General features: G+C 38.4%; 1 protein-coding gene across 4 annotated transcripts; it reads right to left on the bottom strand.

The window, feature by feature from the left end:
• Positions 1-35238: 35238 nt before the first annotated feature.
• Positions 35239-69012, bottom strand: LOC103972804 (uncharacterized). Of its 4 annotated transcripts, none has more exons than XM_009387167.3 (11): positions 68653-69011; positions 67991-68056; positions 51845-51915; positions 45703-46560; positions 44993-45086; positions 44860-44925; positions 43910-44767; positions 41518-43818; positions 41355-41427; positions 35911-36056; positions 35239-35790 (listed from the first exon to the last, which is right to left on the bottom strand). In XM_009387167.3, exons 1-11 carry the CDS (start codon positions 68726-68728, stop codon positions 35480-35482), a joined length of 4920 nt encoding a protein of 1639 aa, XP_009385442.2. In that variant the 5' UTR covers positions 68729-69011; the 3' UTR covers positions 35239-35479. The 4 variants fall into 4 exon arrangements, 2 of the variants coding, with proteins under 2 accessions (XP_009385442.2, XP_065045512.1); XR_001976425.2 differs by lacking the exon at positions 35239-35790 and adding an exon at positions 36166-36283 and having other exon boundaries at positions 35919-36056; positions 68653-69012; XR_001976426.2 differs by lacking the exon at positions 35239-35790 and adding an exon at positions 36128-36283 and having other exon boundaries at positions 35920-36056; positions 68653-69012.
• Between the last annotated feature and the right edge of the window lie 3077 nt (positions 69013-72089).

Below are 72089 nucleotides of genomic sequence, written 5' to 3'. Positions count from 1 at the left end.
TCTATTTGTCATTTTAAAATATTATGATAAACTTGAACTCAAATAATCATATATTCTTTTAAATACATATACTGAATTTAAATCAAAAGAAATTTGATCTTGTTGATAATATGATTCAATCGTTCAAGCCTAAAAATCAATGTTCAATCAAGTTCAAATTTAAAGATATAATCATAACCATTTCAAGTTTTAAATTTTAACAATTATCAATGTGTAATATCAATCAAAATGTAACTATAAGTTAACTATTTGCATAAAACAAATACTAATAATAAAAAATCATAAATAAGACGCTATGATTTTTCCTGTTCATGCTTGAGTCACCATTTCTCCCTCTTGGTTAACAAAAAAAAAATGCTTCTGCCCTTTTGAGAACATGAGTTATTACTTCTCCCCCTTTATTATTAGTAAAAAGAAGAGTGATATTATAATATCATAGTACTACTTCTCTCCCTTTATGTCAATGTTCCAATTATATAAAAATAAAAATTATTTGATCTCATTGTACATGAAGAATCTCAATATTATGTCATTGAATATAAGTTTAAGTTATGGATACCGAGAGGTCAATTTATGATGGGGTCTTAACAAGACATCCCTATCTATATATCATCTTAAAAATATGATGAACTTGAATTCAAAATAATACTTTTTTAATGGTAGTCTTGAATTCACGTTGAGATTGGTTGAAAACTCTTAGGCAGCATTACATGCACAATGGAAGAATAGAACACAAAAATCCTAGATTTCTCACAGAAAAAGGTTTTCATCATCGTGCGAAGATTGGTGCGTAAAAAACCTATAAAATCGAAAACTGCACATATGTACAAGATGTGTTACATAGGAAGATCGTATATTTCTGAAAACTTTCAGATCTATAGGAGAGGATGAAGGAGGTCAACTATCCTCCTCTCTAGTAGTGATTCACATGGTAGATGAAGCAAAGATGCTCCTTAAATCGTTGCATGATCTTCCTCTCCACGCATATCACATGATCAAGAAGGGGTCGACCTTTCTTGCTATCCACATGCTTGAAACTAGGGTTGTCAGTTGAGGAGTAGAGGGAGGGAAGAGAATAGGAGGTGGTAGCCAAAAAGGGTCTAGCTTATGCCCCTTTAGTTCCCTCCTATTTATAAAGGTCCTTGTTGTTAGAAAATTTGGGACAACATCACATGTGTAGTGAAAGAATAGAAAAATAAAATCCCAGAATTCCCGCATAAAAGAAGTTTTCATCGTTGTGCAAAAGTTGGTGCGCAAAAAACAATGAAATAAAAAAACTATATGTAAGAGAATTATATAGTGAGATCATATATACATGAAAACCTACAGATCTATAGGAGAGAATGAAGGAGGTCAACTGTCCTCCTTTCTAGTGATGATCCATATGATAGGGGCTGCGAAGATGCTCCTCAAATCGTTGTCCAAAACTCTTTCTCATGCGCACCACGTAATCAAGAAGGGACTGCCCCTTTTTGCTGTCCACACACCCCAAATAGGGGCTGCAGTATGAGGAGGAAAGGGAGAGAGGAGAATAGGAGGAGGCAACCAAAAAGAACCTCTAGCCTATGGGTCTTTGGTTCCCTCCTATTTATAGAGGCCCTCTATCAATTTAACCATAATGGATCCTGCCCTATTGGGTATTGGATCTCCATCCAACTACCTAAGCCTTTTAGATTAGTGGATCTCTATCCAATAATCTCTTATTGGCTATTATTGGATCTTATTTATAGGATCCAATAATTCAATAGCTTATTGGATATCCAATAAGACAAGGGCTCCGACATATATCTTATATCCGAACCTCTACTCATCGCAATGCATATCATATGTGTGTGATTCTCTAAGCCCAATGTCGAGCTGGCCGTGAGTCGTACTTATCAAAACTCCTTTTGGCTTAGTGAATTATTATTTCCATAGTAATTCACTCGACTCATCGACTATGTACGTATTGAGCCACTACGCCGCAATCCCTAAATGATACAAGAGAATTCAATCTATTGGACTTGTCTGTCATTAGTTACCATATATCGATAGTCCCTTATTCATCTAATATCTTAAAGATCATATATCGGGCATGGTATTATCAGACTCATATGGTTTTCACTCGACTCTCGCTCTAATCGGATTCTCCCGAAGAACTCTTTCTCTCTCAATCCGAATGACCCTGGCCAAGGATTTGTCTAAGTAAGAACATATGGGATATTCTTCCCATGATACGGAGAATGGATAATCCTCTATCGATACTAAATATCCCTCGTAGGATTGGCTACCACTCCCGATGGCTGGCTGCGCTAGATCTGGAACCTCCAGACCTTTAAGTTCAGTATCAAAGAGTGGAGTACTTATATAGGACATTCTTGATATCTTAAGTCTAAGGACTAGATACACCACTAGGATGACGGAATCATTATCTAACAATAAGGTATCATCAATCATCCAATATTTTATGAGCGAATCAATCAGTGAACTCATTCTCCAATGAGCACCTGCATTGTATCCCTAGTGTCCCCACACGAGCAGCTATGAGACTAATTGCATCCATTATTTGGATGGGTATACAACACACTAGTCTATCTGGTTATCTTGATGTCCCTCTCGAGTAACCTATGATAAGGATTATTTAAGATCTGTGCTTAAAGGTGAATCAGTCTCATTATCGTGATCTCTTCATGATCTGATTCCTATTGTATAGATATATAAACATCATAATATATTCATGTAATAGACAATATAAAGTGATAAAATACCAAATAATAATAAACAAAAAGACTCCGTGTCAAGTCATACATGCCATCACTCACGTGATTGGTTTGTAGGGCACCTATGATTAGAACATGTCAACTTAACTCTAATGGATCCTGCCCTATTGGGTATTGGATCTCTATCCCATTATCCAAGCCTCTTGGATTACTATATCTTTACTCAATAATCTCTTATTAGCTCTTATTGGATCTTATTCATAAGATCTAATAATTTATGGGCTTACTAGATATCCAATAAAATAGGGGCTCCAACGGATATCTTATATTCAAACCTCTACTTATCACAACACCTACCATATATATGTGACTCTCTAGGCCTAATATCAAATTAGCCATGAGTCATACCTGTCAAAACTTCTTCTGACTCAATGAATTATCATCTCTTATAATTATTTACTTGACTCATCGACTACGGATGTTACTACGCCATAGTCCTCAAATGATACAGAAAAATCCAATTCATTGGACCTCTCTGTCCTTAATTATCATATATCTATAGTTTTTTATCTATCTAATATCCTAGAGATCTCATACCGAACAATGTACTATCAGGCCTATACGGAATCTTCTCGAGTCTCGCTCTAATCAAATTCTCCTAGAAAACTCTTTCTCTCTCAATCTGAATGACCTTGGCTAAGGATTTGCCTAAGCAAGAACACATGAGACATTCTTCTCATGACACCGATAGTAGATGATCCTCTATCGACACTTAATTGCTCTCATAAGGTTGGCTACCACTCCCGATGATTAGTTGTATTAGATCTGGAATCTCTAGACCTATAAGTTCAGTATCAAAGTGTGGAGTACTCATACAAGGCATCCTTGGTGTCTCACATCTAAGGACCAGACACACACTTGCAAGAATGAGGATTTGATTTCACATAAATTTCTTGATCCTTGTGAAAATTAAAGCATGATTTAATGAAACTCTTTTATCGTTTTTAACTTCATTTAAAGTTGGTTCTCAATGGATTTTCCTCCTAACTCTCCTTCTTCATGCAAAGTTTTGATGAAAAATAAAAAGAGAGAATTTGATAGAAGCTATCTCTTTAATAATTATAACTTTTAATATTGAGAACTTTTGAATAATACCATGTCATGAATGCTTGAAATATGATTGGTATGAATTTGTTTTTACAATTTGAAATGTGATATGAATTTTTACCACACTTACATTGTTGAATTGTTCTCTTTTTTGTTGATGATAAAGGGTAAGAAATAATACCAAAATGTGATAAATTGATGACAAATGTATGCAATGTATTTTATCATATATACTTATAATGTTTGCTTGATAAATTTTCTTCATTATGATAAGATATCTAGAGCTTAACTTGTAATTTTACAATTGATATCTTGTCATAGAACGATGAATTGCTATCTTTGTCATCTTTCATATTTGAAATATCATACTTGAAAATGGATGTCATGCCTTGACATCATTTTGAGAATGTTAGATCATGATAGGAATCATGATGTGTGTATTGATAAGTTTAAATGAACTTAACTTATCAATATGTCTCTTGAATTCAAAGGCCTTGAATTCAAGAATATCTTTTCTCAAGTATGGCATATAGACAGGGGGAGTTAAGGTTAACTCCATCATCAATTGATTGTCATCATAAAAAAGGGGGAGATTGTTGAATCTCGGATTTTGATGATGAAGTCAATTGAAATTTGTTTAATCTAATCTATATGTTGAGAAAAATGTGTAGGATTAACTACAATGGCAGTAAGGCATAAAGTAGGTGTTGTGCCGGAGTCAAGATCGAGATCTCACTGGGAGTTCGAGAGTTCGACGGAAGTATGGACGTTCGTCGGAAGTTCTACAGGAACCAACCGAGAAGTCCATAAGCTTTCCATAAAAGCTCATCGAAACTCGCCAAGAAGATCGTCGCAAAGTCTAAGAGCTTGCCGGGAGTCTGTCAGTGCATTGCTGAGAGTTCGTTGAATGTTTACCGGAAGTACGCCGGAAGCTCGCCGGAAGAGCAATTAATGCACCGGAATAAGAAGAGTTATGATCATGTCTTAATTATCATAGTTAGAGCATAAATTAAGTTATGATTAAGAGGTAATCCCACTAACTTAATTAGGGGCCAACTAGGCCCTTAACAAGGTTGATTTAGGCCGAATTGAACAGCCTAATTATCCCCTGAATTCCTGGCTAACGATGGCACCACCTAGAAAGTAGTGCCCCCCAAGATTTCTGGGCGGTGGCACCACCCAGACTGGGCGGTGGTACCATCGACAATTATTGCTGCCAGCGGTGGTACTGCCCCTGTCAGGCGGTGGTACCGCCCAGTGTCAGGTGTCAGGCGATAGTACCGCCCAATAATGGCGGTGGTACCTCTAGGACCTTAGAAATCCGGGATTATACACTTTTTTGCTCTATTTTTGAAGCCATTGGGGCCTATAAAAACCCCACCCTTTTCTGCATGAAAGAGCACGAAACCTATTTGCATAATCTTGAGTTCTTGAGCCTTAAAGTGTTGTAAAAGTTAGAGTTCTCCTCCTTAATCTCTTAGCCTTGTAACCATCCAAGAAAGAGGAGTGAGACTTGTAAAGGAGACTTGTAAAGGTTCATCTCCTAAACCCGGGAAAAGGAGAAAGTGTTGCAAAGAGGTGTTCGGTCTTCACCTATTGAAGGAAAACCTTTAGTGGACGTCGGTGATCTCGTCGGAGGAGGAATCCGAAAGTGGATGTAGGTCACATTGACCGAACCACAATAAAACTCAGTTTGCATTTACTTTGAGCAACTTTCTCTTATAGCAAAATGCCTCTCCTCCTTACTATGCTTTAACTACGTTTACATATGCTTTCAAGTAAACACCTTTCGAGATCGGCTTTAATCATACGAAGACTTTACGAAACCAACGCTTTTCATTTGTGCAATTTACATTACTGCAAATCACCTTAGTCTTCTCTTGCACTTTCACGAAAGCTTTCAGGTTCAAATTCTTTCCAAAACGGATTGAATCGAAATCATTCTTGTCGGAATCAGTTTTAATCGAAACAAGTTTCTTTTTAAATAACGAAAGTTTTCTGCTACACTAATTCACCCCCCCTCTTAGTGTCGCTCTTGATCCTAACAATCATTACACGCTAAAAATTTATAAACATTCTTCCTTCATGAGAAGAGTAAGGATAGATTCATGAGAAAGGATAAAAAGAAATCCATTAACAAAACTTCATAAATTAAATTTGTGTCTCATTAAGAATTCAGAAGAGTAAAATCTGTGAAAGATGCATTTGTTAATGTATCAAACATCATTACATGATGGAGCAAGAGTATAAAGTAAACTTGAAACCAAGAAAGATAAAAATGAAATAAATTCATGAAAGCTCCATTCATGAAATACATTAAGAGAAAGATAGTCCGGAAAAGAAATACAATAAACTCATGCATTCGGACAATTTAACATCCCTAACTCCCTTCTAATGAAATCAAATTATTCTTCATTTAAAGGTTTTGTAAATATATTGGCCAATTGATGTTTTGTATCAATGAATTCTAAGATTACATCATGATTATGAACCTGATCTTGTATAAAGTGATGCCTAATGTCAATATGTTTAGTTCTAGAGTATTGAATAGGATTTTTCATTTGTTATCACATTTTATGGGAATATTCTTAAGATAAATTCTATAATCTTCTATTGTGTTTTTTATCCAAATGACTTGTGCACAATATACACTAGCTACTATGTATTCGGCTTCGGTCGTAGATAGTGCAATCGAGTTTTGTTTATTGGAAGACTAAGAGAATAGTGCATGACCTAAGAATTGATATGTTCGGTATGTGCTTTTTCTATCTAATCTACATCCAGCAAAATCCGCATCAGTATAAGCAATTAATTCAAAGTTTTCAGATTTCGGATACCATAATCCTAGATTAGTGGTTCCTTTAAGATATCTAAGAATTCTTTTAACTACCTTAAGATGAGATAGCTTAGGATTAGATTGAAACCTAGCACAAAGTCTTATGCTAAACATGATGTCCGGACTTATTGCAGTGAGGTATAATAAACTACCTATCATACCTCTATAAGCTTTTTGATCAAAGCTTTCTCCACTTTCGTCAATGTCTAACTTAGTGGAGGTACTCATAGGAGTATTAATAGCCTTTGAACTATCCATATTAAACTGTTTTAGTAAGTCTAATGCATATTTTGTTTGACTAAGAAAAGTATCATTACTAAGTTGTTTGATTAGTAAGCCAAAAAAAAAGTTAGTTCCCCCATTAAACTCATTTCAAACTCTAGGCTCATATTGACAAATGATTTACATAAGGATTCATTTGTAGAACCAAAAATAATATCATAAACATAAATTTGAACAACAAGGAAATTATTCTCAAAATTTTTAATAAACAATGTAGTATCGACCTTGCCTTTAGAGAAATTATTTTGGATAAAAAATGAGTTAAGTCTCTCTCATACCAAGCTCTTAGGGCTTGTTTTAATCCATAGAGAGCTTTAGTCAATTTAAATACATGATTCGGAAAATTATCATTCTCAAATCTAAGAGGTTATTCAATATAAACTTCTTTGAAAATAAAACCATTAAGAAAAGCACTTTTAACATTCATTTGAAATAACTTAAAATTATTACTACTAGCATAGACAAGGAGCATCTTTATGGCTTTTCTAATCGTGCCACAGGAGCGAAGGTTTCTTCATAATCGATACCTTCTTCTTGGTTGAAACCCTTGGCCACTAATTTAGCCTTGTTTCTAACCACGATACCAAATTCATCTTGCTTGTTTCTAAAGGCTCATTTAGTACCAATAACTAAATAGTCATTTGGCCTCGAAAAAAGCTTCCACATCTCGTTTCTTTCAAATTGGTTCAACTCTTCTTGCATTATGATAACCTATGAATCTTCTTTCAAGGTCTCGTTAATGCATTTAGGTTCAATTTTAGAAAGAAAACCGACATTGGCACAAAAATTTTTAAGAGAAGAACAAGTTTGAACCCCTTTTGAAGTGTCTTATATGATTAGCTCCTTAAGATGAGCATCTACGTACTTCCATTCCATGGGTAAGAATGTTTCTAAAGAAGATACATCCAAGTTGCTAGTTGAAGGGGAAGGTTCATTTAAATTTAAAGCATCAAAATTAAGATCATCATCAAACTCATTTTTCTTAAATTCAAAAACCTCGTTAAAGACAACATGAATAGATTCTTTTATAACCAAAGTTCTTTTATTAAAAATATGAAAAACTTTAGAAATAGAAGAATAGCAAAGAAAAATCCCTTGATCGAATTTTGCATCAAACATTCCTAAGGCATCTTTTTCATTCAAGATAAAACATTTACGATCGAAAACTTTAAATTATGAAACGTTGTGTTTTTTATTATTTCACAATTCATAAGGAGTTTTTGGAAAGTAATGGTCTTACTAGAACCCTATTTATGACATAGCATGTTGTATTAACGGCTTCAGCCCAAAAATATTTGGGTAGGCTACGTTCGTTCAATATGGTTCTTGTCATTTCTTGTAAGTTTCTATTTTTCCTTTCTACTACTCCATTTTATTAAGGATTTCTCGGAATAGAGAAATTATAGTTGTATCCACTAGATTCACAAACATTTTGAAAATCATGGTTTTGAAATTCACTACCATGATCACTCCAAATTGATGAAATCATAAAGCCTTTTGCATTTTGAACAAGTTTACAAAACTTTAAAAAATACCTAAAGCAATCACTTTTGTGTGCCAAGAAGTATGTCCAAGTGTATCCACTATAATCATCCACAATTACAAAGGTGTATTTGATACCTCCTAGGCTTGATATATCAATTGGTCTAAACAAATCCATATGGATCAATTACATTGGTCTAGAGGTGCTTATTTGATCTTTTGGTTTGAAACTACCTTTTATTTGTTTTCCTAGTTGACATGCATCATACACATTATCTTTAACAAATTTAATGTGAGGAATGTCTCTTACAAGTTCTTTAGATGAGATTTGAGAGATTAGTTTCATGCTAGCATGACCTAATCTTCTATGCCAAAGCCAAGTATCGTCATTCAAAATCAAAAAACACTTTTCATTACAAAGATCAATAATGTCGATAGTGTATATATTATTTTGTTTTAGGGCAATCATAGATATATTTTTTAATAGTTTTTCAATAATACAAGCATTGGATTCAAATTTAATGATGAATCCTTTATCACATAATTGACTAATGCTCAAAAGATTATGCTTTAAGCCATCAACCAACAACACATCTTCAATTAAAAAGTTGGATTTGTTACCTATGATTCCTTTACTAATGATTTTACCCTTATTGTTATTTCCGAAGGTAACATTCCTTTCGTCTAGGCTAGTGAGCTTAGAGAATTGAGATGGATCTCCAGTCATATGCCTTGAGCATCCACTATCAAGGTACCATCTCTTGCTCCTAGCTTATAATGGTAAACATTTCTACAAAAAAGAGTGATTTTTAGGTACCCATTTGACCTTGGGTGCCTCAAAAATCAATCTACACAACTTATCATGTTGCATTAAGTCATTTAAGATTCCTTTAGGAACCCAAATCAATTTGTGTGGACAACATCTCTTAAATAAATATTTGTATGCAATATGTCCAAATTTATAATAAAAGTTGCATTTGTTTTGGAGTGAAATATGCAAGGTAGGGCCTTTAACAAAGGTGGTTGGATTTTGGTGGGAGCTACTCACAAATCCAATTCCGCCTCTTCTATGATCGTGACCCTTATTGGCAAGAATCATGTTCAAAGATTTGTTACCAACCTCAAACTTTTCTAAGGTTTATATGAGTAGCAAGTTTTCCTTTTTAAGTGTTTCTAATTCATTGTATTTTGTGAAAGGAGCTAAATTGTTATCATGCTTAATTTCTAGTCTATTTAAATCACTAACAAGAGAAGCATGCTTTTTTTTTAATAATTTATATTTTTTACTAACTAATTTACATTCATCAAATAAATCATAAAAAGCACTGAAAAGCTCATCGAATGATAAATTTGCATCTAATGAATTGCTTACCTCATCTCCAATAGCCATTAGTGTGTGTGAGCAACTTACTCTATGTTGGTTGGCTCCTCTTCTTCGGATGCACTTGAGTCGTTCCAAGTTGCTTTAAGAGTCTACTTCTTCTTTAGTTGCTTCTTCTTTGCTTGGGAACATTCACTTTTGAAATGTCCCGGCTTCTTGCATTCATAGCATATAACTTGTTCTCTCTTGGGTTCAAATTTATTTTTAGTGTCATTTTTTAATTTATTCCTCTTTATAAATTTTTTGAACTTTCTTATCAAGAGTGCCAAGTCATAATCATAGTCATCATCATTTGAATTTTCTTTCAAGTGGTCTTCTTGAGTTCTTAGTGTCATATCCTTTATGTTCTTTGGAAGATTATTCTCAAGCTCTTCATGAGCATTGCAAATCATCTCATAGGTCATTAGTGACCCGATAAGTTCTTCGAGAGGAAAGTTGTTTAAATCCTTAGCCTCTTGAATGACCATTACTTTAGGATCCCAACTCTTTAGAAGGGATCTCAAGATTTTATTAACAAGTTCAAAGTTTGAAAAATATTTGCCAAGAGCTTTTAAACTATTAACGACATCCGTAAAATGGGTATACATGTCGACAATAGTCTCACTTGGCTTCATTTGAAACAATTCATAAGTGTGAACTAAAAGATTTATCTTCGACTCCTTTACTCTACTAGTGCTTTCGTGAGTGATTTTGAGCATGTGCCAAATATCAAAAATCGTTCCATAAATAGACACTCGATTGAACTCGTTTTTATCTAAAGTACAAAACAAGACATTCATAGCCTTGGCATTTAGAGCGAAAGTCTTCTTCTCTAACTCATTCTAATCGCTCATTGGAATAGAAGACTTTTGAAAGTCATTTTCCATAAGATTCCAGAACTCAAAATCTATTAAAATTAGAAAGATCCTCATTCTAGTCTTCTAATATGTGTAATCCATCCTATTGAACATGGGAGGACATGTAATTGAATGACCCTCTTGATTCTTGACAAATGTCATCTCTCTTGGGTTTCAAACCAAATGAGGGTGACCAAGCTCTAATACCAATTGTTAGGATCAAGAGCGGTACTAAGAGGGGGGGTGAATTAGTGCAGTAGATTAAATAATGGTTTAAAATTCTTTATACGTTAAAAATGATCTCGAAAGATAACTTGAAGGTGTGTTTGATCGTAAGGGTAGTGAAAGCCAAGTAAGAAGTGAAACTAATGCAAAGTAAGTAAATAGCAATAATAGAAATGCAAACCAGAATTTATAATTGTTCGGTCGGTGTGACCTACATCCACTTACGATTCCACCTCCGTCGAGGTCACCGGCGCCCACTAATGGTCTTCCTTCAATAGGCAAAGACCAACCACCTCTTTACAACACTTTCTCCTTTTCACGGGTTTAGGAGATAACCCTTACAAGCCTCACACCTCTCTTGAATTATTTCAACACTTAAAAAGGGATGAGGAGAACTCTGAATTGGAGCTAAAAAGTGTCACATCCCCGGATTTCAGAGTACTGGCGGTACCACCACCATTATTGGGCGTTACTACTGCTTGCAGATTGACACTGGACAGTACCACCACTCAGTCTGGGCAGTATGACTGCCTGACAGAGCTTGGAGTCGAGCACTAGTGGTACCACCACTTGATAGCATTAACTGTCGGTAGTACCATCGCCCAATCTGAGCAGTACCACCGTGCAGAACTCCTCGGAGACCAAGTCCCAAGCGGTGCCACCACCGGCCGTGACTTCAGGTGTTGAATGAGTTGTTCAATCCGGCCCAATTCAGCCCTGTTAAGGGCCTAGTTGGCCCCTAACTGAGTTAGTTGGATTACCTCCCAATCCTAACTCAATTTACGGTCTAACTATGATAATTAAGACATTTAACAAAGCATTCTTGTTCTGGTATGTCAATTGTTCATCCGACAAATTTTCGGCGATCTTCCAGCGAACTTCCGACAATCTCTCGGCAATGTTCTGACAGACTTCCGACAAGCTCTTGGACTTCACGACGATCTTCTTGGCGAGTTCCAATGAGCTTCTTTGGCGAGCTCTTGGACTTCTTGGTTAGTTCCGGCAAAACTTCCGACGAACTCTCGAACTCCCAATGAAATCTCGATCTTGACTCCGGTACATCATTTGCTTTATGCCTTACCGCTATCGTAGTTAATTCTGCACACTTTTCTCAACATATAGATTAGATCAAACAATTTATCAATTGATTTCATCATCAAAATCCAAGATTCAACACCATGCACCATCACACCCAGCCTACCGACCGTTTGTGTGACATCGTGCTCATCCCCACTAGCCCTCCATGCCACCATACTCGGCCTTTCGGCCCTTTGTGCACTGCTACACCTGTCCTTACTGCCACTACACCCAGAGGTACCAACCTATTCTGCTATCACACTTGGCCTCATTGGTCCTTTGTGCATCATCACCATATCACATCATCATATTCGGCAATATCATCCCACTATGCTATCAAGTCCTATCAAAGTAATAATCTATAATATACCGAGTTGAGCATCCCATTGTCTTTAACATCGTATTCCATTTTGCTCCTCAGCTTGGGAAGTGGGGGGGCATGTGTTATAGTAAACATGATGTGATTGATCTATCAACACTATATGCCAACATTATCGCTTTGTGTTCAACACCTCATCTCCATGTGGCCAAGCCACCTAGCTGGCATGAGCGAGCTATTTATAAACAACTTTCTATCACTACCTCAACCTTATGTAACTACACCTTGTAAGTATCAACTGGAAAATGAGTACGAACATGCATCCATTATCATACAAACAGCATGGTGAATGTGTTAGGACCATATCGACACTAATAAGGGGACGTGAATTAGTGCTTTCAGAAACTTTCAACGATTTAAAAATTTTTGTTCAATAAAAAATCGTATCAGAAATACATTTGACTTGAAAGCATTCATAAGTGTAGTGAACAAGTAAGAGTAGTAGATAGTTAAATCAGTTTACAATATAAGAATGAAAAGTAGAACAAAAATGCAAACTAAGTTTATATTGGTTCGATCATCGTGATCGACATCCACTCTCGATTCCTCTTCCGTCAAGGCCATCGACATTCACAAATGGTCTTCTTTCAATGGGTGAAGACCAACTACCCTCATACAACACTTTTTTCATTACATAGATTTAGTAGAAAACCTTTACAAGTCACTCACCCCTCTCTTAAACAAAAATCTAAACTTAGAACAAGAGGAGGGGAACTCTTAAAGGATTACAATGGCGTTTTCTCATGTTTTTGTTCTCAATTCATGTGTAAACCAAGTAAGGATGACTGAGGTATTTATAGGTCCTAGATGGATTCAAATTTGGAGCCAAAATGGTCTCATCATGGGTTTTCAAGATAGTGATAGTACCACCGCTAGTATTGGGCGATACCACTACCAATCAGTCTGACACTAGGTGGTACCACCACCTGACAGTTTGGAAAAGTGTGTTCTTAACTTTTCTAGTTCATAGGCAATTCTACTACCAGTTTGGCGGTACCACTACCTAACACAACTTTTAGATCACTAAATGGGCCTCCCAATGAGCCCAAATCAATCCTAATGTAGGTCCAATTGGCTCCTAATTGAGTTAGCATGATTATATTAAAATCTAACTCAATTAGTCCCCTAAACTACTTCGATGTAAACAAATGATTACAAACATAAATCCTATGTTATCAGATATATCATTGGTTCATCCGGCACTTCATCCGAACCTTCAGCTCATCGTCCTCTCCTTTAGTATATTGTCTGATCTTTCAGTATGTTAACTCCTGCAACATCTAATCTGGGCACAATGTCTAATTCTTTCAGCCCGATGCTTGAACTTATGACATGAAGTCCTTATGTCGGCACGTCGATCGATCCCCCAGCCCGATGTTCAATCTTCTGACATATTCTGTTGAATCTTGGATTTTGATGATGAAACCAATAGAGAGTATTTATGATTTAATGTGCGTTTAAGTGATGCAGGACTAGCTTCCATCAAGGAGAGGCAAATTGATTAAAGCAGGAGGAATCGAACATTGGGCCGGAGTGAACATGTCAAAAGATTAGACGTCGGGCTGAAGGATCGATCGACATATCGGTAAAAGGCTTCGTACCATGAGTTTAGGCATAAGGCCAAGAAGAGCAGACATTGCACCAAGTAGATTGGAGTTGCGGAAGTTAACATGCCGATTGGGCAAAAAGCCACAAAAGAAGACGATGCGTTGAAGGATTGGACGAAGCGCCAATGAACCAATGACATACCGAACAACATAGGATTTGTTTATAATCAATTATGTCTAGATTAAGTTAGTTTAGAGTCTAATTGAGTCAGTTTAGAATGTAATTAGGTCAACTTAATTACGGGCCAACTAGGCCCAAGTTTGGGCTGTGTTGGGCCAAGTGAAAGGCTCAAACAGTGACCCAAACAAGTGAAACCATCATGGCACAGTCTCCGAGACTGTGTCAAGAGGTGGTACCGCCAGTCCGGGTGGTACCACAGCTCAGACTCAAGTCTCCGAGACTATCAGGTGGTGGTACCACTAGTATGAGCAGTGGTACCACCTAGACATAGTCTCCGAAGCGGTGGTACCGTCTAGTGTCGGTGCTGTAGGCGGTGGTACCGCCAAGACCTGGGAAACCCAGGATGAGACCTTTTTTTGCTCCAATTTTGAAGCCATTTGGGGTCTATAAATACCCCAACTATTCCTGTATGGAGTAGTAAGAATTAAGCATGAAATTGAGTTGAAAAAGGGGGAAAGAAAATTTGAAAACTCTCTTAAGATTTAGAGTCCATTCTTCCTAGTATTTAGAAAGTTATTCTAAAGAGAGAAGTGAGGTCTAAGAAAGAGAGGTTGTAAGGGTTATCTCCTAAACCCGTGAAAATGAGAAAGAGTGTAAAAGGGTAGTTGATCTTCTCCAATTGAAGGAAGATTGTTAGTGGATGTCGGTGGCCTCGTCGAAAGAGGAATCGACGGAGTGGATGTAGGTCATGACGACCGAACTACTATAAAAATCTGGTTTGCATTTCTATTTGTATAATTTACCTTACTGCAAACTTCCTTCACTACTCTACTTCCTCATTATACGCTTACGTAAGTGTTTTTAAGTTAACATCTTTCTGATCGGTTTTCAACGAATGAATATTTTTTTAAATCTATGTTTTTACCGATACACTAATTCAACCAACCCCAACCCCGCGCCCCCACGCCGCCTCCCCCACCCCACCCCCAACCCCCCCCCGCCCCCCCCCTCCCCCTCCCCCCGCCGCCCCCTCTTAGCTCCAATTCGTTCCTAACAGTTGGTATCAAAGCCTCGTTATTTCTCATTTGGTTTAACACCTAAGAGAAATGGCTCTTTTCGGCTATCAAGAGGGTCACTCTCTCATTCGTCCTCCCATGTTCAATGGGACGGACTACACTTATTGGAAAACTCGTATGAGAGTTTTCTTGCTTTCTTTGGATTTAAATTTATGGAGTATTATGGAAAATGGCTTTCAAAATTCTTTTACTCCAATGAAAGAATGGAATGATTTGGCGAAGAAATTTTTTTAAAAAAATGCTAGAGCTATGAACGCTCTATTTTGTGTCTTGAGCAAAAATAAGTTTAATCAGGTTTCTACTTGTAAAATGGCTTTTGATATTTGGTATATTCTTGAAACCACACATGAAGACACTAATAGAGTAAAAGATTCTAAAATAAATACTTTGATGCATGATTTTGAATTATTTCATATGAAATCAAGCGAAACCGTTGGAGACATGTACACCCGTTTTATAGATGTCATCAATGGTTTAAAAAGTCTTAGTATAAGTTTTTCTAATTTTGAACTCGTTAACAAGATATTAAGATCTCTTTCTAAAAATTAAGAATCGAAAGTAACAATAATACAAGAATCAAAGAACTTGAACCATTTTTCGATTGAAGAACTTATTAGGTCTTTGATAACTTATGAAATGACTTATATTGAATATGATGAACATGAGAACCACCTTCCAAAGAACAGGAAGGATTTGGCACTTCGAATAATAGAATACCACTTGTGATGACTCAAGTGATGATAATGATGACCTTGAACTTCTCACAATAAAACTTAGAAAGTACTTAAAACAAGAATCAAATAACAAAAATGAACCTAAAAAGAAGAAGCTACAAAAGAAGAAGAAAACATTCTAGATGGCTTGAGATGAATCGAGCTCATCTAAAGACGAGGAGCAAACTAACAAGGCCAAGGTGGCGAACTACGCTTTGACGGCTTTCATCAACAAGATAAGCGACTCAACTGAATATATTTTTTCCTTACCATAAGATTACTTAGAGCTTTTCATGATTAGTTTTAAATATATATTTTTTTTTATCATGACAATTGCATGTTTTATGATAAAGGAATAAAATATTAAAATTAAATACTTTATGTTTAATGAAATCATGTTTGATAATTTAATGATTTAATTATGCATGATGATTTTGTATTGCTTTTTTATTTTAAACATTATGGATGGTTTTCATACGAAAAACTTAAGCACACGTATGTGAAATCAATAAGATAAAATGAAACACATAAAAAGAACAATATATTATCATTGGAATTAAAATAATGAATCAAATCTCTTGTTTGAAGAAGTCTTATGTTTAAGTGTTATACATTTCTTGGTGGTTTTTATGACGAAATTTATTTTTTGATCCTAAACGTTGATGCATGATTTTATTTAGCATAAAAAGACAAAGGTATGCTTGAAACAAACAACTTCAAATGAAACACATAAAAAAGGAATATATTTTCCATCTCTCTTGTTTTTTTAATAAAAAACTAATGAATCCATGTATATTATGCTTTTGTGAATCTCTTGGACTATGAAAATGATTTGATGAATTTGAATGAGTTTTATCGAAATCATAATTTCTCGCGACTTATAATATGAAATCTTTTATGAATCAAGATCTCTTATTTGATCTCTTATGTTTCTCTTTGCCATTTACTAAAGAGGAAAATAATCCAATTCATCATCTTGATTTCTCAATATTTGATACTTGATATTTTTTTGTGAATCAAGATCTTGTATTTGATCTCCTATGCTGTCGTTTACTAAAGAGGAGAATTTTATAGATGAATCATGAATTTTTTAGAATTATAACTTTTTTTTAATTGAGATATTATGCATGAATCAAGTTCTCATATGAATCTATCTACGTTGCCTTTATTGAATTTTTCGAAAAGTGATTTTGATGTTGATTTTGGATCTATTTTCATATAACTAATGAGATGATATATCCAACTAAATCATTTATTGTATTTATGACTTGTGATATATTCAACATGAAAAATCTTTCTTGATGCATGTATGATTCACTCTTTTAAGAGAATATTTATCAAATCATGATAAGATGATATTCTCTTTATATGAATCAAGATTTTTCATTGTTCTCCTATAATTCTTCTTGCTATATATTAAAGAGAAGCATTATTGAAATTATGATCTTGATTTCTCGCAATTATAATTTGAATTCTCTATTGAATGAATCAAGGTCATTTTCTATTTAAAAGGAGATTTGTAAAAATGATTCATGGAATTTTGAATTCATGACTTGATTTTTCATTCGTTTATGAGATGGTTGAAATATTTGTACCTTTGAATTCTTCCCTTCTCCTTTCATTTTTTTCTTCTTCCTTTCAAGACAAAAGGGGAAGAGAAAATTTGCTAGCATTAGTATTCATAACTTTGTATTATTCCCTTCTTTTTTACAATGACAAAGGGGGAGAAAAACTTGCCAGCTTATGCATCATAAAGAAAAACAAAATTGTTGCTAGCTTGCACTTCTTGAAAGAGAAGAAAGAATTTACTATCTTGCCTATATCAAGAAGCAAAACTTGTAAACCTATCTCAAAAGAGAAGCAAGAATTGCTAGCTTGCAATCTCTAGAGAAGCAAAAGCGCTATTTTGCATATTTCAAGAAGATGCAAATATATGCTAAACTTGCACATCTCAAAAACTTGCTAACTTGCATGATGATAAATGCAATGATTTGAAATTATGTTTCAAAGATATACTAATTGCACTTCTCCTTTTTGTTGATGACAAAGGGGGAGAAGATATATGATAATGTATAATCATGCATAGGATGATGTACTTGGATATTTTGATTATCCATGATTTTATGATGCATGCAATGATGTGATATATTGGTTATTTCAATACTCATGTTGCATGCAATGTTGAAATACTATGATTTCAAAGTTTCTATCAACATGGCATATTGATAGGAAGAGTTTGTTTAAACTCCGTCATCAATTGGTTATCATCATCAAAAAGAGGGAGATTGTTGAATCTCGGATTTTGATAATGAAGCCAATTGAGAGTGTTTATGATTTAATATGTGTTTAAGTGACGTAGGACTAGCTTCGATAAAGGAGAGGCAAATTAATTAAAGCAGGAAGAATCGGATGTTAGGTCAGAGTGAACGTGTCAAAAGATTGGACGTCAGGCCGAAGAATCGGTCGATGTATTGATAAAAGTTAGGGCATCGGGCCAAGAAGAGCGGACATTGCACCAAGAAGATTGAAGTTGTGGAGGTCAACATGCCGATTAGGCAAAATACCGTAATATAGGACGATGCGCCGAAGGATTGGACGAAGCGTCGATGAACCAATGACATGTCGGACAACATAGGATTCGCTTATAATTAATTATATCTAGATCAAGTTAGTTTAGAGTCTAATTGAGTCGGTTTAGAATATAATTAGGCCAACTCAATTAGAGGCCAACTAGGCCCAAGTTTGGGCTGTGTTGGGCTAAGTGAAAGGCCCAAATAGTGACCCAAACAAGTGGAATTGTTGTGGCACAGTCTCCAAGACTATGTCAAGCGGTGGTACCGCCCAAACTTAGTCTCCGAGACTGTCAGGCGGTGGTACTGTCAATCTGGGTGGTGATACCGCCCAGACATAGTCTCTCAGGCAGTGATACTGCCAGACTAGGCTGTGGTACTGCCCAATGTTAGTGCTACAGGTGGTGGTACCGCCCAATGCAAGCGGTGGTATTGCCAAGACCCGGGAAACCCGGGATAAGACCTTTTTTTGCTCCAATTTTGAAATTATTTATGGTCTATAAACACCCCAACTATTCCTGCATGGAGTAGTAAGAATTGAGAATGAAATTAAGTTGAAAAAGGGGGAAAGAAAAATTGGAATCTCCCTTAGGATTTAGAGTCCCTTCTTCCTAGTATTTAGAAAGTTCCTCTAAAGGGAGAAGTGAGGTCTAAGAAAGAGAGGTTGTAAGGGTTGTCTCCTAAACCCGTGAAAAGGAGAAAAAGTATTAAAGGGTAGTTGATCTTTGCCCATTGAAGGAAGATCGTTAGTGGATGTCAATGGCCTTGACGGAAGAGGAATCAACAGAGTGGATTGTAGGTCACGACGACCGAACCACTATAAAAATCTAGTTTGCATTTCTATTTGTGCAATTTACCTTATTGCAAACTTCCTTCACTACTCTACTTCCTCATTACACACTTACAAAAGTGTTTTTAAGTTAACATCTTTCCGATTGGTTTTCAATGAACGAATATTTTCCGAAATCGATGTTTTTACCGCTGCAGTAACTCACCCCCCCCCCCCCTCCCCTCCCCTAGTGTCGACTCATTCCTAACATGTTTCACTCTGGCCCAACATTCGATTCTCCTACTTTAATCGATTTATCTTTCTATGATCGAAGTTAGTCCTATATCACTTAAACGCATATTAGATCATAACTTCATTAATTGATTTCATCATCAAAATTCGAGATTTAACAATCTACCCCTTTTTGATAATGACAACCAATTGATGATGGAATTTAAACTAAACTCTCCCTATCAATATGTCATATCGAAATAAAGTAAACTTGGATTCAAAAAGAGTGATAACCTTTGAATTCAAGTTGAAACAATATTATTGCTTGCATAATTTAAAACTATCATAATTTCAAAATATTAAAGTATACTATACCATGCATGATTCAAATTTGAAATCATCATCATAACTTCTCCCCCTTTGTCATCAATAAAAAGGAGAAGCACAACTATCAAGTTCTTTTAAACATGCAAATTTTACATCACTTTAGAACATGCAAGCTAGCAAGTTTTAGAGATGTGCAAGTTTAGCCATTTTGCTTCTCTTTAGATGTGCTAAGCTAGCAAATCTTGCTTCTCTTTTGATATGTGTAAGCTAGCAATTCTTTACTTTTCTTGAGATATGCAAGTTTAGCAATTTTATTTTTCTTTGCGATGTACAAGTTAGCAATTCTTGCTTCTCTTTTGAGATGTGCAAGCTAGTAATTCTTTGCTTCTCTCGAGATGTGCAAGTTTAGCAATTTTGTTTTTCATTGTGATCTACAAGCTAGCAATTTTTCTTTTCTTTGCGATGTGCAAACTAGCAAGACTTTCTCCCCCTTTGTCATTGTCAAAAGGAAGGGAATAATACAATGTTGTAAATATTTTCCCTTTACATTAATTTTCAAACATAACATAAGGTATACAACCATACATACAAAAGAGTTGTATATATGAAAATCAAGTTGTAAACATCAAGAAGTCAAGTGACATATCATGGTTTATATGGATAAGTCAAATAGCGTAGAGAAAAGACCATATCGGCACTAAGGAGGGGGGGTGAATTAGTGCTTTCGAAAACTTTTGACGATTCGAAAACTATTGTTCGATGAAAAATCATATCGAAAATATATTTGGCTTAAAAACATTCATAAGCGTAGTGAACAAGTAAGAGTAGTATACATTTAAATCAGTTTGCAATATAAGAATGAAAAGCAGAATAGAAATACACCCCGAGTTTATAGTGGTTCGGTCATCACGACCTACGTCCACTCTTGATTCCTCTTCCATCGAGGCTACCAATATTCACTAATAATCTTCTTTCAATGGGTGAAGACTAACTACCCTGTTACAACCCTTTCTCCTTTTCATAGGTTTAGAAGAAAACATTTACAAGTCACTCGCACCTCTCTTAAACAGAAATCTAAACTTAGAACAAGAGGAGGGGAACTCACAAAGGATTACAATAGTGTTTTCTTAAGTTTTTATTCTCAGTTCATGTGTAAACCAAGCAGGGATAAGTCGAGTATTTATAGGCTCCAAATGGAATCAAATTTGGAGCTAAAATTGTCTCATCCTAGGTTTTCAAGGTGCTCGCAGTACTACCGTAAGTATTGGGTGGTACCATTTCCTATCAGTCTAACATTGCGCGGTACCACTACCTAGTCTGATGGTACCACCACCTGACACATTGGCATTGGGCGATGCCATCAACTAGTCTGGGTGGTACCATCACCCAGTCTGGGTGGTACCACTGCCTAACAGCTTAAAAAAGTATGTTCTTAACTTTTCTAGCTCATAGGTAATTCCACTGCTAGTTTGGCGGTGTCACCACCTGACCCAACTTTTGAGTCATTAAACGGGTCTCCCAATGAGCCCAAATCAGTCTCAATTTAGGCCCAATTATCCCCTAATTGAGTTAACATGATTACACCAAAAGCTAACTCAATTAGCCTCCTAAACTCCTTAAATATAGACAAATGATTACAAACACGAATCCTATATTGTCTGGTATGTCATTGGTTCATCGGGCGCTTCGTCCGAACCTTCAACGTATTATCCGATCCTTCGACGTATTATCCGATCCTTTGACATGTTGACTCCCGGAACATCTGATCTTGGTACAATATCTGATTCTTCTAGCCCGAAGCTCAAACTTATGGCATGAAGTCCTTCTTTCGGCACTTCGACCAATCCTCCGGCCCGATGTCCAATCTTCTGATATATTCCACTCCGACCCTATGTTTAATTCTCCTACTTTAATCGATTTATCTTTCCATGATCGAAGTTAGTTCTACATCACTCAAACACATCACTCAAACGCACATTAAATCATAACTTTATCAATTAATTTCATCATCAAAATCTGAAATTCAACAGAATTGACATAATAGTCCAACACTAGTTGATAGTGATTTTAACTAGTGTAATAGATGGATATAACAACTCAACAATAGTGAAGTACAATTATAATAAATTCTTATGTTTCAATTACCATACTTGTTATGGAACAGCCTCCCAAGACAACAACTATAAAAAAAGCTACACAAGAATATCTAACACACAATATTAGTTAAACTTTTCTGACTAAATACTTAACTTAATATCTAAGGGATATTATAAAAAATAAAATTTGATGTAATTTTTATGGTGTTTGAAGGTTTGACTTGATGAGTTCTACCTTAGACTAGTTTGAAGAAGAATTTTGCTTAGATCCTAAACAGCTTCTAGTTTCAAATTTTAAAATTTACTCTAACAAATAGCAATCTAAAGAATGGGAATGATGACATATGATACAGTAGTATAATATGACAGTATTTCAGATATGATAACTATTTTAGTGTGCTATGGAGGCTGAAATAGAGAGGAAAAACCTTTTCAGTGCTCCATGGGAACCGAGGATAACCCTCACATCATTTCACGAAAGAAGTCTTTTAAAGAGATATCATGATAGGCAAAATTGCCAATGGGACTCTTAACACAAATCGACAGCTCCAGATGAATGTTTCTATGACATATGACAATCACCATAAACCATCCAATCAACTCAACCTGAAGGTGAGATCCTAGCTTATGATAACATCAAGCCACCATGTGAATTCAAGCAGTACAAGCAGATAACCAATTTGTTAGGACTCTAATCAGGAGAGTCCTAATTAAGTTTTATTGACAGGGGTATTTATATAAAACTAACCTAGCTGACCCTTATTAAAGAGAGAAAGAGGCCGACTAAGGATAGGATTAGTTTGGAGGTTGCTTCTTAGATAAGCATTAGGAGTTGGAGTCTTGAGTATGAGTCCTATTATGAGCTTTGAGTAGGAGTCCTAATTGATTAGGAGTCTTGAGTAGGGGTCCTATTAGGAGTTGGGGTTTAGAAGCCCTATAAATAGTCATGTATTCATCCTTTTTTAATAAGAAATAGATAAATCCTTTTAGCAACCTTTGAGTAGCAACTTGGAGGAAGGAACCCTTATAGAGTTCCAAGGAGATCGACCCCCTAAAGAGATCAACCCCAAGCTTAGAATCCGTAAGGGTTCTAATACTTGGTATTAAAGCAGCTTTCTTGACATCTCGTTGCCCTTCCATAGCCATCCATCAGCCCTCTACAACCGCCCAAAGCAATTCTCATAATTGCTTAAAAAATCATCGTCGAATTCCGTCGTCATCTCCACCACCGCGGATCATCCTTTGATCTCCCTGTGAATTACAATAGGTTCTGGTTTCCTACTATACTACTATTGCAATTTAGTTATCCTTATTCAAAAATCCAAAAAAATTGTTCCTATATTACTGCATAAACTTTTTATTGCAAAGTTTTCATCTCTACGACGAAAGATGCACTGCAGAATTCCAACTGCATAGCACAGTTTGTATGATCTTGCTACTGATAAGCAGATAAGATTTTCTCAAGGCAATTGAGGAAATCTCTAAGCAATTGAGAAAAATCCTCCATGCTGAATATGTATAACCTCCCTACTGAGTGTGTATAAATAGCTATCAAGAGCTCACTATCAAAATGAATTAGGCAATTACATCTTATACATTTCATAGGTTCTTCTACAATTTCTATCTTTTTATCTTCTTCATTTAAATTTTAACATGGTATCAGAGCTTTCTTCCTTGCGGATGTAGGTAGCTCTGTCGAAGCCTTCTACTGCTCCTCTTTTCTGTTCAGTTGGAAAGGGCAGTGCTGCTGCTTACCTCTCCTCCAGTGTCGTTGCTTCCTATTCCGGAGCCGGAGACTACTTGACCACCTCCTACCCTCACAAGAACCTCGCCTACACTACCGTGGTGGCCGCCGTCCTCGCAACTGCTCCCCGGCCAGTGACCTTTCCTCCTCGTTCTCACATCTCACTCGAGCGAGAAGTGCTGCTACCGCCATCCTTACCGCCACAGCTATCACTGCCTTCCTGCGGCAACAGGGACGATTGCAGTTTTTATAGCTTCCATCTGCAGCCACTTCCCTCTGCCGCAGCAATTTCTCTGCAACTGTAACTGCTGCAGATTTTTTTTTCTTTTAACCTAATCACTGCAGATTTCTTGCTCATCGCTGCAGCTTCCTCGCCCATCGCAGCAGACTCCTCTGTAGTGCATCGCTACAGCCTCCTCTGCAACTTCCTCGCCAATCGCTGCATCGTTGCAACTTCCTCTATAGTGTATCGCTGCATTGTTGTAGCCTCCTCTGTAGTATCGCTGCAACCTCCTCTGTAGTTCATCGTTGCAGCCTCCTCTATAGCGCATCGATCTGCTTTTCTCCTCCTCCCTCCCTCTTATTGTTGAATCTCATATTTTGATGATGAAACCACTTGATATATGTTTATGATTTAATCTACGATTTGAGTGACGTAGGATACTTCGATCAGGATGAGACAATTAAAGCAGGAAAAATTATGTTATGCCAGAGGAACATGTCAATAGATTGGACGTCGAGCTAGTGGATTGGTCGACGTATCGACAGAAGGCTTCCGGCCGTGGACTCGGGCATCGGACCAAGAAGAGCGGGTATTGTGCCAAGGATATCGAAGTTGCGGAGTTAACTAGCCGATTGGGCAATAGGCCACAGGAGAGGACGATGCGCCGAAGAATCGGACGAAGCGTCGAGGGACCAATGACATGTCGGACAACTTGGTTAATTGCTTAGGATTAATTGTCTCGATCGAAGTTTTGTTTTACATATGCAGGATTAACTACAATGGAAGTAAGACATGCAGCAGGAGTTGCACCGGAGTCAAGATTATGATCACGTTGGGAGTTTGAGAGTTCGACGGAAGTCTGGACGGTCGTCGAAGGTTCTGCGGGAACAAATCCAAGAAGTCCAGGAGCTTGCCAAAGAAGCTCGTCGGAACTCGCCAAGTGGATTGTCGCAAGTCCAGGAGTTTGCCGAAAGTCCACCGGAGCATCGCCGAAGGTTCGTCGGATGTTCGCCGAAAGCTCGTCGAAAGAAGCGATTGACGCACCGGAGCAAGTTACAATAAATGTCTTAAGAAATATTATAGTTAGCATGTAGATTAAGTTTAAAATGGGAGGTGATCCCATTAACTTAATTTGGGGGCAATTGGGCCCTTGACAGACCCAAATTGGGCCGAATGGATCAACCCATTCGGACCAGAATTCCTGCTAGGCGGTGGCACCGCCCAGGAGATAGTCTCACAGGAAAGCTGGGCGGTGCAACCACCCCTGACAGGCGGTGGAACCGCCTAAGCTCGATCTCCGAGCTTTGCTAAGCGATGCAACCGCTTGAGCTCGGTCTCTGAGCTCTGCCAAGCGGTGCAACCGCCCTAGTCAGGCGGTGGCACCGCCCAAAGGCTCAATCTCCGAGCTGCTAGGCGGTTGTACCGCCCCAGTCAGGAGGTAGTATCGCTAGGACCCCAGAAATCCAAGAAATGACATTTTTGAGCTCCAAATTCAAACCAGTTTGGGGCCTATAAATACCCCACCCTTTCCTGCATGAAAGGGCACCGAAAGCTTGATCTTACTCTATGATTTTAGAGCTCAAAAGTGTTGTAAAGTTTAGAAGTTCTCCTCCCTATTTTCTTCCAAGTTTTGATCTTTCAAGAGAGGAGAAAAAATTCTATAAGGGTTGTCTCGTAAGCCCGTCAAAAGGAGTGAAACTGTAAAAGGGTGGTTGGCCTTCGCCTATTGAAGGAAGGCCTCCAGTGGACGTCGGTGACCTCATCGGAGGAGGAAGCCAAAAGTGGATGTAGGTCAAGATTGACCAAACCACTCTAAAATCTCGGTTTGCATTTACTTTCTATTCTCTAGCTTAACTGCAAACTGCCTCCATAGCTTTACTTTAACTACACTTCACCTAATCGAAGTTAAAGCAACTTCCGAATCGACTTTCATACTGAAATCGCTTTTATCGTATGAACGTCGTATTTCAGTTTGTAATTACATTATGTTCTCTATCTTAACTGCAAACTGCCTCTATATTTTTACTTTAACGGCATCTCACTTGATCACAAGTTAAAGTGATTTTCGAATCGGTTTTCTTACCGAAATCGTTTTTATCGTACGAACGTCATTTTAAATAGGCGAAAGTTTTCCGCTGCACTAATTCAACCCCGCCCCCCCCCCCCCCCCCCCCCCCCCCCCTCTTAGTACTATTGATCCTAACATTTTGGACAGAGTTCTTCCATATGCAGGGTACTAAATTGAAAATGAGTGCGACATATCACCCACAAACCGATGGCCAGACTTAAGTGGTGAACATATGCATGGAGACATACCTCAAATGCTTCACTAGTGATCGGCCAAAAGAGTGGACAAAGTGGCTTCCTTGGGCTGAGTGGTGGTATAATATAACTTATCATTCATCCACAAAATATACTCCCTATGAGGCTATGTATGGTCGACCTCCCCTTATGATCCCAAAATATGTGTTGGGCACCTCTAAAGTAAAACAAGTAGACAGGGAACTACAAGACAAAGACAAAATGCAATTTTCAGTAGAAGATTGGGTCTTCCTATGGCTCCAACTATACAAGCAAACATCAATCCAGACCAGCGGCTCATAGGCTCATGAGGAATTATTCGCTTTAGGTGATGGGCATACCTGTACAATTTTATCCTTTCGAAGCTCATGAGCTCCAAAAGGTATCTTTGTGGGGTAAGGGAGTCCTGGCAGACTTATAAGTGTTGAATCTCGTATTTTGATGATGAAACTACTTGATATATGTTTATGATTTAATCTGCGTTTTGAGTGACGCAGGATGCTTTGATCAGGATGAGACAATTAGAGCAGGAAAATCATGTTGTGCCGGAGGAACATGTCAGAAGATTGGACGTCGGGCCGGTGGATCGGTCGACATATCGACAGAAGGCTTCGGGCCGTGGACTCGGGCATCGGGCCAAGAAGAGCGGGTATTGCGCCAAGGATATCGGAGTTGCGGAGTCAACTGGCCGATTGGGCAATAAGCTGCAGGAAAGGACGATGCGCCGAAGAATCGGACGAAGCGTCGAGGGACCAATGACATGCCGGACAACTTGGTTAATTGCTCAGGATTAATTGTCTCGATCGAAGTTTTTGTTTTGAGTGTGCAGGATTAACTACGATGAAAGATAGACAAGCAGCAGGAGTTGCGCCGAAGTCAAGTTCATGATCACGTTGGGAGTTCGAGAGTTCGACGGAAGTTCGGACGGTCGTCGGAGGTTCTGCGAGAACAGATCCGAGAAGTCCAGAAGCTTGCCAAGCGAAGCTCGTCGGAACTCGCCAAGTGGATCGTCGCAAAGTCCAGGAGTTTGCCGGAAGTCCGCAGGAGCATCACCGAGGGTTCATCGGATGATCGACGGAAGTTCGCCGAAAACTCGCCGGAAGAAGCGATTGACGCACCGAAACAAAGCTGCAGAAATTGTCTTAGATCTAATCGTAGTTAGCACATTGATTAAGTTGGAAAATGGGAGGTGATCCCATTAGCTTAATCTTGGGGCAATTGGGCCCCTGAAAGACTGAATTTGGGCCGAATGGAGCTAACCATTCGGACCCTGATTGCACCAGGAGGTGCAACCGCCTAGGCCAGGAGGTGGCACCGCCTGGGCTAAGCCTCCCAGCGAGACTGGGCGGTGCAACCTCCCCAGCCAGGAGGTGGCACCGCCTGAGCTCAGTCTTCGAGCTAGACTGGGCGGTGCAACCTCCCTCATGAAATATTTATCTCATCACCCAATTATTTCTTTTCAATATTCCTCAAGTGATAATATGAATGCATGAGATATTCATGAATTTATATTGATGTATGCAAATGAGAAGTTTCGATCATGCATGGTAGGATGCAATGTGACAAATTAATACCATGATGATTTGAAATATTTATGATTTGGAATGATGCATATGCTTTTTATTATGATAATGTATGATGTATCATGAATGCTTAAAAAATTAAATAAATAAATGTTTATATCATGTTAGATGGTTTTACATATTATGCATGATAAGCTATAGTGATGAGTGAAACAATGATTGAAATAATATGAATGATGAGTTGGAATCATGCATATAATAATGAGTTTATATGTTTTGAAAATGTGCATGTTTTAATTTGAAAATATAATGATGCACAAATGAGATTAATACTAACCTTTGTCATGATTTAAAAATTGATGTAAAGGGTTTTTCCCTTCTTTTTGACAATGACAAAAGGGGAGATAGCTAGCTTGCACAATTCAAGAAGAAAGCAAAAATTGCACTTCTCAAAAGAGAAGAAATTGCTATCTTGAACATCACCAAGAAGTGCTATCTTGCAAATCTCAAGACACACAAATGCAATCATGCAAAATTTATAATTTCGCACATCATTAAAATTTATGATGCTTTGGTGATTATGCATGTTCTAAAATGTTATAAAATTCACTAGCATGCATGATGTAGAACTTAGCTATATTGAACATCACCAAGGAATGCTATCTTGCCTATCTCAAGAAGCAAAAAGTTAACTTGCACATCTAGCAAAACTTATATTTCAAGAAGCAAGAGTTGCTTTCTTGAACATCTCAAAATTGCTAGCTTGCGGGCCTTAAAATGTAGAAATTTTTTGCTAGCTTGTATATGGTAAACTTGCTATCATACTACCATGATGATGAGCTTGCCTTATCTTCATGATTATATTTGAAAAACTATGGCAAAAATATGTCCGAATGATTAAATGTGTTAAAATTATTTTTCGGACTTTTTTTTTTATTAAATGATCAAATCACTTGATTGCCATAATGATTTTACACAATTACTTGCCATGATTACATGTTGGAAATTATGTGCTTGAATACAAAAATTTCCATGATAATAAGCATGTTTTATCTTCATGATTGTAATTGAATATCTCTAGTAAAACCCTGTCTGAATGTATGAGAGTGTCAAATTTCATTTTCGGATTTTCTTGATCCTAACAATTGGATTTTCTTGATACATTATCCTCTTCCGAATTTAACAAGCATATGTCATATCAAGTTTAATTCACATCATTGATTTTTGACATATGGAATCATCTAGCAAATGCACTTATCATGTGAAAAATATTTTTCGAGAAACATATTTGATGATTCCCTCTTATAAAAGGAAGATATTTTTACATACAAGGATTTGACTCACTTACATATCTTAATCCTTGCAAAAATGAAGTGTGCTTTAATATCTTATCAATTTGAACTTCATATATGGCTTTCCTCCTTCATGTAAAAAGATAACAAATAAAAAGGAAGAAGCAATAAAAGCTATCTCCATGTCATGTTTTCCTCGAGATGTTTGCATAATTGGTATCCTATCACTCACTGTTGGAAAATGACATACCAACTTATGGCATCGCACTTATATTTAAAATTTGCTTATATCGGTCTCCTTGTTGTTGATGACAAAGGGGGAGAAATATATAAATTGATACTATGAGTGCCATATTTGAAGAATATGAATAGATGTTATGAATGCCATATTATGATGAGATATCAAAAGCAGCATTCATATGAATAGGTGCTATGAATGTCATATCATGTGAAGATATCAAGAAATTGAATCGCAATTTTACATGTTGATATCTTACCATTTGATGATAGCAAACTTGCATGATGGTAACAATAGATATTATGTTTTTCATGCAATGAGTTGAACCAATATCACAAACACTTGATTGTGGTACTTCTCCTTTTTGTTGATGACAAAGGGGGAGAAGTATGTTGATGAAAGTATGTTGATGACATGACATGTGATGCATAAGTTTATGCATATGTTCATGTTGATGTGTTGCAAATATTCATGATGAATATTGCAATGACTTGAATTCAGTTTGAATTCAAGGTTCTATCAATATGGCATATTGATAGGGGGAGTTTGTTTAAACTTTGGGAGGTAAGGCTAACTCCGTTTATGATGACATGTTGCTTAGATTTTTGAATCTAAGAGTTTCTATCAATATGGCATATTGATAGGGGGAGTTTGTTTAAACTCCAGGAGTTAAGTTTAACTCCGTCATCAAGTGGTTGTCATCATCAAAAAGGGGGAGATTGTTGAATCTCGTATTTTGATGATGAAACTACTTGATATATGTTTATGATTTAATCTGCGTTTTGAGTGACGCAGGATGCTTTGATCAGGATGAGACAATTAGAGCAGGAAAATCATGTTGTGCCGGAGGAACATGTTAGAAGATTGGACGTCGGGCCGGTGGATCGGTCGACGTATCGACAGAAGGCTTCGGGCCGTGGACTCGGGCATCGGGCCAAGAAGAGCGGGTATTGTGCCAAGGATATTGGAGTTGCGGAGTCAACTGGCCAATTGGGCAATAGGCTGTAGGAAAGGACGATGCGCCGAAGAATCGGACGAAGCGTCGAGGGACCAATGACATGCCGGACAACTTGGTTAATTGCTCAGGATTAATTGTCTCGATCGAAGTTTTTGTTTTGAGTGTGCAGGATTAACTACGATGAAAGATAGACAAGCAGCAGGAGTTGCACCGAAGTCAAGTTCATGATCACGTTGGGAGTTCGAGAGTTCGACGGAAGTTCGGACGGTCGTCGGAGGTTCTGCGAGAACAGATCCGAGAAGTCCAGAAGCTTGCCAAGCGAAGCTCGTCGGAACTCGCCAAGTGGATCGTCGCAAAGTCCAGGAGTTTGCCGGAAGTCCGCAGGAGCATCACCGAGGGTTCATCGGATGATCGACGGAAGTTCGCCGGAAACTCGCCGGAAGAAGCGATTGACGCACCGAAACAAAGCTGCAGAAATTGTCTTAGATCTAATCGTAGTTAGCACATTGATTAAGTTGGAAAATGGGAGGTGATCCCATTAGCTTAATCTTGGGGCAATTGGGCCCCTGAAAGACTGAATTTGGGCCGAATGGAGCTAACCATTCGGACCCTGATTGCACTAGGAGGTGCAACCGCCTAGGCCAGGAGGTGGCACCGCCTGGGCTAAGCCTCCCAGCGAGACTGGGCGGTGCAACCTCCCCAGCCAGGAGGTGGCACCGCCTGAGCTCAGTCTTCGAGCTAGACTGGGCGGTGCAACCTCCCTGACAGAGAGGTGGCACCGCTTGAGCTCAATCTTCGAGCTAGACTGGGCGGTGCAACCTCCCTGACAGAGAGGTGGCACCGCCTGAGCTCGGTCTTCGAGCTCTAGCAGAGAGGTGCAACCGCCTCAGTCAAGAGGTGGCACCACCTGGGCTCAGTCTTCGAGCTCTGCCAGGCGGTGCAACCTCTCCAGTCAGGAGGTGCAACCGCCTGATCCCGGAATTCCGGGATTTGATCGTTTTGAGCTCCAAATTTGAATTGGGTTGGGGCCTATAAATACCCCACCCATTCAGCACTGAAAGCATAGAACACACACTCGAAATCTTGCTATCTTTCTGTGTTTCTTAGAGCTCAAAACTGCTAGTTCTCCTCTTTCTATTCTTCAAGTTTGAGTTGTAAAGAGAGGAGAGAAAACTTCTGTAAGGGTTGTCTCCTAAGCCCGTCAAAAGGAGTGAATCTGTAAGAGGGTAGTTGGCCTTCGCCTATTGAAGGAAGGCTTCTAGTTGACGTCGGTGACCTCGTCGGTGGAGGAAGCCAAAAGTGGAGTAGGTCAAGACTGACCGAACCACTCTAAATCTCTGGTTTGCGTTTATTTTGAGCACTTTATCATTACTGCAAACCTCCTACATAGCTACTGCTCTCTGCGCCTTTACGAACAAGTTTCTAAGTGCTGATCTTTTCAAATCTGCATTCAGACGTAAATCGGTGTTTTCGTACGATCTCTACATTGCGGTTTACGTTTACGTCTTGATTCTATTTATAACTGCAAACTGATTTCTGCGAACGAGTTTCTTTGCAGTTTACGTTTACGTCTTGATTCTGTTTATAACTGCAAACTGATTTCTGCGAACAAGTTTCTTTGCAGTTTACGTTTACGTCTTGATTCTGTTTAGACGTAAAACTGTGTTTTAGACGTAAACTACTTTTAAACGTAAAACTACGTTTAGACGTAAAACTACGTTTAGACGCAAACTGCGTTTAGACGTAAAACTACGTTTAGACGTAAAATTGTGTTTAGACGTAAAACTGCATTTAGACGCAAACTGCGCTTAAACGCAATCTGCGCTTAGACGCAAACTGCGCTTAGACGCAAACTGCGCTTAGACGCAATCTGAGTTTAGACGTAAACTGCGCTTAGACGCAAACTGCGCTTAAACGCAATCTGAGCTTTGACGCAAACTATGCTTAGATGCAAACTGCGCTTAGACGCAATCTGCATTTAGACGCAAACTACAAACTGCATAAATTGCGCTTAGACGCAAACTGTGTTTAGACATAAACTGCACTTAATCATAAGTAATCTTAGAATTGGCTTTTGCATCAAAATAGTTTTTATCGAACGAACGCAGCTTTCGTTTTTAATCGCTGAAAGATTTCCGCTGCACTAATTCACCCCCCCCCCCCCCCCCCCCCCCCCCCTCTTAGTGCTCTCGATCCTAACAATAAGCTCTTGGTTTCCACCGAGGTGCAAATCTTGAGCCCTCCTTCTAGCGTCAAAATGCTATGAATCTTTATGTCGTGACTCGAGAAGGGGCATAGCTTGGTTCGGTCTCGATTGTGTAAGATCGTTTGCATGGTTACTCAAAGGGAAGGCTTCATGGAGAAGGGACAAAGAGTCGTGATCATCGTCTCCTAAGGTGTTCTCCGACAAATCCGTAATGGGCTTCTGGTCCTAAGTCCCTGCACAATAAGTCAGTGCCAGAGAGAGGAGTTCCAACTTGACCCCTTCGAAGCTTAAGTCTATTTTTGTAGATTGTGAATCTTGTCCCCAAGCATATACCTGGAGATGATTTTTATACCTTCCGTAAGGAGTCGACTCCTCTTGTGCTTACTGGCATCCGTCGACACTTCCAACGAGTGGTTTATCTGTTCCACGGCCATCCTCCCGACCCCATGTCTCCGTGTCTTGCGGGATTGTATCCTTGCCGGTAAGCATTACTTAATTTTGAACGACATGGATTTATTGTAAGTCACTTCAGAGCCAAGCGATGTTGCTTTTGAGCTGAGCTACTGAATCAATTTTTGATTCAGGATGTCGTCGTTCCTGAATCAATTTTTGTCATTTCACACTGCTTTGAAGGCAACATGCAACATATCACCAGATATAAGAAGCACAAATATCACTTACAATTTTCACCTCTCTCTAAAATGCAGAGAATTGCTGTTGCATGGGCATGCTGCATGACCAACTTGTACTTAGACTTCAGAAGACGTAAGTGGAGATGCTTGAACAGACAATCCACATGATTATTAATCAAACTGAGTCCAACGTGCATAATTGCAAAAATGGAACCTTTCTATTCTTCTAATCTCTGTCTAAACGATAAAATAAATGGTCTTTTTATCTTGGATGTTGACTGGAAAATTAAAAACATTTAAATTATTCCTTAAAAATGTAATAACGACCATAAATCTAACTGCATACCCACATGGAATATGCTCATCGTGGACGAGCAAATATACATGCTTTAAGCATTTCAAAATATTTTTAGTAGTAAGCTAGATTTAACTTGGATGTTTTTACGTATGATACATACTGGTGTATGAGTACATTAATACGGTATATACTGGAACATCAGTATGCATCAGAAGGCTTTCTTCCTTTTTATCTCCTATTTGACTATTGCTGCTATTCTCCTCCTTTTCTCTTTCTTCTTTTTTTTTTCTCAGCTTAGAATCGGTTGGCTTCTTGAGAGAAAGCACGACTTAGATTGATTTGAGATACTTTAGATGAAGTTCTCCTCCTCCTTTTATAGCTGAGAAAGAGGTGAAGTCCTAATTATATTAAGACTTGGAGTCGTAATGCTTTCAGGACTTTGGAGTTGATCTATACTTAAATCCGGTCTTTGAGCTGCTTGAGATTGAATTTGATCTTTGTTTGGTTTGATCGGGATCAAATTAAAATTTGACTGAAACTCCAATTAAATTAAATTGAAATTTGACTCAAACTATACTAGATCGTATATAATCAGTGATCAACAATATCCGTAGTTATGTACGTACTTGCTCGAGGCTTAGCATGAAACGTTCCATTATTAATTAACATGGACCCCCCTGCTGCTTTATCCTCGATTACTCGGAAGCGCGAGCTGTGGCGGCATGCCCCATCGTATCCACCATCTCAAAGGTGAAGTCGTGGTCCTGAAAGCACGCCTCTCAACCCACCATCCCACTCATCCAACTTGACGCGCACATGTCGTCAGATTAGCTCGACCAGCTTTTGATATGGACCCTTTCTTTCCTCGACGCTTCGCACGCAGAAGCGCTCAGCAGATACGGTAGAAATGAAATGCTTATTCTCAACATCAGACTAACCAGAGAAGCACGTTACTCCTTGATGTGTGCTCCTTACATGCAGGCGCTTCTCCACGTACGTGTGACAAGTTCTCGTGCGCTTCTCCACGTAGGGGGCGCGCATGCTTCTCCTTGCAAGCGAAGAAGCACCAAATCAATCCTCCAGACCTTATAAGGTGCGCGGGCTTCTCGCTCGTGACTGGGCTTTTCCCATATTCCCATTGCTCCTTCGTGTACCCAGAGATGCTGGCCTCCGCACGCACGCTTCTCACGCATGGCCAGCCTCACTGGTTCTCAGCATGAAACCAGCCTCACTGGTTTTCAGGCCACTCCCAGATCTCCCAAGGTTGGACCAACATTCTACGGCCCAATCCTCGTCCCCTGCATCCCTAGTAAACCAGATCTCCCATAAGTGGTCAATTCGCAGCCGACAACAATCGAGGTCCTATAAATTGGAAACAGACAAACCCAACAATTGAGAATAAATGCATGATCATTGCTGTTAATCAATTGGGACTTGATACAATCTGTCAACTAGGCATGGTTATATAAACATAGCATTGCCTTTTTAACTAGTTCTTTTATGACTGACCCTGGTGTAGAAAAAAATGACTTACAAACCTACTCTAAATATATATATTCATTACAAACTAGCTAGATCGACATTCAAACTCCTATTGAGCTTTCCTCGCCCACAAGAGACCAAAACTATCTTTTAACTGTCAACATCTTGCTGGATTCATCCGTCAGATCTGCAGGTTGGGCTCCAAACACATTGATAAAAGTATACCAACTGACAAGAATTACCAGGATCTGTAGTGGTATTCAACTAGCTTTTAGCTTTCAGCACCTTCTCATTACCCACCTGAAAAAGGCAGCAGACATGAAAACCAAGGCTAGCAATGGTTGAAGTAGAAGAAAGCCAAGAATTGAATCATCTATGCAACAGATCATATGTGGACTGCATGTTAAGAAGATCAGACTTAATTGAAAGTAACTTCCTGTTAAGAAGAGAGCTACAATTAATTTCTTACAGGAATAAAGGTCAGTTGACATGCAAGCAGAACCCAGCAAAATACCATGGCTAAAAGATGAAAAAAGAAGCTGCATTCATGAAACTATTTGCATTGATTTTGTTGGTCTATACAAAATCTGCACGCTTGTTCCATCCCCACGTACAGTGTGAGTCTTCATCTATATGAACCCCGCTTTACAACTGATCTGTTGTGAAAAAAAAAAAAGAACTATCTAAAATATTTAAAAAAACTGTACGAGGACCTGTACAGCCTTGCAATGGAACAATTAGACAGTGATTACGGAAGACGCGCAATACTCAATCATCTGGCCGCTGGATCTCACCCATCAATATGCGGTTGCTATGGACTTTGAAACCAAGAAGTGACGGATCAATCTGTCTGCCCTTCTTTCCTTTCTTTTTGGCACTCTTACCAGATGAGACAACTTCTAGAGACTCGGGATCAGGCATGGTCTTTTTGGTACTCTTCAGCATATCACTGAATGAAGGTTCTGCAACATCTGCATCGCTGCTCGAAGAGGTTCGACGAAATCTCAAGTCTTTCTTGTTAGACATCAATGTCTCTGAGACATGGGATGTAGAATTACCTCCAAAGTTGAGACATCCTCCTGCACCTCATTTTTATTGAAGACATTTAAAATTCAATCAATTTACAACACAAAAGGACAATCTTCAGAGGTACTATGATCAGTATAGAACTGGAAAAGGTTAAAAGAAATTGAGTATACCCTCAGAAGATCCATTAGTAGGATTCTTTGCCTTTGCAGATTGCTTTGAGGCCAGGTCAGATCCTGCTATAGATGAGGTAGAATGAGGATCACAAGTATCTGCTAAGAATGAATTGTCATCTCCTTTCAAGATATCACCAGAAATCCTGCAAAACAAAAGGAGCATAAACATATTTGTGAAAGAGAAACAGTGAAAATGACATTCAAGGATTCCAACCTAGTAAAAGAAGAATATTTCCCTATGTGATTTCTCACCAAAATCCATACTCGGGAACAAGCAATGCTTGAAACTCAGGAATGATTTGGAATCGTACTTAAGCTTTGAGAATGGGATCAACTTAGTCTAATCAGATCATCAAACTGGCATTTCAGCCTAAACACAACAAGAAAAATAAGAAAATTTACAAAACAAATAACTTCCAGAACAGCAATATATGTTCAATAGAACAAGAATGAAAAATGGTCTAATCCATCATCATTATATATTTTAGAAATAAGCTATGTCATGATCAATGCTCTCCACATCTCCTTAGTCTCATCAATCCTTCACCTATTTCCACCCATACTATGGAACTTTCAATAATCCACCCAGAATAAGTAGCCTAGTGATTTTATGACAGCACATATCCAATAAGGATGAGTCAATTATTCAACAAAATTGAGAGATTGATGAAACTTTTATTCATATATAAAACGGGATGGTTATATTGATGAAAGGCATCAAGAATCTTATGTGATCACCAGGTACCTTTCAGATTAAAAAAAAATTTTATAAAGCAGTTGTTAGACCAGCAATACTTTATTGATCTAAGTGTTAGATAATTAAGAAACAACATACAAATGATTTATATTACTGAAATAAGGATGTTGAAGATGGTGCAAACATGTGCTCAGAGACCGACGGAGGTGGTAATGATAAGAGGTGAAATTATTACTGTTAGTAGTATGATGAGAGGTTGAGGAAGACCAAAAAAATATTTAATAGAAACTATAAATAAAGATTTAAATACTCTTAACTTGACTTAGAGTTTTTATATATCTCAATCAATATTTTTAAAAGTGCCTAGTCCCAAAACGCTTGAGGCACTCCCAAATAGTATAATTAAAATAATATGCAACTAAATAGAAATATACTAAACAGGTTTATGGAGGCCTCTGTTAGACCAAAAACATCTTGCTAACCAAGAATGTTTTGCTGCGCTAAGATGTCATCAAGTAAAAGCTAAGGCAGTTTCATGTATAAATCAACGTGCATATTGCCCATGGTGTTGTAGATACAACAAATATATTTAAACTGCACCAAACGAGTTGCTGCTCATCCGTTTGCAATTTAATTAACAGGAAGGTGGGGGAAGCAGAGGGTGGCAAATGAAACTGCAGCTACAAACGAACGAAGCTGCAGTGGCGAACGAAGGCAACAGATGACATTGTTGACGACGGAGTGTGCGAAGGCAGCAAACAAACGAGATGGAAGAGGTGACCGTCGATTGCGGACAAAGCTACTACAACATCAGACACAGGTATAGGGCGGACGAGGTTTAGGGTTTAGACAAACTGCAGTGGCGGACGAGCTACAACGACAATAGTCAAGTTGTACGAGCAAATGTGATTGGACGAGGTTGCCAACGATGGCGGGTTTCATTTCACCTTGTTTTCTGTTATTGGGTCGGGCAAGGGAGGGGGTTGGACGGTGTTAGAGTAACTATGTTAGTTGGTTTGATTGAACTAACTTATAAGTCCAATCAAACCAAAGTTTGAACCCAACCAAATTTGGCTCGGGTGCTCGCCCGCACCTGGCACCTAGGCTCGAGCAAGTGTCCGAGTAGCGCTTAGTTGAAGCATTGCGCCTACGGTTTCTGCAAGATGTTCAGGCCTCGCCTCGCCCGAGCACCTAAGCGAGCGCCGAAGCATCCTTTGAAAACACTGATCCCAAATAGTTAGAGCTTGTTGCTTTGACGTTGTTGTCATCGCACATGTCTAAAAGGCAGTAAGATTCACCTCTAGCCAAGGGATTTCTCTATCATGTAACAGTTTCTCCTCTTCTCCTTCACCAGAATCACCACAATCCAAGTGACCAATGGATCATTATATCCAAAAGAATGAGTTACCCTCGATAGCTTGCCGATATTTTCTCCCAGTCCTACATTGCATTTGTGAAACATTAGTTGGTCCTCAATAACCTGCCTCTTGAGTATGTTTTCTCATGAAGTCTCTTCTATCACTGTTCTTTCCTAATCCATTTATTTCGTAGGTCATTTCATATCATAAATTTTTGGCAAATTGTAATGGTACATCAAAACCAAGATGTAAAATCTTGGTCTGGTGCCAATACCGGTTCACAAACAGACTGACATGGATCATATACTGAAACATGATACCTGCTAGCACTGCCTAGAACAAAGAAAATGGAGAGAATAGATGATAATTCCTAATGTAACATGTCATAAAATCATGTAATATTTCTAATATATATTAGGCATCAGGCAGCAAGTCTAGATACTATCAACTGCAGAAGGTGATCACCTAGCTGGCAGCCGCACAATCATGGGCATCTAGTCACAGCAGCCAACGTTATTATTGCAATAGTAGCAACAACTGTCACCAACGTAAATAGGCTTTTACAACTGCAACAACACCAGTGGCCGAACCACATAGCAACAGTTGCTGCATCTGCCGACTTTGATGAAGCAACAACAAGGCTGCTATTACAAGGAAAATTAAGGAAATAGAAATTGTCTGAGTAGGACTATAGAAAATCGGAAAAGAAGCCTTTAGCTTATTGATACTGAGATTCACAAATAACTTCTTGTTAGTATCCTATTGATAATTTGATATCCTCAAAAATTAAGGCATCGGCAGAAGGTGTGAAGTGAATAGAACTGAATGAATTTGAAAGTTATATGGTGACGGGATAATGATAATAAAGCCCATAGATAAACTAACTACACTTTAATCCTCACAATATTTTAGCATGTGCTTAAACAAATCAGCTAGTCATTGATTAGGAAATTGGTTAGAAATTAAGAGGTCATCCAATCTCAACTGATCTAATGTGCAAATCTAAAAGGCTTCCAAGCTACCTTAGTCCACGTGAGTTCTACACCCCTTTTTTTAACAATGAAATTATGCAATCACATGCTTTAGCCTACCATCTCATTCATAAAGACATTCAAATGAATATAAAAATGATTCAAAGGCGTGAGAGTGCTTTCCAGGTAAATTGAACATGGTTTCTCATCCTGAGGCCTTTCTCAAGATCCTCCAATTCAAGAATACATCTTCGTATCATGAACTCTTCAGACATCCTTTTTATTTACTGATTCAGTTTCAAATTGCATGGCATCTTCTTTTCAAAATGCAACAAATGATAGTATTTCAAAGGCATTCTAGGCTTAAAAGCAATAGCAATCAACAAGTATACATTACCATACCGAGGAAAGAGGAAGAGGATGCCTATAGTTAGGAGGAAATCAAATTGTGGAGGGCAATAATGATAGTAATAGCAAGAAGGAAAGAACTTTCTACTAACAAACAAGGAATAGAAGAGAAAACTAAGAAGGAATATAGAGAGAAGGTACAAAGAAAGAGAAATAAAGGTAGCTGGTCAAACTAAAAGCAAAAATTAATAATCACAATGAATATTGATTCACTACATCCTCAGTATTATGCTTATGTTTCCATACATGATGCATGTCACTGGATCTTAATTGTTTTAATATGCTCTTTTTCTTCTGTTTTTATTTATGTGGGCAATTCTAGTATAATCGTCAGTCAAAACCTGTCTTAGGATTATGATAAAATGTCCAATATGAAACAACAGATCTTAATTACTGTCCTATGTGATCTCCACTGAAAATTTAATGCAGGGAGGTCTGTCTAACATAAACGCTTTCAAAGGACTTACATTAAAAATATTTGTATATTTTAAGATGCATATATGCATTAATATTATTTTATAATAATTTTTCTTAAGCACCCACCTCTGTGCCGAGACCTTCAACCTACATTCAAGGGGTTACCACCAGTGACCACCTTGGAATTTGGACGACTTCAATCTTGATCAAATCCCATGTCTTTCTTTTCAACTGAGACAAGTTCAAACAGCTTTTTGCTTGTTCAAGCTCAGCTCCCCATACACAAACAAATAGAGAGATGAACTAGAATCCTATAAATGGTAGTGGACCTGAATCCAACCCATCCCAAATTTGTCTCGGGACTTCAAAGTGGCAACAAAGTTCCTGAAGAAAGTTGATCAAAAATATGAATATAAACAAAAGAGTTGATAGTTAGTAAAGACATTCTTGTTAAAGAACTAAAGGATCCTCCCGAACTAGTGACCTCAATGCCATAGCTTCATCCTTTGCAATGATCAACACTAGTAACCACGGATTTGAATACCGTACCATACCATCTGACACGGGCGGTACATACCGGTCTGCCAGCTGACCGGCACACGAACCACCCAGTAGCGGACAGAAGGACGAGCACGACGATGAGGAAGATGAGGCTGCTGTAGGGGGCAAGTCCTCGCTCCATCGGGAGCAGTAGGGGATGGAGGGATCGTGGCTGCTGTGGTCAGGGAGGTCACGATCGACGACGAAGGAAGGGGTACTGGCCTAGGTTGGAGTGCTGCTTCCCCTTCTCGCTCCCGTCGTCATCTTGGTCTTCTTCCTCAGTTGTTGAGGGCAGCAGCAGATGAGCTTTCCCTGGGCCAGATCCCCACCAGATCCGACTGTGGTGAGAGCATTGCGAAGTGCCTCACGAGGGATAAGTTCGAGTTGGGGATGGAGGCGACCCGCCGCATCCTCACCCACTCTGCCATCACCCCCTTTCCGTCTCTCAAAACCTTCTCGCATTCTCTTTTCATCTCTCGAAATCCCTTTCCGTCTCTCGAAACCATCTCGAAATGCGAGATGGTTTCTTCTTAAAAGGTGTATCGCTCGGTACGTCATACTGTACCGTACCGAACAAAGCTCGAGACACCAGTACAATACGAAATTAAAAACCTTGGTAAGAACAATAGTCCATGTGTGCATGCCCATGAAGATGCACATAAATATAGTATAGGTGTATGACTTAAATTCTCCTGAACTAGTGACCTCAATGTCGTAGCTTCATCCTTCGCAATGATCAACACTGGTAAGAACAATAGTCCATGTGTGCATGCATATGAAGATACACATAAATATAGTATAGGTTACTAGAAAAGATAAAAAAATGGTGTATGAATTAAATTCAAGTAAATTCATGCAGCACAAAAACCATGCACAAACCATTCATTATCCAAATGATGTTGGATTATTATCAAGAAGAAAAGCAAACAAAAAGTACCCAATAAGATAGTGAAAAAGAAAACCAGTATCAAGATATCATGATTTCAAAGCACGAAAAAAGATTTCATCCGATTCTTATTCTTTTCACAAAAGCAGAAAGAATATCCTTACATGTTATTACCCAGCCCTTCAATATGAGCGTTATCAGTCCCTGTTTCATAATTGTAGAAGCTCAAACCTCTGGCTGCATAATACATCAAGTTCATAGTTACATAAATTGCCAAAGGGGACAAGCAGTTAACTCAAGAATAAAAACATTGCCAGATCACATTACCAGCCTTGCTAGATAAATCATGCCTAAAAAGTTTGTCAACATTAACCTCCTCATGACCTCCACCTATTGCTTGCATAACCCCACTGTCCTGCATGTTCAATGCTGATTGAGTCCTGGAACTGCCCTTTAGACCCTGCATCTTCCTATTTTCCACCTCCTTTAAATTGTAGAAATCAAATGATTGCAAGGAAGCATCACCCAAAGAAGTCACAAATTTCTCTCTTTCAATATAATCCGTATCTGAAAGAAAATGTTTCTGTTCAATTAATGTTGCAGAACCAGATCTCAAACTGGGCCTTCTACTGCTCTCAATGTCATTAGCACTACCTTCCAGATTTTTGTTGATCAGTTGCTTGTTTCGTGGCTGTCTTACTTCAGAAAAAAGAGAACCCTCAGACATAGAACCACTAAGTCCCACTCTATCCATGTCAAGATTAAAGGAATGCTCTGGACCATGCTGAGAATAGAGCCAAGAAGAGTCCCCATGCTCATTGGAAGATGGAGTGCTATATACTCCTAGTGGCTGTTGAGATTGGAGAAGCATTTCTTGATGGAGCAAGTCTCTCAATTCATGCCCTGAGCTTCCATCATTTCCTACAAATGATGCCCATACATTTGGGTCCTTAACAGAGTGACTTATGCTAATGCCCCTCTTCTTTTCTGCTTCTATTGGCAAGTGCTTCAAATGGGATTCCATTAAATCAGCTGAGAGCTGCCTATTTGGTTCAAACCAGTGCCTCTCACTCACATCCATGCTTGCACCAGTTAAATCATTAGCAATCTGATTCTGATGAGAGTGTACACTAGAAGGAAGCTGTCCTACCTCACCAGAAGTATGCAGATGATTAAGATGCTCATGTGCATCCAGTCCTTGTACTCGTGCTAAGGCATTAATGAGTTCCAAGTTCGGACCAGGAGTACCTGCATGCATTTGTAGCCTGTCAATAGGATGTGACCCTTGTTCATAAGGCCCTCGTTGCATTCTCTCATGAAACAAAATGTTTGGTTGAACATGACTGCGCTGCTCAAACAATGGTCCCTTGGCTGCCTGCATAAACTCTGATTGGCTAGATCTGGCAGAAAAATCCTGGTGTGGACCAAGTGCAGTCCTGATAAACTGACCAGATTCACCAACTGACCAAACCCCCCCTATGTGTCTCTCTTCTTCCATTGCAGACAGCTTGGTAGAAGCAGGGGACAGTTGTGCCTGAAGCTGGTCCAGCTGAAGCCCTAAAAGAAATTGTTGTTCTATAGGAGGCACCTGCCTCTGACTGGAATGGGATAGAATATCCAATAAACCATTATGACTCTGCCGTTGAATATTCAGCCCTAAGTTTGCTTGGATATGTTGATCTATAGCTGAGTCATGATGCAGTGAAAGGTTGTGAGACTGTTGTGACTCTTTCAAGAGCTGCTGTCTAAAGCGAACCTGATCAAACATGTTTATCCCATGAGGATCAATGTTGGATGTTCCAAAACCAGCTTCAAGTAATTGCCGATGCAGCAGACGTTCAAGATACATCTGCTGCTGGGATTGTTGTGGTTGCGGTTCATGATGAAGACGATGTTGTAACAATTGAATCTGATGCTCATGCAGTTGTGTCTGTTGCTGACGCAGTTGATGTTGCTGCTGCAACATATCAAGATGTCGCAGCTGCTCAAACTGAAATTTCAACATACGCTCTAGATCCTCCACAGGTTGTTGATGAACATGGTGATGTTGGTGCATAGGTCCATGCACCTGGTCCAAAAGTGTACCACTGAACTCAGCATTTTGATGGGCCAGTAAACATTGCTGCTGAAGTTCTTTCATCTGTAATTGTTGGAAGAGTAGGCGCTGTTCTAAGCCAAAGTGGCCTGACTCAGCTTCAATCTGTGACATGTTATTTGCATCAAACATATCAGGAATTATATTTAAACTATTGCTCCTTCTATAGTTTTTGGACAATGAATTGTTGCCAATAGGGAAGTCACTGATCAAATTGAACTGCGTCTGATTGAGGCCAAATGGAAAGGAATTTCTTGAAGAATCACAGTTGCCAATCAAATTCTCAGAAGACCCTGCAATATTTGATGAAAGGGGAAGCTTCTGTTGAGTTCCTTCTAGCTCAGACCACAATAATCCAAAAGGATCCAAATTATTCTCTCTTGGAATGTGCTCACTGGCAAAACTAGTATTTCCAGCCTCTGGCACCATATAGTGATGATTATTAGGGGACCTTGATAGAGCAATGTGGTCATTAGCAAATTTTCCTGATTGTTTCCCCATGTCACTCATGGACCTACCTTTGTACAATACAACTGTAGAAAACAAAGTTTTATTCAGCTATCATGAATCTTTGTATAAAAGTGAAAAAAAAAAAACAAGGCAAACTGCTTTAAGTATACAAACCTTCTGCATCTCGCCCAGTAAGATCATGAAAGATGTGTCCACCAGTTGCACCTGGTGGGGTCCCTGAGCTAGGGAAAGATAAACTGTTTTTGTTGGGATCTGTGAAAGCTTCATTTTCAGGAACATCATGTTTTCCATGATGATCCAGAGAATCCCATGATAGCGCCCTTCTTTGATTGTTTGTGGTGGAAGAACCACCAGTACCATGGGAAGAAGGGATACAAGACTCCAGGTCACTCCTTGTAGCATCCAAAGGTTCGGACTTTTCGCCAGAACAGATATCAGGGCCAGAATGGAACTCCAGTTTCAAGTGAGGCATTACTTCACCAAGTGGCTGAAAAGGTGTGCCATCAGGAGCATCTGATAAGCACACAGGTAAATCTGTACCAAAGAAACCTTGTTCAAACCATGAGATGATATCAGCACCGAGAAATGGGCCCTGTATGTCTCCTTGGGGATCCATGTAAAATAAACTCAACTCCTCAGGAGTGCCCTGTTCTGAAAGATTCATCTCAGCTTTGCTGTTTTTAAGTTTGTTGATTCTTGGAATCGCTTCAACAAAAGATGAATCAAATAAAGGGTATGACTCATCGGGTAGCTTAGCATTAAAATCAGAGACAGTTAAATCCTGTCCTTCTAACTTGATATCTTTTAGAATATCCACATGACTTGATTCATCATCAACATTTACTACTTCAATCTGACCATCATTTATCTGGGAATTAGTAATATTGCTGACTGAAACTGGTTTATCATGAAAAACCTCATGATCTGCAATTTTTTTAGTCAAACCATTAAAACCCACCAAATTAATCATAGTGTTGACAGCCTTTCGTTCTTCATGGTCAGAATTCAACTCTGAAATGAAAAATCAGTCCAACTTTTAGTAATATCTAAAAAGTCAACGCAAAGCTTCAAAAAAGACATGGAAAGACAAGCATTATTATGACCTTCAGAATTTGTAAAAGGTCCCCTTCTAGCATGTTTCTTCTCAATCAGGGTTTTGTCTCCATCACCTAAATAAATATATACAAGGCTCAATAATCAAACTATACCATATGAATATGATGATATGTTGCATACCTATCCCAATTTTATTATCCCTTGCCATCCTTTCCCAACTTGAACTTGCTTCACTGCTCATGACTTTCCCCTTCCAAATATCTTTCAGAAGAACCTTCACACCACGCAACCAACTTTATTAAATTAATGTGTTCATTGTAAAGATCATCCTCAACAAAAAAAAGAAGTAATTTGGCAAGAAAATCCAGAGAAATAACAGCAGGAATAACAAACATAAATGTAACTCTTAATAAATACACCTTCCAACCAAATTTTTGCCTGTGCAGGACCCAGTATTGCAGGCATACTTCATGCTTCAGATGTTTCACAATGTTACTTGGCACTACACTCAGTAAAAATCGTATATACTGGATGAATATTTTGCCACTGGAATCATAGTTCACATGCGTATCACATCATAATGTGTCTTTTCATTATTGATCAGACCATGTAGAAACAGGCAATTCCAAAGTGACAAGCTTTTCCTAGTTATACATGTGTACCAAGATCAATTCCATATGCAAAAATGATTCAAATTCCATTTCCAAGAGCAAACAATTCCATAGTAATACAAAACAGATAAACAATAAGTAATATCATGAGAGTAGCAAAATCAATCTTCAAACTATATCATCTATATGCAAGATGCAGAGAGATTATCCTTAGCTGCAAACGCCAAAAGGAACATACTGAGGTAGAACTAAGATATGGGGAATACAAATATAGATTACCTCTTCCTCAGCATCAGGTATGACAAAGGCCAAAGGAGTCACAAAACTAGATTCTGTTATCGGAGGAACTTCTACAAATCTCACAGGAGTAGCATCAATGACTGTGATCTTCTGCTTCCTATAAATATCTAGTAGTTTACCCCTGGGATACCGGAACTCCGCTTTATTTACTGGAGTTGCACCAATAGGGCCAGCAGCAGATGACCTGCCAAATTGCAATCCTGTAACAGAGTCTGATCTACCCCTACCACGAGCAAAACCCACATTTGAATCCTCCGTGGAAACTCTTTCCAACCCAAATCCAGGAGCAGCACGAATCACTGATGACCCACCGGAATAAACATCCTGACGATGGCGTGGCCTCCACTTATCACGAGAATCAGATCCAGATAAGGGGCGGAAGCTGGCAATAAAAAACTGTTTCTCAACGTGAGAATCTTCTTTTTCTGCATCCACTTTCTTTTCTGTCCGCATTTCATTCTCTTTGTCCTCGGGACCCCACCTAGATGACCACTTGCTGTCACGGCGATTTTCATTCCCTGTACCACGATTAGGAACTTCATAAAACTTGTCAGATGAAGGTGAACTCCTAGAATCAGCAGATTCTCTCAACAGGATATTGTCAGGACGGCGGTCACTTTTTCGGTACTCGGTTTCTCGATCTCCTTCCTTTTTACGTTCTTTCCTACCAAGCAAGCTAGTTTCTCTCTCCTCTTCACGCCAACGGCGGCTAAAATCTACATCACTTGCATTTCTTATCCATTCTTTCTTATCCTGGGATCCATCCAGACGCCACATATCTTTCTGAATAATATCAGGCAAGGTTCCAGAAGATGCTGAATTTGGTGGGCGGGTATCCTAACACGAATAACATGGAGGTCAGAATGCCTAAGAAAATATTACAAAATCTAGAAATATTATAAACAAAATCATATTTAATGCTATTATTTTTCATGAGTGATAGTTTCCCAAAATTACTTAGATTTCGCATGAAAAGTGTTATAATCAAAATATGGTAAACCACAACAAAGTAAAATTGTCTAGAGAAGTATCTTATATCCATTATCAAACCAAACAAAACTAATATCTCACATCATTCTCCAAAGAACCAAAGTATCCAACAAATCCTTTCAGGTTCAAACACATGCATCAGATATACTTATCAAGGCAGCAACAGAAAAGATAGAGAGTGATGTACAAATAAAACAAAGACAACAGATGTTTAGTATGATGGACCAGGTTGCATACTGCAGTTTGTTAAAAGCAAGGTAACTGATGGAATTACCTTATAATTATGTTGACCAAAGGCTGAGATAATCACTAAGGCTGTGCACATCCAATTTGGTTAGAGTGTAAATGAGAATGAATCAAATTAATAAATATCAGTTTGAGAATTTCTCAAACCAAGAAGAAATAACACAGTTCTGTCTGGTTTTTAATACAGTTTCTAGTTATTAGGAAATATCATTGTAATTCAAATATTCAAACTATTACATTATAGCATGAAAAGCAATACAAGGATGTTTGTAGAATATGATATTCATTAAACAAAATAATTGCAACACGAACTCCTTAAAAGATAATAAAAAAAATGACATACTTTAGGAGTGAGAAATTGGGACTCTAGGCTGGCTCACCTTAAGGTTTTAGTTAAAGAATATCATACACATATATATAGACATATACAAGGTTTGCAATCTCGAACAGGGACCGGTACCAGTGTACTCATATACCAGTATGTACCATACTCTTTAAGAGAGAAAAAGGAGAAGAGGAAGGAAGAGGTACAGTGGAGGAAGAGGTTTGGACATATACATAATATGGGTTAATGCTTAATTTGGTTAATATGAGAAAAAACGGGAGCAAACAACTTAACCATCCATAATTCACAAACCAAAATGTCAAACCATTAACATAAATGGAAGTGTCAAAGACAGTTTAATGGTTCAAACTGCACAGTGCACATTCCCATGGGAAAACTAACCATCAGAGGGAATGAAACTAAGTCTCCATGATGCAACAATAAGTCATTTTGAAAGGTATTAAGTTAAATAAAAAAGAAGGCTCTTGGTGTCAAACCAATTAAACATTCTCAAACACTGAATCACCAACTTGAACATACAAAGAGTAGATGTAAGAATCACTGAATATAATTGGAACATACAAAGAGTAGATGTTAAGAATCAATGCATAGAAATGCAGCAGTGCCCACCAACTCACCAACACTCAAGTATTAAAAGCAACATTTACTGAATGGCTGATGCATAAGTCCCAAAAAGTACCCTCTCATAACAAATAGAATCCAAGACACGAGAAACCAAGTGACAAAAGGTAGCACTGAAAGCTTTTCACAGCAAAATCAACCAAGGTAAACAAGTAATAATTTTCCTTTAGCGAGACTGGTTTTTTTTTTCAAAAAAATTTGAAAATTTTCCATTATATCAAATGGCGCAGATGACGCTCACACATGGACCCAAATCTGAACTTGTGCAACAAGGCACTTATCAACTCAAATGTCTCGAAAGATAACTTTTCGAGGAAACTTTCAGGTGAGGTCCAAACCAAAAGCAACTACGAACAGTTTGATGTCATTTTTCTAATACATGTAACTATACAAAAGAATATTTAAATTGTCATGACAACATTTAAATAGCAATCTAAAGAATGGGAATGATGAATCTGATACAGTAGTATAATATGACGGTATTTCAGATAGAATAACTATTTTAGTGTGCTATGGAGTCTGAAATAGAAGAGGGGATAAAACTTTCAGTGATCCATTAGAACCTGAGGATAACCCTCACATCATTTCACTAAAGAAGTCTTTTAAAGAGGTATCATGATAGACAATTTCCAATGGGACTCTAACAAATATTGACAGCTCCAGATGAATGTTTCTATGACATATGACAATCCAATTCACCATAAACCATCCAATCAACACATATGACCTGAAGGTGAGATCATTTCTTATGATAACATCAAGCCACCATTGTGAATTCAAGAAGTACAAGCAGATAACCAATTTCCCAATTTAAAGGCATCAATATCACAGTGACTAGGTACATTTCTGGTGCACTTGTGGAAGGAAGTAATACTAGTAACTAAACTAGGACAAACTACAAAAAGGAACCAAAGACAACATTTGAAGTTATGCACATGTACCAAACAATATCAAGCAAAGAAAACTCCAAAAGCTAAGCACAAACAAACATCACACTGATGGTAATACATACTTGCTCACTAAATGACAAAAATAACAATTTGATAATTGCAGAAGCTCCAAGAAGTGTTATACCAGCATTAACAAAACATAAATGAACCAAAGCTAACAAACAAACAATGCAAAAAGGCAACAGTCCAGTCCGCAAAAAATTTCCTCAGGGAAATCGAGAGTAGGACGAGAAAGCAACATATCACCAGAAATAAAAGCACAAATATCACCTTCAATTTGCACCTCTCTCTAAAATGCTGCATGACCAACTTGTACAAGCCTTTAGAAGATGTAAGTGGAGATGTTTGAACAGACAAACCACATGATTAAACACAACTGGGAGTCCAACGTGCATAATTGCAAAAATGGAACCTTTCTAGACTTTTGATCTCTGCCTAAAATGATAAAATAAATGGTCTGTTTTATTAGTAAGCTAGATTTATCTTGCATGTTGACTGGAAAATTAAAAACATTTAATTTATTCCTTAAAAATGTAATAATGACCATAAATTTAACTGCATACCCACAAGAAATATGTTCATCATGGATGAACAAATATACATGCTATAAGCACTTCAAAATATTTTTAGTAGTAAGCTAGATTTAACTTGCATGTTTACTGGAATATCAAAAACACTTAAATTGTTCCTTAAAAATATGTAATAATGACCATAAATTTAACTGCATACACACAAGGAATATGTTCATTATGGATGAACAGACACAAATAGATGCTTAACATCAAACTATTTCATAATTTACACATTTTTCAGGTTAATTAGTTAGCTAAAAGTAGTAATTAGCCAACAAGTTCACTTTCTAATTTTGTGGCCTTTCATATATTCTAGAGTTAACTTTAGCCAAATGCAGCTTGTTCCCGGTCCACAAGTTCCATAGCTTGTCTACTCATCCAAAAAATAGAATGACGAAAAGAATGTCGTCCATACGTTCTTTTGACAGAATTATTTGACAGAATTACGAAGTTATCTCAGAAAATGCAAAAGCTGAGCATTCAACATAGCAGCAGTATCTTCCATGTTTCACATGAAATAGCACATTAAATCAAATTCAATAATCTACCAAATTACCAATGTGATGAATGATTTTTAAACCCTAACTTAAAAAATTCTAACAAAATTATATCTTGTTTAAAAAAATTTAATCTACACCACAGAATATGAAGTCTCAGTTGAATGTATCAAGAATTGACATGTTAGAAATAAAAATAAAACTACTTCACAGAAAAGGAATGGGATCCAATTAAGTTTACCAATCACTTTAATCACCACAACCTAACCCAAGAAACCAAATTGCACAATCACTTGGGCAGACTTGCCTTAGCAACATGGCCCAAAGATGGTTAAATCCAAGCAACCAAGATAAGCTCATCTGTTCTTATATAATGGTCTAACTCATCCACAACTTCTAATGTGGGACTAACCGACTAAACAAGGAATTACAATCTCCCATCCCCCACCCACCCACCCACCCATTTAGGTTTGACAATTCAAGGCCCAATGCAGCCTGAAATCATCCAATCAGGTGGCATGTAGGGTGGATAAAGCTGAAGTAAGAGCTCCACACTTGGCATCCCCCTTGCACAATCTACAAGCAATATTTTCCTACAAACCTACTACTCTACATAGTTATAAAATTAGTTGTTAGTTTAATTATAATTGTCACATCTCAATCAGATGGACATAATAGCCTAGCCCTACCATGCGGCCCAAAACAATTAAGCTCAAGCTGACAGTAGTACTCTCATATACCAACCAAGTTCAGTAGCAATCCTTAATGTGGAACTAGTTAGAGTGTCATATTAAAATGAGAATCAACTCTGCATGACTTCGTTGATTCTGTTATAATTATCACATAATCAGACATAAAGATTAAAGTGCTGGCATATATTAAAGCATCAGATGAGCAGAATTCTTTTTACATGTCATGCATAAGCTAAGTGTGCCAATAGCACAGACTTCGAGTACAGTATTGCAGACAATACTTGTGGCTAGTTGGTAGAACCATAACCCAAGCCACCACAATCCTTATTATTACAAATGCTCAATTAAAAAAGCTAAGAGAGCCTAATCAGATAAAATCAATACACACTTTACCATCATAATTGTAATAATTAAATAAATTAGAGGCATAAAATGCATTGTTAAAAGTACATCTTCTACCAAATTGTATATTTTAAAAACCCATCAATACCACACAAAGATTAGATGAAATACTAACTGCCATGCATTTCCTATCTCAGCATAAACTTCCACATTTGCCTATGAAATTCAAGACAATCATCGATCTCCTCAGTTAATTAAACAATAGACTTCTCGTCTGACATGTAATTAAAATCTAACCACATAACTATATGGAATTATGGATAATCAAAATTTATTATATTAAATCTACAAAGAGCATCACAACTGGTGACATCACCTAAATATGCCTTAATATCAGCTTGACAGATCCAAAATTTAATTCTTGATGATTGTAATGAACTGAGAAATGCAAGCGACAAGAACAAACACAATAATAAATACCAGATCAAGAAACCACTAAATTTTGGAAGTTTACCGAGTCAAATTCTGGCGAACCCTTTACGATATTCAGAAGTAAGAAAAAGAATGTAACACTAGAATCAATTGCAACATGTATTAACAGGTGGAAAATTTTGTGGCATTTTGATAGTCATATATCTTAGAGTAGAAATTGTGATATAAACAATAAGCTTAAGTTACATCAACTCCAAAAAAATATCAATGAAAAACTGAAATAAAGAACCTCATCAGATAAATAAAATGGCTGAAGTAGCAAATAATATAAGAAACCAACTATAATGCCTGCTTAGAAAGAATAGTAGAGTAAACAACCACCAAGAAGTAGGAACAAAAGAGAAAGCTAATACCGGTACATTAGAAATACAACCTTGCTGTCACTAGCCTTGGCATAGAGCCATTGGGGCGAGAGTGGAATACTATTTTCAGAAGTCACTTGATCTGCACCATGTAAAACATACAAGTCACTAGAAACAAATTGGAGCATAAAAATAGAAAATCATAAACTAAAATCCTAGATCTTTGTATGGAGAGCATGGTTTGAACATATACGCTGTCATGGAGCGATGGACATGCATCCATGATGCTTTGCAGTCATTGTTTCCTATTGTTTTCCAGTGATCCCGAGAATTTTCTTCTAGGCAGATTGTCCAGGATTGAAAGTACTATCAACCTCATTTTGCTTTGTCAGAAGTGTTCTTTTTTTTGGTTTCTGCTATGTAAAACTCAGAAACATTTCTGGCTTTATGGCATCGCACAGAGGGCATCATAATTTGTTCTCGTGTGCCCATTGTCGTGTGTCTGTTCTCATGTGCTATGAGTTTATTTCTAGTTGACAGTCTTTTGGTGCAAAACATCTGTTGTCTCAACACCCTAGAACCTTGGATGGCATCAAGTGGTGGAACATCTTTCGTGTGTCCATTTTTTGTTAAACGATAGTGCTAGGTGAATATTGGGCCTGCCTTCTGAACTCAAAGAACCCTTTTGAGTGTAATCGTTTAGCCCATTTTTTAGAGCCTTTTGTGCCTAATAAAAGTTGGTAGCTTTGTGTTGTTTGTGATCTTGATTATCTTGCCCTTTCCGTATGCAACGACAACATATTACCCATTCGTTTGTCTTTCTAACCTTCCCCGTAAGCATGAGTAGGTCCTTTGTGGACTGCACAAGTTTAATGTCTAGGTTGACCCTTGTGAACGAATATCACTTGGGTGTCGCATGCCTTAGGTAACCCCAACTATGGACGTGACAAGATGACAAAGTAATGTTAGAGCGGGTCAAACAAACACTGAATTGCCATGGTGAGACATCATGGCAAAAGTAGCACGGTTGTACAATAGGAGCTACAACAATGTGATCGTTCCCTAAAAACAAATGAGAAACTCATGCGAAAATTAGCAAAGACGCTCAAGAGGAGTGGTATTTGCAGTGATTTTCCCACAGAGCAAGAGTTCTCTCATGCAGAAGAGGCACAACACAAAGGGCAACTTGAACGGGTAGAAGCAATGAAGAGTGGCTGAGCTGGAGTTGTGGCTCAACATTGTGTTAATTGAAAGTTAGCAAAGCTCTACAGGAACAGGGAACGCTTTGTGGTGATAGAGTCCAAGCAAGAAGGGTCAGAATCCTGACTAGATCAGTTGGAGATCCAAGTAGAAAGGATAATGAATGATATGAGAGAATCCGTGCAATACTTACAAGAGTAAGGGAATTGACATCTCATGTGTTAACACTCATGCAAGTGTGCATATGTGCAAAGGAATGTCTCGTAGTCATCTATCATCACAAATGAAGGCTCCCAAACCATAGAGCCATAATGGTGCTCAGGATGCCAAGAAGTCAGAAAAGTCTCTTTGATATAGATTAATACTGCAAAGCGACCTCACCAGAATCTAAAGATTCCAAGGTGTCGCCGGCAATTATATATCTCATCGATGATGCAAAACTGTGGTGGCACACATGCTGGTAGGATATGAAATAGGATCACTATAACATTGACACTTGGGAAGCCTTGAAGAGGGAATTGAATACTTGATTCATGTTAGAGAATACAGGGTTCATCGCACCGTGAAAGTTGTGGCAACTTCACTAGACCTAGACAATTCGTGATTATCTAAAGTAGTTTTTTACATTGATGTTGAACATCCAAGACATGTCTGAGAAAGATAAACTTTTCTACTTCCTTGACAATTTAAAATTGTGGGTTCAGCAGGAGTTGCATCATTAAAATGTCCATAAGCTAATAGGTGTACTCGCAAAGGCGGAACGACTCACAGATTTCTCTATAATAGAGATGACAAAGAAAAAGTACTTACTGAAGAAGGGATCTCCAAAAACTTCCAAATAAGAAGAAAAGTGCTTTGATGAAACATGGATACAAAAGTCCTAAAGTCTGGCACATGTCATTTGTGCGGTGGACAGCATCCAACAATGGAATGCCAACAACGAAAAGCAATCAAATGGCCGCAACAAAGAGAAGCACTCAATATTGTCCTACCTTTACGGCTTCTTTATTGCCAAAGAAGAGCATTGGCAAAATCATCTAGTTTGGGCAGGTTGTGTTTGAGTAGCAACGTCTCATCGCCAAGACCTCACATGGGAATTGTGTGTTTGTTGAATGCATTAAGAGGTGAAGTCCAGGAGAAGCCCGAGAGGAGGCCAAAGAAGAAAGGTGACTCTTCAGGCTCTAGTTTGTTAGAATTGGGAAGTGACGAAGGATCACCACGACCATGCATTGGGTCAGTGTAATTTGTTGAATGCAATGTGAGCTCAAAGTGGAAAAGCAATCAAAAACAACATTAAGAGAGACAAAGACGACATCCTATTGATGTTGATGGACATTAGATTAAATGAGAAGATGATTCAGGCATTGGTGGATGCAAGAGCCACACACACCATAGCAAACTAAGAGGCAAAGAGTCCCGAATTAAAGTTCACAAAGAGTTTGAACCGCATGAAGGCAAACAATTCAGAGTCGAAGCCTATTTCTAGATTGGTGAAGGGAATCGACATCTTAATCGGAGATTGAAGTGGGGAAACAATTTCATGACGCTTCCCTTGGATGATGTTCTCTCTTTCTAATAGATGATGGCTCTCCATATACGGCACCACTTTCTAAGATAGCTTCGAAAGACACACTGTCACGGACTTAGCTGGAATTGCCTAAGTCGTGAGGCACCCTTGCGGCCAAGACGCGAACTTAGCTTGAGTTGCCTAAGTCACGAAGCACCCTTGTGCCAACTTCTCGGACTTAACTAGGATTGCCTACGTCTTGATGCGCCCTTACGATATACATCCACAAAGGTCAGCCAGTATACAACCTCACTCAGGTCTCAAAGGACCTGTAAAAGAGAAAGTTTATTAGTTCGAAGAACGAGCGACGGACAAGTCCCGACGTCTCGCGAAGAGGGAAGCTTTACAAGCAATTCAGCGAGCACCTTACGTGTATTAGATAAAAGAGAGAAAGGAGGAAAACAAGGACTTTAGAAGGTAGAACGAATAGTTGCAAGTCCACAAACAACTGCTCACCAGGTGCCGGGCGCGAAGGCAAGTTCTCGTCAAGTCAACGTGCGAACTTGTGAAGATTTTTCAACGCCCGACAATATACTGAAGCCCCATCCAGCCCTGTGCCACCGGGGGGGTTTCTAGGGTGCTGAGATGGTTGACATTTCGCGAGGTGCAGCGGGCTGCAGAAAACAGCCCGCGGCACGCGAAAACGAAGCCATTTTGCGGCTTTTTAACCCAGCGCGGTGAGCGGTCGTACTGTGCGCTGCAACCTGTTCGAACATGTATTTTTACAAGTAAAAACACATAAAACCAAAGCAAAACAGGCTGTCATGTCTCTGTTCAAGCATGCAAAAGCGACGAACGATTCGTTGAACGAAGTTGTTGCGAGTGCGCGACGACCATTCGTGACATTCTGCCCCACTTAACCTGTCGACGCCCTCGTCGATGGTTGTTGGTAGTTGTTGATGATTGCTTCTTCATGTCGTAGGGCGTCTTCAGGCTCCTAACTTGCATTCAGTTCGAGGAAGCTTTCCCCACTCAGCACCATTAGGTAGCTTTATCTTGTGATCCGCTAGAATGGTATCAACTCGCTTCTCATAAGAGGCTATGGTGGGGGGTAGCCGAGTTGAAACATTTTGGGAAGCATCTTGCGGATCTCAGTGGTAGGCTTTCAAGTTGCTAGCGTGAAAAACATTGTGAATTTTGAGCCACGCCAGCAGCTGCAACCTGTAGGAGACGTTGCCCACCCTACTGATAATTGGGAAGGGCCCTTCATACTTGCGCATCAATCCTTTGTGTACTTTGTTCCTAAAGGATTGGAGTGATGCTAGTTGGAGCTTCACCAACACCAAATCGTCGACTTTGAACTCTTACGATCGCCTTCCCAAGTCGGCCCACTTCTTTATCTTTTTTATCGCCTTCTCCAAGTAAGCCCGCGCAATATCTGCATTTCAGTATCATTCTTTGGCAAAGTGATAAGCTGACGGACTACTCCCAATGTATCCGATAGCCAGGGTGTAAGGAGTCGACGGTTGTTGTCCTGTAATGATCTCGAATGGGCTCTTGTTGGACACAGAGCTCCGCTGCAAGTTGCAGGAGAATTGGGCTATGTCCAACAGCTTCACCCAATCTCGTTGGTTGGCACTCACGTAGTGCCGAAGATATTGTTCCAGGAGCGAGTTTATCCTTTCGATTTGGCCATCTGTCTAGGGGTGGAAGCTTGTGGAAAAGTATAACTTAGACCCCAATAATTTGAATAGCTCGGTCCAAAATCGTCACAAGAACCGAGCATCTCAATCACCGATAATATTATGCGAGACTCCCCAATACTTCACCATATTCTTCATCATCAACTTGGTCGCTTCCTCTGCTGAACAATGTAGGGGCACAGCAATAAAAGTTGTAAACTTTAAAAATCGATCGACTACTACGAGTATCGATCCCAATCCCCCTACTATCGGCAAGCTTAATATGAAGTCTAAGGAAATGCTCTCCCACGGCCTTTCTGGTACGGGCAACGATTCCAAAAGTCCTATCGGCTTCCGTTGCTCCACCTTGTCTTGTTGGCAAGTGAAGCACGTTCGAACATATTCCTCAACATCAGTCCCCATCTTCGGCAAATAGAAGGCCCTCTCCATGAGAGCCAAGGTTTTGTGAATACTCGGATGTCCAACCCAAAGGGAATCGTGACACTCTCTTAAGAGCTCACGCCTCAAATTGTCCACTTGAGGGATATAAACCCTATTCCATTTTGTGTAAATAAGTCCCTCCTGGACCTAAAGTCGTCGTGCCTTGCCTTCTTTGATGAGTTGCATCAGGGTTACTGCTTGGGGATCACTATACAGTCCATCCCTTATCTTGGAAAGGAAGTTGGAGTGCAATTGACTTACTTGGCCTCTGCCCTCCAAGCATTCACTCTCTCCACCTTCTGGCTCAATGCATCGACCACGACATTTGCTTTTCCGGGCTTGTACTCCATTGTCATATCAAACTCAGCCAGGAAGACCTGCCATCGTGCTTCCTTTGGGGAGACTTTCTTTTGAGTTTGGAAATAGCTTAAAGCGATGTTGTCTGTCCTCAGCACAAATCGCGATCCAAGAAGGTAGTGTCGCCAAACTCGTAAACAGTGGACCACCGCTGTCATCTCCTTCTCGTGCACCGGATACCGCCGCTCGGTCTCGTTGAGCTTGCGGCTCTCGTAGGCCACCGGATGACCCTCCTACATGAGTACTCCCCCAATAGCGAAGTCTGAAGCATCTGTATGGACTTCGAAGGGCTCCTTATAGTCCAACAATTTGAGCACCGGTTCTTCCAACACAACAACCTTCAGATCTTGGAATGCAGCTTCACATTTATCAAACCACCTCCAAGGCTGCTTCTTCTTCAGCAACTCCGTTAGTGGAGTTGCACGCTTCGAATACCCCGCTATGAAGCGTCGATAGCAGCGATTTAAAAAGGCGCTCGAGCGCTCGGGCGAGGCGAGGCGAGGCCCGAACGCCTCGCTAATCTTCCAAGCGACGCGCTTCAAAGAGGCGCCGCCTGGGCGCTCGCCCGAGCCTAGGAGCTGGGCGCTTCAGGCGAGCGCCTGGGTTAACCAAGGCGACCGAACCAGGATTTTAGGTCTGGTTCGATCCTGATTCGGTCTCCGGTGGTTAGTTGGTTCAATCGAACTAACTAAAACCGATATCAGTGACAACCCAATCCTAACCCTCGTTGCCACTGCCGCTCCCGATCTCGTTGCTCGCCGTTGTCACTGCTCGCAAACACTACCACTGTCGTCGCTCGCGCCTCCCGTTGCTCGCCGCTCCCGCTCCCGCTCCTGCTCCCGCTGCCGCTGCCTCTTTATACTCCGCTGCCGCTGCCGCTTCCTCTTTTCTCAATCAGCAGGCTCAACACCCCCTTACACTTCCTTCTTCTCCTTCTGTTAGCAGTATACAATATACTGTTAATAGTATACTGTATACTGTTAATATTGTTAGGTTTATTTAAAATTATTAATTTTCAATACTGTTAATAGATTAATAATATATTATTTTGATTTTAATACTGTTAATTTTTATTTATTTGAAATTATTACTAGGTTTCAAGATAAATAGCAAGTGTACAAAGCAACTCAATAGAATCTCCAATAGCATCAAAAAAAGATCCTGCATGGAAGTATAATTATTTGAAAGATCTGGAAGATCCTAATGCAGTGACTTGCATATTCTGCGATAAGACTACTAGAGGTGGTATTTTTCGTGCAAAACAACATCTAGTAGAAAATTTCAAGAATGCAGTAGCTTGCAAAAAGTGTCCACCTGAGGTAAAAGAAGAGTTGTTGAGTTATATGAATGAAAAGAAGACACAAAAGAATGAATCTTACAGGAATTTACCAAAAGACAATGTTAAACATCTCAGGGATGAAGAAGACGATTATTCTATGAGTATTAACCCAAGTGGAAAAAAAGTATATGACAAAAAAGGAAAAGAAGTTATGAGTACTAAGAAGGGTAAAAAAGGACCGATAGATCTATATATGTTTCAAGGATCCCAAAAACAAAAAGGGCAAGCAGGAGGCTCAAAATTTAGACAAATAAATATTATTGATGCTTGTGATAAAGAAATAAGAGAAAGAACAATTCAGCACATTGCTCGCTTCTTCTATCAGGCTGGTCTACCCCTTAGTACAACTCGTTTAGACAGTTTTAAGGTTATGATTGAAGCTATTGGAAGATATGGTGCAGGATTAAAACCTCCAAGTTATTCTGAGATGCAAGTTTCATTGCTGCAAAAAGAGTTGAATTATACAAATGACTTACTAAAGGGTCATAAAGAATCATGGGCAACACATGGTTGCTCTATTATGTCAGATGTTTGGACTGACAGGAGGCGTAGGAGTATAATTAATTTTATGGTTAATTGTTCTTTAGGGACTATGTTTGTGAAGTCAATACAATAATTTAAAAAGCACTAGGCACCAAAAGGCGTCAAGGTCCAAAAATGTCCGAGGCGCTAGGCGCTTGCCCGAGCGAAGCAAGACGCTAAAATATAAAAAAAATATAATATAATTAATAAATAAAATTATTTAAATAAAAAAAAATATGTTATTAAATTAAAAATCAAGTATAAATCATAAAAAATAAATAAATCATAATAGTATATTTTTTTATTTTTAAATAAAAAATATACTATTAAATAAATAAAAATTAATAGTATTAAAATAAAAATAATATATTATTAATCTAATAAATAAAAAATACTATTATTAGTATACAATTAGCAGTATACTGTTAATATACTGTTAACAGTATAGTGAGAAGAGTATGAGAAGACCGAGGCTGTTGAGGCAACGACAGTGGTAGCAGGCGACGGCCGTAGTTGGACCGGGAGTGAGAGTGGCGAGCGGCGAAGACAGCGGGAGCGGTGAGCAACAGCGGGAGTGGGAGCGGGAGCTGCGAGCGGCAGCGACGAGCGACAATGGGTGCGGAGACAGCAGCGACGAGTAACGACAGCAGCGACGAGCAGTGATTGTGGCAACAGGGAGCAACGACAACGGAGAAGAAATCTCGGCTACAAAATCACGAGTGTTAGAGTTGGGGAAGTCGGGGAAATAGCGAGAGGGAGCCTGATATCGATGATTTAGTTGGTTCGATTGAACCAACTAAAGAACCGGAGACCAACCAAACCTAAAAATTTGGTTCGGTCGGCTGGTTTAACCCAGGCGCTCGCCCGAAGCACCCGACGCCTGGGCTTGAGCGAGCACCTAGGCGGCGCCTCTTTGAAGCGAGACGCCTGGACATTAAGCGCGGCGCTCGGGCCTCGCCTCGCCTCGCTTGAGCGCCCAAGCGCCTATTGAAATCATGGAGTCAATAGATGCTTCATCTTTTGTAAAATATAGAGACAAGATATATAATTTACTTGATAACTTCATGGGAGAAATTGGAGAACAAAATATCGTTCAAATCATAACCGACAATGGAAGCAACTATATTTTAGCTGGTAATATTCATCTTTTGAATTTGTTAATTATTTTATCTTCAATTAAATGTGTTAAACTCTTAAGTCTTATCATTTTTGTTATCCTTTGTGGTAAATTGCTTGAATCAAAAAGACAACACTTGTATTGGACTCCATGTGCAGCACATTGTACTGATTTAATGTTGGAGAATATTGGAAAGATCTTAGAAATCAAGAAAACCTTAGAAAGGGCAATTTTTGTTGTTGGATTTCTTTATAATCACATTGGGGCTTTGAATATGATGAGAGAATTTACAGGGAATAAAGAATTAATGAGACATGGTGTCACCCGATTTGCTACTTAATTCTTGACATTACAGAGCGTGCATCGTCAAAAACATAATCTGAGAAACATGTTTACCTCTGAGAAATGGGTGACAAGCAAATGGGCAAAAAAGGCAAAAGTCAAGAGGGCTGCTGATATCATCTTAATGCTATCCTTTTGGAATCATGTAGTTTATATATTAAAGGTAACGGGCCCTCTTGTTCGAGTCCTTCGGTTGGTGGATACTGAAAATAAGCCTGCAATGGGATATATTTACGAGGCTATGGATAGAGCAAAGGAGACGATTAAAAGATCTTTTAATAAAAATGAAGAAAAATATGAGAAAATTTTTACAATTGACGAAAGATGGAATTGTCAACTTCGTCGTCCCTTACATGCAGCAGGATATTATTTGAACCCTGAATTCTTTTATAAGATTAAATATGTTGGGTTTGATGCAGAAGTTTTGGATGGGTTATATCAGTGCGTTGCAAGATTAGTTCCCAGCCTTGAGGTTCAAGATAAGATTATTCATGAATTATCTTTATATAAAAATGTCGAAGGCCTTTTTGGAATTTCAATTGTCGTTCGATTCAGGACAACTACGTCTCCAGATATTAATAATTTGATATAATTAATTTCATATGTATTATGTTACTATGTTATTGTTAATAATAACATAAATTTTGCAACTGAATGATGGAGTCTATTTGGAAATTCCACCCCGAACTTACAACAATTTGCTATCAAAGTACTTAGTTTGATATGTAGTGCTTCGGGTTGTGAGCGAAACTGGAGTGTCTTTGAGCATGTAAGGATCACTAAATATTTTTATTTTAATTTATTTATTTATTTAGATAGATGTATTAATATATTTTTAAATTATATGACATGACAGATTCACTCGAAGAGAAGAAATCGATTGGAACATCAACGATTACACGATCTTGTTTACATAAAGTATAATCAAGCTTTGAAGGCTCGCCATGATTTGCAAAATAGATTTGATTCAATCTCATTGCAAGATATTAATGATTCAAATGAGTGGTTAGTAGGAGAAATAGGTGCAAACTTGCAAGATGCCGAAGACGAGCTTGTATTTGAAGATGATAGATTGACATGGGGAGATGTGGCAAGAGCTTCAAGTGCTGGAGAATTACAAACATATACAAGACAGATGTCAAAGAGAAAAATGAGTGCAAAAGCATCAAGCTTGGCTCCTGCTATTGTTGAAGACATAGAGAATGAAACATATCTTGATGAAGAGGAAGGAGTCGAAGGACAAGAGGAAGAAGACGAATTCAATGAAGATGATTTATGTGAAAATAATGATAATATTGATTATGATTGGTCAAACAAGTCCGCAATGAGTGGGATTGGATACTTGTTCTTCACCGTCACTTTGTTGAGGGCTCGATAATCAACGCATAGTCGGAGGCTCCCATCTTGTTTCTTTTGGAAGAGAACCGAAGCTCCAAATGGTGCTTTAGAACTGCGGATGAGACCACCGCTTAGCAGTTCATCTAATTGCTTTCTGAGTTCTACCAACTCAGGAGGGGGCATGCAGTATAGTGGTCTTGCTGGAGGCTTCACTCCTGGCTCCAGCTCGATATGATGATCCACGCCTCTGCGTGGCGGTAGAGTCTTCGGTAACTCGAGTGGCATAACGTCTGTGAACTCCTTCAATACGTTAGCCACAACAGCAGGTTCATGAATGGCCTTCTCGTAGAGTGGCTCTAGCTTCATAGCAACCACGAATGTTAATTCGTCTTTTCGTACCTCCTTCTTTAGTTGTAATGTCGATATCTGTTGGGGTTCCCTGGTTCCTCTTCGAGAGATGGGAACCACACAGGGGTCGTCACCTCCCATCATACATAGGGAGTTTAGGAACGGCATTGGCACCAACTTCGCTGCGTGCATGAATTTCATTCCAAAAATCACTTGGAAGTCATCCAGTGGCACCGCCATCATGTTTGTGATCCCGCTCCATGTTCCGATCTTGATGGGAACTCCCTTTGCCAACCCGGAGTTTCGCTTGGCCTCCGAGTTCACCGCCTTCATTCGACTTGGGTTCTTCTCCAAGATCAACCCAAGTCACTTTGCTTCTCGATCGACAATAAAGTTATCGGTAGCGCCCGTGACCACCATTGCATGAGTTGTTTGGCCATTGAGCTTAATGTCTACGTACATCAGCTCGTTACTTCCTGCTTTTTGTGGCCTTGCCTTCATGTTCTCCCTCGCTTGACCCCGCATAGCGTTCAATAAACGCATTACTCCCATCCGGGGTCCTTGCGACTCCTCATCGTCGTTGTTGGATTCTGAACTACTTGAACTAAGAGCGACAGCTTTGCCCTTGTCCGATCTGGGGGGGTGGATGGAAGCTGTTAAAGTATTGAGTGCTTGCTTCTGTGGGCACTCCCTCACCAAGTGCGGCCCTCCGCACAAGAAGCATCCGCCAATCTTCGGGGCCTTGCCTTTTGAGCTTGGCCCTTTGTGGGAACTCTTATTCCTTTGTTCGCCCCCGAGCTCCTTCCCTCAAGAATATTTTGGTGGGCGATTTCCTGAAGATTGTTTCTTTTTTCCCAGGTCCTCAGAGATAACAAAGTCAGTGAGCCTTTCTGCAGCAGCAATTGCCCCGATCATATCGGTGACATTCCTTCGATGCAGTTCTTGTTGAGCCCAAGGCTTCAAACCATCGACGAAGCTGAACAGCTTATCCTTTTTAGACATGTCCTGTATGTACAGCATTAGCGTAGAAAATTGCTTCACGTAGTCTCGAATGGAAGTACTTTGGCGGAGTTGTCTTAGTTTCCTCCTTGCGACGAACTTTGTGTTCTCGAGTAGAAACTGAGTTCTCAACTCCCGCTTTAAGTCCTCCCATATGTCCACCCGACATCGACCTTGTTGGATCTCCTCCCAACAAGTTCGCCACCAAAGTTTTGCATCCCCGTTCAGATACATGGTTGCTATTGAAACTTTGGTATCTTCAGAATCAGGCTTTGTAGCTCGAAAATATTGTTCCATGTCAAACAAGAAATTCTCGAGTTCTTTTGCATCCCTAGCACCTCCATAGCAATGAGGCTCAAGTGCCCTCAGATTTTATGGCAGTGCAACGCGGGTGTTGCTCCCTCCTGCATTTAGTGCACTTGTGAGTGCTGTCACTTTAGAAGTTAGTTTCGCCACAACTTCGTGCAAATGTTGCACGGAGTCTTTAGTATCATCCGTCAGTCAATCGACTAGGGCCTCAACCTTGTCGATTCGGGATTCAGCTTCTTCTTGCGAGCTCTCTACCCCGAGAAGCCTTCGTTGGCCTTGGTAGAGTTCTTCCAAGCTTGCTTCGAGAACATCCAAGCAGGTTTCCGCTACTGTAAGTCTCTCCTTATGGCTCTTCTTCCCGGTTGGCGCTCCAGATTGTGCCTCCTCCGCTCGCGGAGAGTAGCCAATTTCTCGCTCATCATGTTCGCTGCCACGATCCTCCAAAGCGGCTCCAACGACATGAGAGCGAGTTTGCACTTGCAGCCCACCTGCGATTGCTTGGGGCAAAGGTCCGGCTTGCCTCGCCTTGCTTGATTTGCCACAATGTCACAGACTTAGTTAGAATTGCCTAAGTCGTGAGGCAACCTTGCGACCAAGACGCGAACTTAGCTTGAGTTGCCTAAGTCGCGAAGCACCCTTGTGCCAACTTCTCGGACTTAACTGGGATTGCCTAAGTCTTGACACGCCCTTGCGATATGCATCCGCAAAGGTCAGCCAGTTTGCAACCTCACTCAAGTCTCGAAGGACCTGTAAAAGAGAAAGTTGATTAGTTCAAAAAACGAGCGACGGACAAGTCCCGACGTCTCGCGAAGAGAGAAGCTTTACAAGCAATTCAGCGAGCACGTTACGTGCATTAGAGAAAAGAGAGAAAGGAGGAAAATAAGGACTTTAGAAGGTAGAACAAATAGTTACAAGTCCACAAACAACTGCTCACCGGGTGCTAGGTGCGAAGGCAAGTTCCCATCAAGTCAACGTGCGAACTTGTGAAGATTTTTCAACGCCCGATAATATACCAAAGCCCCATCCAGCCCTGTGCCACCCAGGGGGTTCTAGGGTGCTGAGATGGCTGACATTTCGCGCAGTGCAACAGGCTGCAGAAAACAACCCGCGGCAAGCGAAAACGGAGCCATTTTTAGGCTTTTTGACCCGACGTGGTAAGCGATCGTATTGTGCACTACAACCTGTTCGAACATGTATTTTTACAAGCAAAAACACACAAAACCAAGGCAAAACAGACTGTCATGTCTCTGTTCAAGCATGCAAAAGTGACGAACGGTTCGTTGAACGAAGTTGTTGTGAGTGCGCGATGACCGTTCGTAACAACACGACTACTCTTAGCCATGCAAGTGATGAACGAATCAAGACGGAAAGACTTGACTCATCCCATAAAGATACAGTTAGAGTCATAAGGCCTCAACGCGAGATAAGGGTCTATCATAAGGCCTCAGCATGAGATAAGAGTTCATCGAGGCGAATACTCTTGAAGAATATGTCGATGTGCCAACAAATCAGTTGCCAAATCCCCTTCCACGAGAATACAAAGTGGAATAGTAGTTCAAACTCTGTGAAGGAGTCAAATATTCAATCAACCATCCACATTGGGCATCATATTTAGAGTGAGAGAATCTCCAGGACTTCTCAAGCAAGTTGTTGGACAAAGGACTACTCTAGAGCCTATATTCGCTCATGGGTATTCCAATGCTTTCGAGGGGCAAGACCGAGTGAATGATTGTCAAGGCAATAAGATGAGGGTGGTGACCACACTGAAAAGTTAAAGTCCAATTAATAGAAGATCAAATAGGAAATGCTTCTTAAGTTTGATTCAATAAAGGCAAGGCATTGCAATGGCCACAAGTCCAAGTGGGACTCGATTATCCAAGGAGAATTTGGTCAAGAAAGCATTGAACCAAAGGCCATGAACATCGGATGGGGAATTGTACCACAACAACGGATCTTCCTAGTCACAAATGGTGCATCAACAACCCCGAAAGCGCAACCAAAACTATTACATAGGCGCTCTACAAGGGCAAAACCTAGATCAAGTTCCTAGTACTCCACAAGTGTGATAGTGAAGAGTAGGCAAAATCAAGTAACCAATTCGTAACAAGGAATACATCATGAGGAATTTGGTTGAAGCCAATCAAAGTAACCCAATTTGGATGAGTACAACCTGATTAAATATTCCTCTTCTAAATTTCTTTCTATAGTGAGCACCAAGAATTGAGATTAAGATATCTTAACATTTTCTTTTACTTTTGTTCTCCTATCTCTACACCTCTTCCTTTCAACTCTCCCAATCCGCTCGTCGTAACCTGCCACCACTTGCACTTCTTGAAATTAATGCAAAATCTTCATCATTCTTATACACCACTTCATGATTGTATTCTACCATGTTGAACCCTAGAGGATGCATTAGAGAAGGTGTGGATGGTTGAGTTTCAAAACAACAACAAGATTTCACCTTACAAGACAATGGATCAAGGAGTTGGTGAGGAAGTATTATCTTCTCTATGGCCTAATCGTTTATGCTTGCATTGATTTAAATGTGAGATCATTTTGGTTCATCATCCACAACCTATGTGAACTATATTTCCATTATTGATGTTTGGAATTGGTCCAATTGGTATCCTATCTTTATTTTTAATAACATTTTTCCTTTGCTATTCTGGCTTATTTTTATTTTCATGGAAATGATTAGATCAAGGAGATAGTAACAATCACCATCTTACAAAACGTTCTTGACTTAATGCAAGTTACTAATAAACTCTTCATCCCTTGGTTCACAATCCAAATACAGACAAGGTTGTTAACAAGAGGGGTACTCTTGTTAACACATGTTATAATTTTTATCTACTACTCTTATGACACTCCATCCAATTCAGAATTATTGTTGTTGAACATTGATTATAAATTGCATCTTATGCATATTCTTCATGAAATTCCAATATTCGTGCCTTTTCATTTTAATTCTACATTTTATATGTTCAGCCTTATTTTTTTTTTTTTTATTGTTTCCATTTTACTGTTCCCATCTAATCTCACAGTTTATTCATCCAAAAAGTTCTTAGGTGTCAAGCATCAATAAGTGCCTATGTTCTTGCCACAAAGCTATACTAATGTTTTACTGCTATCAATTATATTTCTTTCTTTTGTTTTTATTATTGTATTATCAGTGGTTTCCTTTGGAACCTTTCTCCACTCATTTTAGTTCTCAAGCTTTAATTTATGATATGTTAGGATGGGTGATTTATTTCCCTTCCAAAAATATAGTTCAGTTCTGTCATTGGAATAAATGTTCTTATAAATATTTTTTTCCTTTCTTTTCTCCTCTTCGCCTTCTTCTTTCTTTTTCTCTTTTTTATGGTGAAATCCTTAGAATTTCAAGATTTGATGGTATCTAGTGATTCTTATAAGACCATGGTGACAAACACAAATCATCTCAACAGTGAGGCTCTAACAATAAACATTTCTTTTGGTTTTGCCTGCCATGCTTGCATGTATGCAATCATTCATGGCCAAATCCATGATATAGAACCCTTAACTTAAATTTGTATTATAACAGTAAAATTATACAATAAATCAGCTTATTTAATTTGTTGATATTTTAGATCATTCATAAGATGCTCCTTCAGAAAAGCTTTAAGGTTTGTTTTATAGAGTCAACAGGGGTATTACACATTAGCAAAGAAACAGTACCTTGACACAAAGAAAAAGAAATACAAGAATCAGAAACTAATCTTCATTATGTATTATAACTTCACAATGATATTTTTTATTTGGTTTCATGTTGTATATTCTTAATATAATATAAAAGAATTTTGGAACATTATATTCAGATATTAAAATGATCTTTAAAGTAGAAGCGTTTTTTATAAAATTAGTTTTATATAAAAATAAATTTATGTTATTTTCTATCATGAATCATAGTTCTCTTGTTGACTAAATATTTCGATCTATAATTCAGCCATTTTGTCTATCTTGAACATGGCAGAGGATTTTTGCCATTTTTATATTATCATATCAGAAAGATCCTTTCCAAACATATTATGACAATATTATTTTTATTCCAACTCAATGATTGAAGGCAGAGCCTACCTTCCACTTCAATGATATAAGTTTTGGCTGTAGATGTGGACCTTAGATATGTAACTATGCTTCAAATCTTGCCTAGAGGTTAATGACAAATTCATCCGCACAAAAAATGCTACTTGTCAATTTTGAATTTTTGATTTAAAAGTAATTTCTTATCTTAATTTGTTTTATCTCTATTAATGTATACCCATCCTTATGTGTTCGCCTTTTCTTAACTCGTGAAAAGTGTTGACGTAGAAATTAATTTGGATTATTTCAATAGCTTTGTAATCTTGGATGGAGTTTTATTGATTATTATATACACACTTTTTAATTAAGTAATCTTAATTATAAAAAAAGCCATATAAGTTAAAGAATAGGAACCTGAAACTACTAATTGAGATTTTTTTTCATTCATGATATGAGGATATCAAAAGGATAAAATTTGTCTCTTATTGATTATTATATTTAATCTCAATTAAATATTACATTTTTCACAGTAAATAAGATAATAGACATTGCCATGCCAACTAACACAAATAAGCATTGATGATCAGAGTTGAAAACACCAACAGTTTACAATATGGATAGATAATGCACAAACTGTCAGTATCAAACTAACTATTGAAGTAGATAGATAGTCACCTTTTACTGCATCAAGAAAACCTATGAGAGGATTCTTTTCATCACTACCTTTACCAGCGAGAGAATCTGTCAGAGAAAAGCACTCAAGTTAATGAACAGTGATTTATTTTATTTTTACAGGAAGCCATGCATAACTCAGAATGACAAAGAAAAGAAACATAATTCAAAGAAAAAAAATAAAACAATGTACATGCAGATATCTGATTCCGGTCGTAGAAAAACCTCAAATATATGGATTTCGACATCTCTAACAGAAAACTCACTGTTGTTACTAACTGCAGTTAGCAGCATCAGAAGACTCATCAGGTCCTTCATACACTAGAAAAATCTTAGAAAACTTTGATCATCGAGGTTACAGAAACACTGATTACTCCCACAAATAAATGTTTCTCGCATTATCTTTTAATTTCTTGAAAAGCTCGTTCATCATCCGGAGGAACACTTAACTGAAATTATTATTTATCAATATACTGGTCAAAAAATGTGGGACAAATGATCAAAACGAAAAGGCAAGAAAATTCGAAAACGAAAAAAGGAGCATAAAACCCTAAAAGAAGACTTTGGATTCCGAGTAACAGATCAAAGCATGCGACAAGATCGATACGTTATAATAACCGAATCGGTGACTCAGAAAATGCCAACGAGCGAGAGTAAGGGACCACCGTTGCCTGCCCAGGCCTCCTCGGACGACTTCGTGTAGAGGAGATCCTCCGGCAGATCCACGTTGTCGCTCGCCATCGGCACCGCGCCGGCTCGCAGAGGAACGCAGAGATCGGGTCCCCGGAAGCCGAAAAAGGGTTTCCGAGGCGGCAAAACCGCCGAATCCAAGGGATCGAAGGCGAGACGTGGGAGAGATGGGCGATCCGTAGGAAGGATGGTTTGGTGATTGGATACTTTGGGAGCAGTTTGGGAGCGTCACGGCTAGGGGATTTGAAGGCGATTAGGAGACGGGAACGGAAGTGTCAGATCGTCGAGAGAGCCGACGGAGCGAGCGAGCGTGCGTGCGCGATGGGGAGGCACTGAGGCCGCCTATAAATTTGGGGCTTTGAGGATTTTTATTTTCTTTTTCTTTTTTTTACTTATAATACATATTATTCCCTAAAAACAACTATCTCAATCTCTTTCAGTCTCCTTGATTTTTTTTTTTTTCCCACGGATCACATTATTTTTTTAATTGAACAAAAAAATCATCAATCACTTTTTAGACTTTTTAATATTTTTCTTCCTATTCAAACTCAATTTAATTGAAGTTATTTAATCAACCCAAATTTAAATCGGTCTAAAATAAAATAATATCATTTTTATTTATTTATTTTAATACATAAAATAATTATACAAAATTGATCTTAAAATTAAATACCAAATATTATTAAAAAACAATGTATGAACAGTGAAATCAAGAAAATTATAATGTATATAATATAATAATATTATGATGATTTTTCTAAAAAATCCTTATTTTTATCCTTCTCCTAATGAGAGCGCCCCGTGTTAGTCTTTTTTTTTTTTTTTTCTCGTAATGTCCTTTACAATTTCAGTCCAAAAAAAATGTCTTTTTATCTTTTAACTGATATTTCTTTCTTTTAAACTCATTCAATTGAATCAGCTCGTTCGATTGAATGGACTCAATTAATCAAAAACTTAAACAAGTACAAAATATATAATATCTAAAAAATTAAATAATAATAATATATATCCATTTATATTAACATATGTTAGGATTAATACCATACTAAAATGGAGGAGAAAGGGGGTGAATTAGTACTTACGATAAAAACATCGATTTTGAAACTTCTGAAAATCGATATCGGAAAGATGTTAACTTAAACACTTTCACAAGCGCAGTGAAAGTAAAAAATCAGTTTATAATTAAAATAAAAAGCTTAAAGTAAATACAAAACAGATTTTTATAATGGTTCGATCGTCGTTACCTATATCCACTTATGATTCCTCTTCACTTGAGGCTATCGGCTTCTACTACTAATCTTCCTTTAATTGGCAAACATCAACTGCCCTTTTATATTCTTTCTCCTTTTCACGGGTTTAGGAGACAACCTTTACAACCTCTCTTTCTTGGATCTCACTTCTCTTTTTAGAAGAACTTTCTAAATGTTAGGAAAAATGGACTCTAAATCTTAAGTGAGATTACACAATTTTTCTCAAGTATTCTTTCCCCTCTTCCAATTCAATTTCATGCTCTTCCACGCAGGAATAACTAGGGTATTTATAAACCCTAAAGACTTCAAAATTGGAGCAAAAAAAGGTCTCATCTTGGGTTTCTAGGGTACTGGCGGTACCACCACCTGCAACACTGGCACTGGGTGGTACCACCACCCAATCTAACGGTACTACCGCCTAACACAATCTTAGAGACTATGTCTTGGAGACTGAGCCACTAATAGTGCTATCGCCTGACCCAACTTTTGGATTACTGAATAGGCATTTCTTTTGACCCAAAACAACCTCACTTTGGGCCTGATTGGCCTATAATTGAATTAGCCTAATTATCCTCTAAACCAATCCAATTATAACTAAAACTATTTCGATCTAGACAATTATTACAAAGCATTAATCACATGTTGTCTAGCATGTCATTGGTTTATCGGCACTTCATCTAATCCTTTGGCTCATTATCTTCTTTTACAGTCTTTTGCCCAATCGGCATGTTGACCTTTGCAAATATGATCTTCTTGGTGCAATGTCCGCTCTTCTAAGCTTGATGCCCAAACTCATGGCACGAAGCCTTTTGCCAACACATTGATTGATCCTCCGGCTCAATATCCAATCTTCTAATATGTTTCACTCTGGCCCAACATTGATTTTTCATACTTTAATTATATTTCCTAATCGAAGCTAGTCCTACGTTACTCAAAATACAGATTACATCGTAACATTATCAATTGGTTTCATCATCAAAATCCGAGATTCAACGACACAAATATATGATTGATCTTAAAATTAAAAATAAAATATTATCAAAACAAACAATTTATGAAAAATAAAATTAAAAAATTATATAATTGAATATAAAGTAAAATATAATATAATGATATTAGGATATTTTCTCTATAAAAGTCATGTTTTTTTCTTTTTCCTATAAAGTGCCACCATGTTGGTTCTTTTCTCGTAAAATGCCTTTCAAAATTGACTGACCTTTCAAACTCATTCAATTGAATCAACTTATTTATCTGAATCACCTAAATCAACCAAAAAACTATATTGGTACAAAATTTAAATAATATTGATATATATCCATTTATACTAATAAAAATACAAGCTAATTATATAAGATTGATCTTCAAATTAAAAATAAAATATATAAAAACAAATTATGAAAAAAGAAAAATAAAAAATATTTTATTTTATATAAACTAAAATATAATTCGATAATATTATTTGTATATTTTAAATAATAATAATAATATCTAAAACTATCAAATTATCTTAAAACTCTAGAAATGACTTATAAAGAACTAAATGACATTTTTATTTTTAAAAGTTCGAAATAGGTATTTTAATTTTTTTTATTTTGTTGAATTCAACATGAGTTTACAATCACGTTAGTGCTGGTCATAAGTGCCCTATAAGCTAATCACGTGAGTGATGACACGTATGACATGATACATATTCTTTTTACTTATTATATTATTTGATATTTTATCACTTTATATTGTTTGTTGCATGAATATATTGTGATGTCCATGGATTTGTGTAACAGGAATCGGATCGTGATGAGATCACAATAATGAGATTGATTCGCTTTTAAACACAGACCCTAAATAATCTCGGTTATAGGTTACTCAAGAGAAATATCAAGATAACCGGACAGACTAGTGTGCTGCATACCCATCCATATGATAGAGGTAGCTAGTCTCATAGCTACTCGTGTAGGGATACTAGGGATTTAGTGTAGGTGCTCATTAGAGAATGAGTTCACTGATTGATCTGCTCACTGAATGATTGATGGTTGATAATACCTCATTATCACACAGTGATTCTATTATCCCAGTGGTATACCTGGTCCTTAGACTTGAGACACCAAGGATGTCCTGTATGGGTACTCCACTCTTTGATACTAGACTTATAAGCTTGAAAGTTT

This window comes from Musa acuminata, chromosome BXJ1-1, assembly GCF_036884655.1.
Source record: "Musa acuminata AAA Group cultivar baxijiao chromosome BXJ1-1, Cavendish_Baxijiao_AAA, whole genome shotgun sequence".
NCBI lineage: Eukaryota > Viridiplantae > Streptophyta > Magnoliopsida > Zingiberales > Musaceae > Musa > Musa acuminata.
The sequence above is the reverse complement of the archived record's forward strand: the minus strand, read 5'-3'. Positions and strand labels throughout refer to the sequence as shown.

Bases quoted from the DNA above. Each gene is read 5' to 3' on its own strand.
- LOC103972804 (XM_009387167.3), bottom strand. From the start codon at position 68,728: ATGGCGAGCGACAACGTGGATCTGCCGGAGGATCTCCTCTACACGAAG. The intron at 51,916-67,990 runs GTGACTATCTAT...TACATGGTGCAG, and splicing joins TTTTCTTGATGCAGTAAAAG to ATCAAGTGACTTCTGAAAAT. The intron at 46,561-51,844 runs GTTGTATTTCTA...TATTCGTGTTAG, and splicing joins CCAAGGCTAGTGACAGCAAG to GATACCCGCCCACCAAATTC.